The 72089-nt window shown below is 35.2% G+C and overlaps 1 protein-coding gene and 1 non-coding gene across 4 annotated transcripts; one reads left to right on the forward strand and one right to left on the reverse strand.

Annotated features, from left to right (window-relative positions):
• Nucleotides 1-7390: 7390 nt before the first annotated feature.
• Nucleotides 7391-7498, forward strand: LOC130938500 (small nucleolar RNA R71). Its single transcript, XR_009069663.1, has one exon. It is a non-coding gene; the product is annotated as a small nucleolar RNA R71 (small nucleolar RNA).
• Nucleotides 7499-10444: 2946 nt separating this feature from the next.
• On the reverse strand, nt 10445-46912 carry LOC130932679 (uncharacterized). Of its 3 annotated transcripts, none has more exons than XM_057862072.1 (6): nt 46483-46912; nt 46282-46376; nt 46144-46201; nt 43003-43194; nt 42803-42879; nt 10445-11084 (listed from the first exon to the last, which is right to left on the reverse strand). In XM_057862072.1, exons 1-6 carry the CDS (start codon nt 46634-46636, stop codon nt 11070-11072), a joined length of 591 nt encoding a protein of 196 aa, XP_057718055.1. In that variant the 5' UTR covers nt 46637-46912; the 3' UTR covers nt 10445-11069. The 3 variants fall into 3 exon arrangements, with proteins under 3 accessions (XP_057718055.1, XP_057718053.1, XP_057718054.1); XM_057862070.1 differs by lacking the exon at nt 10445-11084 and adding an exon at nt 16898-17362; XM_057862071.1 differs by lacking the exon at nt 10445-11084 and having other exon boundaries at nt 42549-42879.
• Between the last annotated feature and the right edge of the window lie 25177 nt (nt 46913-72089).

Below are 72089 nucleotides of genomic sequence, written 5' to 3' on the forward strand. Positions count from 1 at the left end.
GTAGCTTTTTGGTTCTGAACAGTTTTGGCATCTCACTTTATCCTTTGGAGTTTAGAATGATTGGCATCTATAGGAACTCAGAGTTCAGATAGTGTTATTGATTCTCCTAGGCTCCGTTTGGTTAATGTCTATGTCCATCAGAGACATGGACACAGTGGTATGTGTACACCGTTTGTTTCCTGAGATATAAAATTTTAAAGACACGGTGACACACAAATGCACATAAAAGACATGTATTTAGTGTATTTCTTTCAAGCTGTGACACTAAGACACAATCCATGAGACACAGATTTTTTCAATTCTATCCCTAATTATTCTTTAAAATTCCAATCCTTTATCTTTAACACTTGAGTTGTTTTAGTTTGGGGATAAAATGGACTTTTGAATTAAATACATGTGTCTTGTGTATTATCACCAAACATATTATAAAATTTGTGTATCTTTGTGTTCATGTATATTTGTGTCTTTGTGTCTATGTCTCTATTTTTTTGAGACAACAACCAAACACTGCCCTAGTTAAGTATGCTGATTCTTGAACACAGCTACTTTTATGAGTCTTGGTCGTGGCCCTAAGCACTTTGTTTTCCAGTATTACCACCGGATACATAAATGCCACAGACACATGACTGGGTGAACCTTTTCAGATTGTGACTCAGCTTTGCTAAAGTCCCAAGTTAGAGGTGTCCAGAGCTCTTAAGCACACTCTTGTTGCTTTGTATCACGACTTTAACCACTCAGTCTCAAGCTTTTCACTTGGACCTGCATGCCACAAGCACATGGTTAGGGACAGCTTGATTTAGTCACTTAGGCCTGGATTTATTTCCTTGGGCCCTCCTATCCACTGATGCTCAAAGCCTTGGATCCTTTTTACCCTTGCCTTTTGGTTTTAAGGGCTATTGGCTTTTTCTGCTTGCTTTTTCTTTTTCTTTTATATTTTTTTCCACTTTTTTTTTCAAGCTTTGTTCTTCACTGCTTTTTCTTGCTTCAAGAATCAATTTTTTTTATTTTTCAGATCATCAATAACATTTCTCTTTTTCATAATTCTTTCAAGAGCCAACAATTTTAACATTCATAAACAACAAGATAAAAAATATGCACTATTCAAGCATTCATTCAGAAAACAAAAAGTATTGTCACCACATCAATATAATTAAACTAATTTCAAGGATGAATCCGAAACTCATGTACTTCTTGTTCTTTTGTATTAAAAACATTTTTCATTTAAGAAAGGTGAAGGATTCATGGAATTATTCATAGCCTTAAGATATAGACACTAGACACTAATGATCATGTAATAAAGACACAAACATAGACAAATATGAAGCATAAAACCAAAAAACAGAGAGATAAGAACTAAGAAGTTAAGGAATGAGTCCACCTTAGTGGGGGAGGCGTCTTCTTCTTGAAGGACCAATGGTGTCTTTGAGCTCCTCTATGTCTTTTCCTTGCCTTTGTTGCTCCTCCCTCATAGCTCTTTGATCTTCTCTAATCTCATGGAGAATGATGGAGTGCTCTTGGTGCTCCACCCTCAATTGTTCATATCATGACTCAATCCTTCTAGAGAAGTGTTGAGTTGTTCCCAATAGTTATTTGGAGAAAAGTGCATCCCTTGAGGCATCTCAGGGATTTATTGATGATGAGCTTCCTCATGCGTCTCTTGAGATCCATGGATAGCCTCTCTTGTTTGCTCCATCCTCTTCTTAGTGATGGGCTTGTCCTCTTCAATGAGGATGTCTCCTTCTATGACAACTCCAGCTGAGTAGCATAGATGGCAAATAAGATGAGGAAAAGCTAGCCTTGCCATGGTGGAGGACTTTTTGGCTACTTTGTAGAATTCAAGAGAGATAACTTCATGAACTTCTACTTCCTCTCCAATCATGATGCTATGGATCATGATGGCCCGATCCACAGTAACTTCAAAATGGTTGCTAGTGGGGATGATGGAGCGTTGGATGAATTCCAACCATCCTCTAGCCATAGGCTTAAGGTCCAGTCTTCTTAATTGAATCGGCTTGCCTTTTGAGTCTCTTTTCCATTGAGCTCCTTCCACACATATGTCCATGAGAACTTGGTCCAACCTTTGATCAAAGTTGACCCTTCTAGTGTAGGGGCGTGCATCTTCTTGCATCATAGGCAAGTTGAATACCAACCTCACATTTTCCGGGATGAAATCTAAGCATTTTCCGGGCTGAAATCTAAGCATTTTCCCCAAACCATTGTAAGATAATTCTTTGGATTCGGGTTCATACTTTGATCATGGTTCCTAGTGATCCATGCATTGGCATAAAACTCTTGAACCATTAAGATTCTGACTTGTTGAATGGGGTTGGTCAGAACTTCCCAACCTCTTCTTTGGATCTCATGTTAGATCTCCAGATACTCATTTTTCTTGAGCATGAAAGGGACCTCAGGGATCACCTTCTTCTTGGCCACAACTTTATAGAAGTGGTCTTGATGGACCTTTGAGATGAATCTATCCATCTCCCATGACTCAGAGGTGGAAGCTTTTGTCTTCCATTTTCTCTTTCTAGAGGTTTCTCCGGCCTTAGGTGCCATAGATGGTTATGGAAAAACAAAAAGCTATGCTTTTACCACACCAAACTTAGAATGTTGCTCGCCCTCGAGCAAAGAAAAGAAAGAATAGAAGAAGAATAAGAAGATATGAAAGAGAGGGAGAGGGATGTGTATTCGGCCAAGGGGGGAAGAGAGGGTTGTGTTGTGTGAAAATGAAGAAGGATAGAGGGGTTTATATAGTGGAGGGAGAGGGTAGTAGGTTCGGTCATTAGGGAGGGTTTGGGTGGGAAAAGGGATTTTGGATTTGATGGTAGGTGGGGTTTATAGGGAAGAGTAGATGGATGTGAGTGGTGAAGAGGTGATGGGGAAGAGAGATCTGTAAAGATCCACCAGCTGAGTGGTCTAGAGACATCTGAGCTTTTTCTGTAAGCCCATAGTAGAAGATGTCTAACTGTACCCACTCTGAAAACATTTCAGAGGGGCATTTCCTTAGCATACCTCTGTACCTCTCCCAGGCATTATAAAGGGATTCATGATCCTCTTGTTTAAAGCCTTGGATGTCCAGTCTTAGCTGTGTCAGCCTTTTTAGTGGGTAAAATTGATTCAGGAATTTGTCTGATAACTGTCTCCATGTTTTTATACTTGCTGTGGGTTGGTTATTCAACCACCTCTTAGCTTGATCTTTTACAGCAAATAGAAACAGTAATAATCTGTAGACATCCTGATCCACCTCTTTATCACGTACTGTGTCAGCAATTTGTAAGAACTATGCCAGAAACTCAGTAGGTTCTTCCTGTGGAAGACCGGAATACTGGCAATTTCGCTGCACCATGATAATGAGTTGAGGATTTAGCTCAAAGCTGCTTGCTTTAATGGGAGGTATACAGATGCTACTCCCATATGCAGCTGTAATGGGGTTAGCATATGACCCCAGAGTCCTTCTGGACTGCTCAATTCCACTTAGGTCTATGATGGAGAAAGGGAAATAATATGGATTCACAAGTAAAGTATAAATTTTTATTTTAATTAGGAATGACCGAAAATAATAAAATAAAATAGAAAAGAAAATAAAATAAAATTTCGAAAACTAAAAGAAAATAAAATCAAAGCAAATTGAAAACTCGATTAATTAATTAAAAAGATTTTGGAATTAGCAATTAAAAAGATATGATTGAAAATTATTTTGAAAAAGATATGATTGAAAAGATATGATTTTGAAAATTAATGCAAAATTTCGAAGATTTAAAGGAAAATACAAAGAAGACACCAAACTTAGAAATTTTTAGAAAATCACACACAAATTTTCGAAAACCTAAAGGAAAACACAAAGAAGACACCAAACTTAGAATTTTTAAAGATCAAGAAAGGACTAAGAACATGCAAATTCGAAAAATTAAAAGAAAACAAAAGCATGCAATTGACACCAAACTTAAAATATGAAACTAAACTCAAATAAAAGACTCTAAACCAACAAAAATAAAACAGTCCTAATCTAAGCAACAAGATAAACCGTCAGTTGTCCAAACTCGAACAATCCTCGCCAACGGCGCCAAAAGCTTGGTGCATGAAATTGCAATCACACTTCTGCAATTCCGCACAACTAACCAGCAAGTGCACTGGGTCATCCAAGTAATACCTTACGTGAGTAAGGGTCGATCCCACGGAGATTGTCGGCTTGAAGCAAGCTATGGTTATCTTATAACTCTTAGTCAGGATATCAATAATTCTCAGGTTTAATTGTGAAAAGTATAAGAACATGAAATAAATACTTGTTTTACAGTAATGGACAACAAGTTGAGGTTTTGGAGATGCTCTATCTTCTGAATCTCTGCTTTCCTACTGTCTTCTTCTTCATGCACGCAAGGCTCCTTCCATGGCAAGCTGTATGTAGGGTTTCACCGTTGTCAATGGCTACCTCCCATCCTCTCAGTGAAAATGTTCAACGCACTCTGTCACAGCATGGCTATTCATCTGTCGGTTCTCGATCATGTCGGAATAGAATCCAGTGATTCTTTTGCGTCTGTCACTAACGCCCCACATCGCGAGTTTGAAGCTCGTCACAGTCATTCAATCCCTGAATCCTACTCAGAATACCACAGACAAGGTTTAGACCTTCCGGATTCTCAAGAATGGCCGCCAATGGATTCTAGCTTATACCACGAAGATTCTGATTAATGAATCCAAGAGATGTCCACTCAATCTAAGGTAGAACGGAGGTGGTTGTCAGGCACACGTTCATAGGTGAGAATGATGATGAGTGTCACAGATCATCACATTTATCAAGTTGAGGAACAAATGATATCTTATAATGGAAGCAAGCGTGATTGAATGAAAAACAATAGTAATTGCATTAATCTATCAAGACACAACAGAGCTCCTCACCCCCAACCATGGGGTTTAGAGACTCATGCCGTAGAAGTTACAGTATGAAACGTGTAAAGTGTCATGAGGTAAAGATACAATGTCAAAAGGTCCTATTAATAGTGAACTAGTAACCTAGGATATACAGAAATGAGTAAATGACGTAAAAATCCACTTCCAGGGTCCACTTGGTGTGTGCTTGGGCTGAGCATTGAAGCTTTCATGTGTAGAGACTTTACCTGGAGTTAAACGCCAGCTTTTGTGCCAGTTTGGGCGTTTAACTCCAATTTTTGTGCCAGTTCTGACGTTAAACGCAGGGAATTCTGAAGCTGATTTGCAACGCCGGTTTGGGCCATCAAATCTCGGGCAAAGTATGGACTATTATACATTGCTGGAAAGCCCAGGATGTCTACTTTCCAACGCAATTAAGAGCGCGCCAATTGGGCTTCTGTAGCTCCAGAAAACCCACTTCGAGTGCAGGGAGGTCAGAATCCATAGCATCTGCAGTCCTTTTTCAGCCTCTGAATCAGATTTTTGCTCAGGTCCCTCATATTTAGCCAGAAATTACCTGAAATCACAGAAAAATACACAAACTCATAGTAAAGCCCAGAAAAATGAATTTTAAATAAAAACTAATAAAAATATACTAAAAACTAACTAAAAAGTACTAAAAACATACTAAAAACAGTGCCAAAAAGCATGATCATAAACCTAATAAAACACAGAAGAACAATAGAAATATATATAAATAAAAATTGGGTTGCCTCCCAATAAGCGCTTCTTTAATGTCAATAGCTTGACAGTGAGCTCTCATGGGGCTTCACAGATCATCAGAGCATTGTTGGGACCTCCCAACACCAAACTTAGAGTTTGAATGTGGGGGCTTCTCAACACCAAACTTAGCGTTTGGTTGTGGCCTCCCAACACCAAACTTAGAGTTTGATTGTGGGGGCTTTGTTTGACTCTGTATTGAGAGAAGCTTTTCATGCTTCCTCTCCATGGTTGCAGAGGAAGATGTTTGAGCCTTAAACACCAGGTAGTCCCCATTCAATTGAAGGACTAGCTCTCCTCTGTCAACATCAATCACAGCTCCTGCTGTGGCTAGGAAGGGTCTTCCAAGAATAATGGATTCATCCTTATCCTTCCTAGTGTCTAAGATTATGAAATCAGTAGGGATGTAAAGGCCTTTAACCTTCACTAACACGTCCTCTACCAATCCATAAGCTTGTCTTATTGACTTGTCTGCCATCTCTAATGAGAATGTGGCAGCCTGTACCTCAAAGATCCCTAGTTTCTCTATTACAGAGAGTGGCATAAGATCTATGCCTGACCCCAGGTCACACAGAGCCTTCTAGAATGTCATGGTACCTATGGTACAGGGTATTAAGAATTTACCAGGATCTTGTTTCTTTTGAGGTAATGTTTGCTAAACCCATGTATCTAGTTCACTAATGAGCAAGGGAGGTGCATCTTCCCATGCCTCATTACCAAACAACTTGGCATTCAGCTTCATGATAGCTCCTAGATGTTAAGCAACTTGCTCTTCAGTTACATCTTCATCCTCTTTAGAGGAAGAATAGTTTTCAGAGCTCAAAAATGGCAGAATGAGGTTTAAAGGGATCTCTATGGTCTCTATATGAGCCTCAGATTCCTTTAGATCCTCAATAAGGAACTCCTTCTTGTCTGGGAGACGTCCCATGAGGTCTTCCTCATTGGGATTCACGTCCTCCCCTTCCTCTGTAGGTTCGGCCATTTTGATTATGTCAATGGCCTTGCACTCTCTTTTTGGATTCTCTTCAATATTGCTTGGGAGAGTACTAGGAGGAGTTTCAGTGATTTTCTTACTCAGCTGGCCCACTTGTGCCTCCAGATTTCTGATGGATGACCTTGTTTCACTCATGAAACTTAAAGTAGATTTAGACAGATCAGAGACTATGTTTGCTAAGCTCGAGGAGCTCTGTTCAGACTGCTATGTCTATTGCTGAGAAGATGATGGAAAAGGCTTGTTATTTCTAAGCCTATTTCTTCCACCATTATTAAAGCATTGTTGGGGCTTTTGTTGATCCTTCCATGAGAAGTTTTGATGATTTCTCCATGAAGAATTATAAGTGTTCTCATAGGGTTCACCTATGTAATTCACCTCTGCCATTGCAAGGTTCTCAGGATCATAAGCTTCTTCTTCAGAAGATGCCTCTTTAGTACTGTTGGATGCATTTTGCCATCCATTCAGACTTTGAGAAATCATGTTGACTTGCTGAGTCAACATTTTGTTCTGAGCCAATATGGCATTCAAAGCATCAATTTCAAGAACTCCCTTCCTCTGAGTTATCCCATTACTCACAGAATTCCTCTCAGAAGTGTACATGAATTAGTTATTTGCAACCATGTCAATGAGTTCATGAGCTTCTGCAGGTGTTTTCTTTAGGTGAATGGATCCACCTACAAAATGGTCCAGTGAGATCTTAGAGAACTCAGATAGACCATAATAGAATATATCTAAAATGGTCCACTCTGAAAGCATGTCAGAAGGACACCTTTTGGTCATCTGTTTGTATCTTTCCCAAGCTTCATAGAGGGATTCACCATCTTTTTGTTTGAAGGTCTGAACATCCACTCTAAGCTTGCTCAGCTTTTGAGGAGGAAAGAACTTAGCCAAGAAGGTCGTGACTAGCTTATCCCAAGAGTCCATGCTATCTTTGGGTTGTGAGTCCAACCATGTTCTAGCTTTGTCTCTTACAGCAAAAGGGAAAAGCATGAGCCTGTAGACTTCAGGATCTACTCCATTAGTCTTAACAGTCTCACAAATCTGCAAGAATTCAGTTAAAAACTGATAGGGATCTTCTGATGGAAGTCCATGGAACTTGCAGTTCTGTTGCATTAGAGCAACTAGTTGAGGTTTCAGCTCAAAATTATTTGCTCCAATGGCAGGGATTGAGATGCTTCTTCCATCAAACTTGGAAGTGGGTGTAGTATAGTCACCAAGCATCCTTCTTACATTATTATTTTCGGCTGCCATCTCCTCTTTCTTTTCGAAAATTTCTGTAAGGTTGTCTCTGGATTGTTGTAATTTAGCTTCTCTTAGTTTCCTCTTCAGAGTCCTTTCAGGTTCAGGATCTGCTTCAACAAGAATATTCTTGTCCTTGCTCCTACTCATATGAAAAAGAAGGGAACAGAAAATAATAATAGGGATCCTCTTTACCACAGTAAAAAGATTCTTTTATGTTAGTAGAAGAAGAAAAGAATAAAAGAAGGAAAAGAGGAAAATTCAAACTCATAGAGGAAGAGAGGTTTCAAATTTTAAGATGAAGAGAAGAGTGTTAGTAATTAAATAAATAAATAAATAGAAGAAGATGAGAGAGGGAGAAATTCGAAAATTGTTTTTGAAAAACAGTTAGTGATTTTTGAAAATTGAGAGAAGAAATAAAATTAAAATTAAAATTTGAAACAATTAGTTAATTAAAATAATTTTGAAAAAGAGGGAGGAAATTTTTGAAAATTAGAGAGATAAAATTAGTTAGGTGGTTTTGAAAAAGATAACAAATAAACAAAAGTTAATTAGTTAGTTGAAAAAGATGTGAAAATCAATTTTGAAAAGATAAGGAGTTAGAAAAGATTTTTGAAATAAATTTTGAAAAAGATATGATTTGAAAAAGATATTTTGAAAAGATATGATTGAAAAAGATATTTTGGAAAAGATTTGATTTTTAAAATTAAAATTGATTACTTGACTTAACAAGAAACTAAAAGATATGACTCTTAGAATTTAAAGATTGAACCTTTCTTAACAAGAAAGTAACAAACTTCAAATTTTTTAACCAATCACATTAATTGTTAGTAAAGTTTTCGAAATTTTGAAATAAAGATAAGAAAAAGATTTTGAAAATAAATTTTAAAAATTTTCGAAAATGATAAAAAACGAAAAAGATTTTATTTTTGAAAAAGATTTTGAAAAGATAAGATATTTTTAAAATTTAAAATTTGACTTGACATATAAGAATTAGCTAAGTTTTAAAAATTTTTTTGACTAAGTCAACTCAAATTTTCGAAAATTATGAGCAAAATAAGGAAAATATATTTTTTATTTTTGAATTTTTAATGAGGAGAGAGAAAAACACAAATATGACCCAAAACATAAAAATTTTGGATCAAACCACTTAATGCATGCAAGAACACTATGAATGTCAAGATGAACACCAAGAACACTTTGAAGATCAAGATGAACATCAAGACTTATTTTTGAAAATTTTCAAGATAAGAAAAACATGCAAGACACCAAAATTAGAAATCTTTAATGCTTAGACACTATGAATGCAAAAATGCATATGAAAAACAACAAAAGACACAAAACAAGAAAACATAAAGATCAAACAAGAAGACTTATCAAGAACAACTTGAAGATCATGAAGAACACATGCATGAATTTTCGAAAAATGCAAAAGTTTTTAAAACATGCAATTGACACCAAACTTAAAAATTGACTCTAGACTCAAACAAGAAACACAAAATATTTTTTATTTTTATGATTTTATTATTTTTTTGTATTTTTTTTCGAAAATTAATTGTGGAAAAATGAAAAAGAAGCAAAATTTTTGAAAGATTTTTGAAAACTTTTTGAAAAGAAAATTACCTAATCTGAGCAACAAGATGAGCCGTCAGTTGTCCAAACTCGAACAATCCCCGACAACGGCGCCAAAAACTTGATAGGCAAAATTGTGATTTACTCTTTTTCATAACTTGAACAATTCTTAGCAATGGCTCCAAAAACTTGGTGCACACTACTATGGTTCACTCACATTCTTCATAACTTCGCACAACTAACTAGCAAGTGCACTGGGTCGTCCAAGTAATAAACCTTACGTGAGTAAGGGTCGATCCCACGGAGATTGTTGGTATGAAGCAAGCTATGGTCATCTTGTAAATCTCAGTTAGGCGGATAATAAATGGTTATGGAGTTTTCGAAAATAAAGATAAATAAAGCATAAAATAAAGATAGAGATACTTATGTAATTCATTGGTAGGAATTTCAAATAAGTGTACGGAGATGCTGTGTTCCTTCTGAATCTCTGCTTTCCTACTACTTTCATCCAATCCTTCTTACTCCTTTCCATGGCAAGCTGTATGTAAGGCATCACCGTTGTCAATGGCTACTTTCCATCCTCTCAGTAAAAATGGTCCAAATGCTCTGTCACAGCACGGCTAATCATCTGTCGGTTCTCGATCATGTCGGAATAGAATCTATTGATTCTTTTGCGTCTATCACTATGCCCAACAATCGCGAGTTTGAAGCTCGTCACAGTCATTCAATCCCTGAATCCTACTCGGAATACCACAGACAAGGTTTAGACTTTCCAGATTCTCAAGAATGGCCGCCAAAGGGTTCTAGCTTATACCACGAAGATTCTTATTAAGGAATCCAAGAGATATTCACTCGGTCTAAGGTAAAACGGAAGTGGTTGTCAAGCACGCGTTCATAAGGATAGATGATGATGAGTGTCATGGATCATCACATCCATCATGTTGAAGTGCAGTGAATATCTTAGAATAAGAATAAGCTGAATTGAATAGAAAATAGTAGTAATTGCATTAAAACTCAAGGTACAGCAGAGCTCCACACACTTAATCTATGGTGTGTAGAAACCCCACCGTTGAAAATACATAAGTGATGGTCTAGGCATGGCCAAATGGCCAGCCTCCACAAAAGACATATGAATTCGAAAATAGGGAGAAGGACCCCTTGTACAATAGTAAAAAGTTCTATTTATACTAAACTAGCTACTAGGGTTTACAGAAATAAGTCTAAGTGCAGAAATCCACTTCCGGGGCCCACTTTGGTGTGTGCTTGGGCTGAGCCTGAGCTTTACACGTGTAGAGGCTTCTCTTGGAGTTAAACGCCAAGTTGTAACGTGTTTTTGGCGTTTAACTCTGGTTTGTGACGTGTTTCTGGCGTTTTACTCCAGAATGCAGCATGGAACTAGCGTTGAACGCCAGTTTGTGTCGTCTAATCTCGAACAAAGTATGAACTATTATATATTGCTGGAAAGCTCAGGATGTCTACTTTTCAACGCCGTTGAGAGCGCGCCAATTGGAGTTCTGTAGCTTTAGAAAATCTATTTCGAGTGCAGGGAGGTCAGAATCCAACAACATCAGCAGTCCTTTTTCAGCGTGAATCAGATTTTTGCTCAGGTCCCTCAATTTCAGCCAGAAATTACCTGAAATCATAGAAAAACACACAAACTCATAGTAAAGTCCAGAAATGTGAATTTTGCATAAAAACTAATAAAAACATCCCTAAAAGTAGCTAGATCCTACTAAAAACTACCTAAAAACAATGCCAAAAAGCGTATAAATTATCCGCTCATCAGTTATCTATTTAATTAATAAGTTTATATCCTACTCAATTAGTTCCAAGGTTATTGTTTATACTAACCAGCTGCCCTTAAGTAGCTTCTAACCAAGCAGGACTCTACACCAAGATTGATCAGATGGGTACAACTTCTTCAGGAATTTGACATTGAGGTTAGAGATAGGAAAAGATCAGAAAATCAAGTGAGTGATCATCTGTAAAGGATTGAGCCTAAAGAAAGGACGCCACCCTTACTTTTGTGACTGAAAACATCCCGGATGAGTACTTCTTCATGATTCAGAAAGCCCCATGGTTTGCAGACATTGCAAACTATAAGGCCATGAGGTTCATTCCCAAGGAGTACACTAAGCAACAAGTTACATGTTTGGTGTCCCCAGGACACTGTTCAGTGATGGGGGCAGCCACTTCTGCAATAAACAACTAGACTCACTTCTGCAAAGATATGAAATTCGTCATAAGGTGGCAACCCCCTATCATGCACAGATAAGTGGACAAGCTGAGGTCTCAAACAGAGAACTCAAGAGGATCCTAGAGAAGACAGTGAGCACCTCACGGAAAGACTAGACGAGGAGACTTGATGATTCTCTTTGGGCGTACAGTACAGCTTTCGAGACCCCTATTGGAATGTCTCGGTACTAGTTGGTCTATGGTAAGGCTTGTCATTTGCCAGTAGAGATGGAGCACAGAGTATACTGGGCAACAAAGTTCCTGAACTTTGATGCCAAAGCTGCAGGAGAGAAAAGGTTGCTCTAGCTGAATGAACTTGATGAATTCAGACACTCTACCTATGAGAATGCCAAGCTCTACAAGGAAAAGACCAAAAAGTGGCATGATAGAAAGATAGCTTCAAGAGTATTTGAGCATGGCAAAAAGGTTTTACTATTCAATTCTTAACTCAAGCTCTTTCCTGGGAAGCTCAAGTCAAGATGGTCAGGAACCTTCGTGGTCACTGGAGTGTCACCCTATGGTCATGTGGAACTTCAAGATAGGAACTCAGATAACAAATTCATAGTCAATGGCCAGAGGGTGAAACACTATCTTGGAGATGAGATTGATCACCAAAGGTTCGCCCGTCTGCTAACATAACAGTTGTGAATGTCAAGCTAATGATAGTAAAGGAGCGCTTGTTGGGAGATAACCCAACCATGAGTATCCTTTAGTTTGTTTTAGTTTATTTCAGTTTTGTCATAGTTTGATTTCAATTCATTTCAATTTTCATTGATTTCCATCATTTTCCTAGGTTTTTTAATGTTTGTGGTCATGTACAGCACTCAGAATAGAGCCAGAAAGACGTAGACGGAAAGACAAAACACCCTGGAGGATCAATATTGCGAGCGCCAAATGCTAGGGAGGGCGTTTAGCGCCATGAGAGGAGTAATGATTTGGGCGTTTTACCCCCAATTTGGATGTCCCAACTCACATTTTTTATCCCATTGGGGTATTTCACGTCCTAAATGGGCATTTAATGCCACCAAGGGTTAAAAAAAAGAAAAAGAGAAGAGAGAACTGTGGGCGTCTAGCACCACCAAAGGGTTAAATTCCTACAAAATCTCTTAAATTCCACTCACATCTTTTCATATCACATCCTTTTGATTTTGTTCCCTCACTCCCGTTCCACCACTCATTCTCATCCATCAAACCCTCTCTACATCCCCACTATTTTCATCCCATATCTCCACAATTTCTACTTATATCTTTTCATATCATATCTCCGTCCATCAAAATTCACTCCAATTTTTCCACCCCCTATGACTGATGCCAAGGCATCTTAGGCTAGTTTCACTAGCCTTTTTCTTTTATTTTTAGTTGTTTTATGCATTTTCTTGAGCCTTAAGTAATCATTTGGGCCAATTAGTCATGCTTGTCTTAAATCATTCAAACATAAAGATTTTGATGCAAATTCCATGAGTTTTTAGTTATATTCCTTGAATGCTATGAATGGAAGAATTCTCATGAAATTTTGCAAGACCTTGATGCAGTTGTTTGGATGATTTCAGGGAAGAAGAGGCTAGGCAAGGAAGCAACAAAATCAATAAAGGAAGCTTGAATATCACATGTGGAGTTTAAGCTCCAGTTTAAGCTTAAACTGGAACTTAAACTGCCAAGCCATATAATGCTGAAAGTGGCGTTTAACCTCCAGTTTAACCTTAAACTGGAAGTTAAACGCCAGAATAGGAAATGCATCAAAGCTGAAAGTGGCGTTTAACCTTCAGTTTAAGGTTAAATGCCAGAATCATGAAAGCTGAGAAAAGAGGAAACTGGCGTTTAACCTCCAGTTTGACCTTAAACTGAAGGTTAAACGCCAGAATGAGAATGGCACCAAGGGAGCATTTCCACGTTTAACCTCCAGTTTGACCTCAAACTGGAGGTTAAACGTGTTCGACACAATTTCTCACCAGGAAGCATTTCCACGTTTAACCTCCAGTTTAAGCTTAAACTGGAGGTTAAACGTGTTATATGGAACAGCTTGACCATGCCTTCTTCAAACATAAATAACTTGAGCTACAAAACTCCAAATGAGGTGATTCAAAATGCATTGGAAAGAAGACATCTAGAGCTTTCCAAGCATATATGGCATGCATGGTGGATACTAAAAATTGAGGGAGAAAACAGCCCCGTAATGTGCATAGAAGAGCATAGTACCAACATGCAATCAGGCCAGCTGACCTCTTCACCTTCCATGGAGTATAACTTGAGCTATAGAGATCCAATTGAGGTGCTTCCAGTTGCGTTAGAAAGCTGACATCCATAGCTTTCCAACAAGGTATAATAGTCTATATTTGGCATCAAATTGGCAAGGTTGACAAGAGAACAAAGTGACGACTCAAGAAAGGGGGGTGCAACGTTTGAGTGTAGTTTAATGGATCATTATCCTTTTTGGATCAATTATGTCACTCTACCCTTCAAGCAAGCAAGGCCCATCAACAACACCAAATCAAGGCCACAAGAATCATCTAGAATAGTTTATTTTCATTTGATTGTAATTTGCTTTTAATTTCATTTTCATTTTGTAATTTAGGGAGCCTATTTAAAGGCCTTAGTTTCGGCATTAGAAGAAGGGGGATTGGAGGGGAATCCAGCCCCTTGAGGGGGATCTTTTACAGACTTCACTTTTAGCAATTTATTTTCTCTGTAATTGAATTCTGAGCTATGAAACACTAACCCCTTTCATTGGGTTAGGGAGCTCTATTGTAATTCAATGAATCAATAATAGTTTTATCTTCTTCTTCAATCTTTTCTCTTGAATTTTGTTAGAAAGCTTCTCGATCTAATTCCATTGGGTAGTTGTCTTGGGAAAGAAACTACCCATAATTGGAATCCTTCGGAACCTTGGGAAAGGAATGGAGGATTCATGCTAGAGAAGCTTTCTCACAGTGAATTGAATTGGGGTTTGGATGGATATTGTGACATGTAATCCTACCAAATTGTGGTTCATGAAACTGTGTGGTATAATCAGTGATCGAGCATCATCTCTTCTTATGAACATTTAAACCAAGGGATTGGGAATTTGTTTGTTTTTAGAGAGAATTGGTGAGCCAAGGGATTGGGATCCAATCATATAAGATTGCCAAGCAAAATTCAATGAATGCATTGGTTGAGGAAGGGATAAAAGTTGTTTTGATTCGGAGATCTCAATATCTCCTAACACCCAATGAACTCCCCATTTCTGATCTACACTTTCTCTTTACATTCTGCAATTAAATTCATGCAATCACCCCCATCCCTTTTAATTTCAGCAATTTAGCTTCTCGCTCTTTAATTCATGCAATTTTATATTCCGTAATTCTCATCTAAATCTTGATTCCGCTCAACTAGAACATACTTCTAATCCGAATTGCTCACTCAACCAATCCTTGTGGGATTCGACCTCACTCTATTGTGAGTTTTTACTTGACGATAACCGGTGCACTTGCCGGAAGGAATTTTGCCGACCGTGCAATTTCCTAAAATCGTAGCATATCAAGTTTATGCGCATCAAGTTTATGGCGCCGTTGCCGGGGATTGGTTTTCGATTGACAATTCTCCAATTGGAAGTTAACTAGATTGAGCAATTTTTCTTTTCTTTTGTTAATAGTTTTTGTTTCAGTTTATTACTGCTAATTTCTGCAAATTTTAATTTGTTTTCTTTGCTTATTCACTTGTTAGCATACTAACCACTAGCTGTTTGTGATATTGCCTCACTATGGAATTTCCACTATCTTTGGATGAGTATTGTTTGAGACTGAGCACATTGCAAAAAAGAAAGGAGTATCCATCATATTTGGTCAATCAAAATTCATGAGAAACTCTCCACCACCACAGAATGATTCATGTTATTATGCTCATGGTGGGTGGGAGTATCAGGAACAGGAAACGGGGTACTTCCCAGAGCCACAAAATGGTCCATATTTTGGTGAATTTGATCACTACTCAAGTTGTGGCTGGGAAGATCAAAACCAAAGAGATTTCACTTATTCACACCCCATTCATCAAGAGCCATCACCTCTGAATTATCCAACCTCACCTCCTAGTTTTACATATCCAAATTCTTCATCACTTGAGCATTTCTCAGCACAAAATTCCTTCTCAAATTCATACAATTCATTTCACTATCCACAAGACTCATTCCACTACACACAAGAGTCATACCACTACCAAAACTCCAACCAAAGACCCTATCAGCCCACACAAAACACATACTCCCAGCCACCATATCACAGCCAAGATAATCAACCTCATCAACCCAATCCGAACCAACAATTTCATGATCAGTTAACCAGGATAGAAGGAATGCTTGCAACTATGGGCAGAGATGTGACCGATTTGAAAGGCTTTAAGGAAGAAGTGATATCCAACTTGCAAAATCAAGGTGCTGCCATTCAAAAGCTAGAAGCACAAATTGGATATCTATCAAAGCAAATCCCTACCCACAATTCTTCTAGTGATACCATGGCAAACCCAAGGGAGGAATCAGAAGAACAAGAAAGGGAGAAAGTCAATCAAGGGAGATCACACTCCTATGAAATAGAGAGTTGCAAAGAGGAAGGGTTTATTGAACCACAAATTCAGGAAGCTTTTGATGAACAGGATACTCCAACTGTCCAACAACAACCAAGTTCTGAGATCAAGGATGTGAAGGCAGTAGAAACAAGCACCAAAATGAGGATTGTGACCGAGAAACAAAGAACCATATCCATGAAGAAGAGAAGGTTGAAGAACAATCCAACTCCTGAGCCAACAAGCAAGTTCACTCAAGCCAATCACAAGGGAAAGCTTGCTGGAAAGAGGCATTCACAACAAGGGGCACTAACTAGCTCCTTTATCCACTTGAAGTCATTCCTCTTAACAAACTGGAGGAAGAGGAAGAAAGTCAGGAACAGCATGTCAAGCTAATGACAGTAAACGAGCGCTTGTTGGGAGGCAACCCAACCAAAGGTAGTTTTTCTTTTCTAGTTATTTCAATAAAAGAGTTAAGTAGATTTATCTGTATTGCAAGGAGCTAAGTTTGGTGTTGCACACCAAAACAATTCAAGGGTGAATGTGAGATTCTAAGTTTGGTGTTCCACCAAAAACTTCATTAAAAGCACATTTCTACCTCAGCATGACTAGTCACTAGCTCCAACCAATTAGGGAAACTACTTAAACAATAGTTTAATTTCTAGTTCATAGTTTCTTTTTCTAGTTCATAGTTATTTTCTTAATAAAAGCACATGAGGTTTTCTGCATATGATCCAAATTGCTGCATATGGCAAGGAACTAAGTTTGGTGTTCACACACCAATCTAAGTTCAGAGGCCTACAAACATACATGCATGCTAACCAATTCTCAAAGTGCTTGGGGAACAAGCAACTTCTAATAGCTTTGCAGGAAGACAATCAATCTCATGGAAGGAATATACATCATCATCAAAGAGAACACCAAGGCTAGGAAGGATGATGAACAACAAAGAAGATGCTAAAAGGTTGTATTGTCACTTAATTGCTTGTACTGTGAATTGCTGATATTGGAAGTTTGCATGCACCCCTGCTTTAAGTTTGAGTCATTGCAGTTTTTGTTTGTCTGTTTGTTTAATTTCCAAATAAGTGATAGTCTAAGTGTCTGGATAAACTTCACTTGCTTAAATGTATGCTTGCCCTGCTTGTTCTGTTTCCAAAAATAAAAGAAATGTTTGAACAAAAGTAACTCAATTCCATTTGGTAAGAAATCAAATAAGATTAAGTGGTGGTATACATGTTTGATTGAATAGTCAGCTCACTAAGAAATAAAGTTAGAATTGTCACTTTTAGTGGAAATTAGGATGTTGTCTATGGATCTTGATGAATAAATGTCTTTGGCCATGAAAAAGAAAGAAAAAGCAGAAGAAAAAGCCACTGAAAAAGGGCAACCAAAAAAGCAAAAAAATTGAGAAAATAAGCTAGGCACCAATGGTTTGAACTTCTGAGACAAATGCCTGTGGTGTTTATGTATTAAGGATATGCTTGGATGAATAGGTTCTGAGGAGTGTTTCAACACTTGGTAACTTGGGTTAACTAACCCGGGATTATCAACCAAAAGTCCATTATCAAGAGCAACCTAAATACAAAACATTTAGTCACACAAAGAGGTGCTGGGCACCAATGTCTCAAAAAGAAATGTGAACTAAAATGCCTGTGGTGGATATGTGTGAGCACTGATAAGAAATGTCAAAAGCTTGTGCAACACATGACACTGAGCAACAAGGAGCAAATAAGCTCAAAGAAAAAGAAAAACAAAGAAAAGAAACTTGCCAAGGATATGTGAATAACAAGAGGCCATAGCAGTGTTTTAGTGGAAACATAAAAAGTGACATTCTTACCTAAGAAACAATAAAGTGATGCTGCAACAACTTTCTGCATGAACACCCCATTAATCAATGTCAATTACTTACTGATATGGCTAATGAATTTACTTTCTGTTTCATTCTTTCTTCTCAAATAATTCAGAACTTGCTTGGGGACAAGCAAGGATTAAGTTTGGTGTTGTGATGCCAAGGCATCTTAGGCTAGTTTCACTAGCCTTTTTCTTTTATTTTTAGTTGTTTTATGCATTTTCTTGAGTCTTAAGTAATCATTTGGGCCAATTAGTCATGCTTGTCTTAAATCATTCAAACATAAAGATTTTGATGCAAATTCCATGAGTTTTTAGTTATATTCCTTGAATGCTATGAATGGAAGAATTCTCATGAAATTTTGCAAGACCTTGATGCAGTTGTTTGGATGATTTCAGGGAAGAAGAGGCTAGGCAAGGAAGCAACAAAATCAATAAAGGAAGCTTGAATATCACATGTGGAGTTTAAGCTCCAGTTTAAGCTTAAACTGGAACTTAAACTGCCAAGCCATATAATGCTGAAAGTGGCGTTTAACCTCCAGTTTAACCTTAAACTGGAAGTTAAACGCCAGAATAGGAAATGCATCAAAGCTGAAAGTGGCGTTTAACCTTCAGTTTAAGGTTAAACGCCAGAATCATAAAAGCTGAGAAAAGAGGAAACTGGCGTTTAACCTCCAGTTTGACCTTAAACTGAAGGTTAAACGCCAGAATGAGAATGGCACCAAGGGAGCATTTCCACGTTTAACCTCCAGTTTGACCTCAAACTGGAGGTTAAACGTGTTCGACACAATTTCTCACCAGGAAGCATTTCCACGTTTAACCTCCAGTTTAAGCTTAAACTGGAGGTTAAACGTGTTATATGGAACAGCTTGACCATGCCTTCTTCAAACATAAATAACTTGAGCTACAAAACTCCAAATGAGGTGATTCAAAATGCATTGGAAAGAAGACATCTAGAGCTTTCCAAGCATATATGGCATGCATGGTGGATACTAAAAATTGAGGGAGAAAACAGCCCCGTAATGTGCATAGAAGAGCATAGTACCAACATGCAATCAGGCCAGCTGACCTCTTCACCTTCCATGGAGTATAACTTGAGCTATAGAGATCCAATTGAGGTGCTTCCAGTTGCGTTAGAAAGCTGACATCCATAGCTTTCCAACAAGGTATAATAGTCTATATTTGGCATCAAATTGGCAAGGTTGACAAGAGAACAAAGTGACGACTCAAGAAAGGGGGGTGCAACGTTTGAGTGTAGTTTAATGGATCATTATCCTTTTTGGATCAATTATGTCACTCTACCCTTCAAGCAAGCAAGGCCCATCAACAACACCAAATCAAGGCCACAAGAATCATCTAGAATAGTTTATTTTCATTTGATTGTAATTTGCTTTTAATTTCATTTTCATTTTGTAATTTAGGGAGCCTATTTAAAGGCCTTAGTTTCGGCATTAGAAGAAGGGGGATTGGAGGGGAATCCAGCCCCTTGAGGGGGATCTTTTACAGACTTCACTTTTAGCAATTTATTTTCTCTGTAATTGAATTCTGAGCTATGAAACACTAACCCCTTTCATTGGGTTAGGGAGCTCTATTGTAATTCAATGAATCAATAATAGTTTTATCTTCTTCTTCAATCTTTTCTCTTGAATTTTGTTAGAAAGCTTCTCGATCTAATTCCATTGGGTAGTTGTCTTGGGAAAGAAACTACCCATAATTGGAATCCTTCGGAACCTTGGGAAAGGAATGGAGGATTCATGCTAGAGAAGCTTTCTCACAGTGAATTGAATTGGGGTTTGGATGGATATTGTGACATGTAATCCTACCAAATTGTGGTTCATGAAACTGTGTGGTATAATCAGTGATCGAGCATCATCTCTTCTTATGAACATTTAAACCAAGGGATTGGGAATTTGTTTGTTTTTAGAGAGAATTGGTGAGCCAAGGGATTGGGATCCAATCATATAAGATTGCCAAGCAAAATTCAATGAATGCATTGGTTGAGGAAGGGATAAAAGTTGTTTTGATTCGGAGATCTCAATATCTCCTAACACCCAATGAACTCCCCATTTCTGATCTACACTTTCTCTTTACATTCTGCAATTAAATTCATGCAATCACCCCCATCCCTTTTAATTTCAACAATTTAGCTTCTCGCTCTTTAATTCATGCAATTTTATATTCCGTAATTCTCATCTAAATCTTGATTCCGCTCAACTAGAACATACTTTTAATCCGAATTGCTCACTCAACCAATCCTTGTGGGATTCGACCTCACTCTATTGTGAGTTTTTACTTGACGATAACCGGTGCACTTGCCGGAAGGAATTTTGCCGACCGTGCAATTTCCTAAAATCGTAGCATATCAAGTTTATGCGCATCAATGACTGAAGTTGAATCACCCCCACCCCTATAAATACCACTTCAATTCTTACCTTTCCTCACACCTCCATCCTACTCTCCACTCTCTCTTTTGTCTCCCTCTCCTTCTCCCTAATTTTTTTTCTCTTTGCTTGAGGACGAGAAAAATTTTTAAGTTTGGTGTTGGGGCGCTCCGCTTCTCACTCTCCTCTAACTCCTTATGCCACCAAAAGTTGGAGAACCCTCTTCAAGAAAGAGGAAGGAAAAAACTCCCTCCACAATCCCACATGAGCTCCATTGGTTCTACACTAACTAAGCATCATAAGGAGCATTACTACAAGACTGTGAGCAAAAAGAAGGTGATACCGGAAGTGAAGTTCGAATTGAAAGCAGATGAGTATCCAAAAATTCAAGAACAAATTTGAAGTAGGGGTTGGGAAGTTCTGGCAAACCTTGTAACTGAAGTCAGAATCTTAAAGGTCAGAGAGTTCTATGCAAATCTGTGGATGACAGACAAGCACAAGAATGAACATCCTGAGTTCAAGACTTGGTGCACCATGGTCCGAGGGAAGACTCTGCAATTTGGAATGGGAAGAGTGAAGGAGATACTTCAGTTGCCTCCATCTAGGGATGACCCTCACTCCTACAATAGGAGAGTCAAATCTGATTTGAGGTTAGATCAAGTCATCAAAGACATATGCCTCCCTGGATCACAATGAAAGAAGGATGCCAAGGGCCGGCCATACCAGCTGAGAAGGAATAATCTCAAGCTAGTTGCTAGAAGATGGCTGGATTTTATTCAACGATCCATCTTTCCCACTAGTAACCGGTCTAAAGTCACTATGAGGTGAGCTGTGATGATCCACTGCATTATGCTTGGCAAAGAGGTGAAAATTCATCAAGTGATCCCCCTGGAGATATACAACATCGTAGCAAAGACCTCAACCCTCTCTAGATTAGCCTTCCCTCACCTCATCTCTCGCTTATGTGAGGTACCAATGTCCAGATTGATAAAGATATGCTTATTGCAGTGGACAGTCCAATCACTAAGAAGAGCATGGAATACACTCGGAAACTTGGGCAAGCACCACTTTAAAAGCCGGTCTTCCCTCCGGAGAGAGCAGTAGCCACCATGGCTAAGGTGGTTGAGTTTTATTTTCTTATTCCTATTTTTTCAGTACTTCATTCTATTTTCTATTTTCTAATTTGAGTTGCATGATCACTAATAGGATTTTGTTACTTTCTAGATTAAGTTCTTTATTTTAGTATTTTATTTTTATTCTAAAAAGATGTCTCATGTATTGCTTACTAAGCTTTAAAAAATCACGAAAGAAAAGAAATAATAAAATGCATGAGCATTTGAGTTAATTATATTAAGATTTTCGAGTTACTTTGATGTGGTGGCACTATCTCTATTTCTGACTGTATGAATTAACTGTGCATATTTGATATTGGAGTTGAGAATATTGGTTCTTGAGGAACGGGAACTTGGAAAAGTATTATCGATTCTCTGAAATAAGAAGAAAATTGATTTTTGAAGCAAAGTAAACAGCAAAAAGAATTAAAAAGAAATGAAAAATCAAAGAAAAAAGTCCAAGGCTTTGAGCATCAATGGTTAGGAGGGTCAAAACTGATCTAAAGCTCAAAAGAGTGGTTTTCACTAACCATATGCTTATGGTGTGAAGGTGTCAAGTAACTCTTGAGACTGAACACTTAGAGTCGTGACCCATTGCTGTTACAGAGTATGCCTAAGGCTTTGAGCACCACTGTTTAGGAGAAACAAAAAAGAGAAATTTGACCTCAAGGAATTCTCCAGTTAAATGCTTGTGGTGTTCTTGTTTCAAGTTAAGCCAGAAGACAAAACACTTAGAGTCATGACTAGGCTCATGGTGCAAAGCACCAAAGAAAGCAAAAGCTATGTTCAGGAATCAATTACAACCTAAGTAAGAGAATTTATAATATCATCCGAGTTCTAGGTCTGAAGGACACTAATATTTCTAAGCTTCAAAGGATAGTGAGATGTCGAAGCCATTTAGAATTAGAGTATCATAAGCCCCATTCAGTAACTAGACCTGAGTTTAATTGTCAACTTAAGTCTCAGGCATTTTTTTTTCTTGGTCCTATATTGTTTTTGGTTGCTTAAGGACAAGCAACTGTTTAAGTTTGGTGTTGTGATGTGTGAGCATCTTGTACCCTTTTTCTTAGCATTTTCTAGTTATTTTTAGTTAGATTTTATTTAGTTTTACTCGATTTTAGTGAAAAAAAATCTCCTTTGAAAGCTACTTTGAGTTATTTTAGTATTTTTATGATTTCAGGTAAAATTCGAAGCAATTTGGCAGAGTTTGGAGCAAAAACAGAAAAAGCAAGCAGCACCCCCCCAAGGTGCTAAACACCCAACTGGCATTTAGTGCCAACAAGGGACCTCAGCGTGCATAAGGCTGCTCCCCCTAGGGCGTTAAACGCCCAATGCTAGCAGCTATCTGAATTCCCTTCTCTTGGAGCTTCTCAAGTAGATTTAACATTTATTAGTTTTATTTTTTATTTTTTGTAATTTTTAATTACAAACTATATCTTTTAGTTTTAGAATTTATTATTTTAATTTACTTTCTATATCAAACTAGGTCATTATAAAAGGAAAAAGATCACTTGTAGCTGGGATCTTCTTCCTTCCGCACGTTTTCAGAATCCTATTTTTTCTGTACGTCATGAGCAACTAAACTTCTTGGTTAAGGTTAGGAGCTCTGTTTATTTCTATGGATTAGAACTATTGTTCTTCTATTTTAATTGATGTTTTGATTTGATTCTAAGGATTGTTTTCGTTCTTAATCTTATGAATTTGGGTGGAACGAGAGTATGACCCTTGTTCTACATGAGTTCTTGTGATTCTCGAGAGAGTTATCTCGCTTGAACTACAGCTTAAAAATAAATTTCTCCTAAATTGCTAATTACATGAACTAATTAGGATATGTGACATACAATCCTGTTAGCTTTGGGTAATTACGATTTTTGTGGTCATAAACTAGTTTTTAAACTTAACCCTCTAATAGGAATTAAGTGACCACGAGAGTGGCAATTAATGAAGGTTAGAGGAGGCTAAACCACTAAGAGATTAGGGTTTAGACATTTATAGTTTGCCATAGAATGAATCATGCATTGTTAAAATAGTTGATAAGAAATTTTAATCCGGAAAGATAAACATCTCCGAAGCCTTAACTATTTTCTTATACTGTTTTTACACCATACCCATTTATTGATTTCTTTACTTGTTTATTTACTGTTTTATGCGAATTGACACACCAAACCCCTTTTGATTCGCCTAACTAAGTCTAACTTGACAACCATTTTTTTCTCAGTTCGACAATCCTCGTGGGATCGACCCTCACTCACCTGAGGTATTACTTGGATGACCCGGTACACTTGCCGGTTAAGCTATACAAAATCTCTTTTCGTGCACCAATGCACTTGCCTGGTTGGACCGGGCCCAAGTTGGACCTAAACCCAACATATATAGGTATCAACTAATGAGCATTCAGCTCATTTTACCCTAGAAACAAAGAAAGGGGCGCTGGAAGTGAAGAGAGAAGAGAAGAGAAGTTAGTATTCATCTTCTCCTTTATTTGGCCATATCTTGAGCCTCGTTGCTCTGATTGACAAGCCGTTTGTGGCCACGCGAAGCTCTTGTCGAGCTCTTCATTTCTATCTAAACAAAGTGGTGATATTTTCAAAATCCATGCTTCAGTTTCCATCCCTAACAGCTTTGTATTTTTTGTTCTAGTTCTTGAGTAGATTTTGTGATTTTGTTTATTTAGGGGTGATCTAGCCATGGAATATTATTGGGTTTTACTTCTAATCTCATTGGATAAGGTAAGTCTCTTCAAACTCTTGTGGTTTGATATTTTGGTTAGCCATAGTGTTGATTTTTGGTATGTTATATGTGTATAAGTTGATAGTTGGTGAGTTTTGGAAGTGATGTTGGTGCTTGAGCCTTGTTGACCTAGTTGGAATCAAGCTTTGGGTGTTTGTGCTTTTGGAGAATCGATCAGGATATGGTTTTGGTTTCCTCTATGTAATATATAATGTTTTTAGACACTTAGGCTAGTGGACCCTAAGATAGGATTGAATGATGTTGGTGTATGATTAATTATATGTGAATTTATGTTTGATGATGTAGAGGATGATATGGAGTGTTGGAATGTGTGATATATGAATTATGATGATATTATGATGAGTATTGGTATTGTTTATGATTATAATGATTGATGATGGATATTGATGATTAAGATGTGTGATGATGAATGTTGATGAGTATGATGAGTGATCATGATTGGTAATGTTGATGAGGATTAGTAGTGGTTAATGGTGTTTTTTTTGAATGATGATGACTATGAGGTTTGGTAACATATTGAGAAATTTTAGATGGGGTTTGAGAATGAATTGAGTGATTAGGTGTGAAAATGCTTGTGATATGATTGAGGAGTAATGATAAAAGTGTGGTAGTATTTTTGGTAACGAATTATTGATTTTTATTGAATTATGGTGGAAAGATTAAGTGAAATAAAGGTTGAGTTGACTGAAGTGTAAATGAAATGGTAAAGTGTACTCAAACAGCAGTTTAAAGAAGTTTAGAAAGCTAGAGAACCCTTGAAAAATGAAGAAAAGTAATTTTTCAGCAAAACAAAGGATGTGTGTACGCACACCCTTGCCGTGCATACGTACACAGTGAAAAAGTGCGTGCGTGTTTGCATACCCGGTACCTGCTTGCGTACGCGAGTATCCCAATCCGAATGGAATACTTGCGTCGCGTGTATTGGATTGCGTACGCATGCTGTAATAAATTTAGAAAAATCTTAAAGCTACAAAAATCATATTTTTATACCAAACTTTAAATGTTCATAACATCCTCTACAAAATTTTGTTTTCCTCAAACTTTATATCATTTCAAATCTCCTGAAATCATCTTTAACTTAAAATAAAAATTATTCAATTTCAATGTTTGAATCTCAAGTTATGATCCATCAAAGTTCACCAAAAATTAAATTTTACACAAAAACATCAAAGTTCTCTAGTTTCCAAATTTCAAAACCAAACCAAACCAAACCAAAATATATAGTAATTAGACTCTAAGACTAATAGAGATGGGTTAGTGAAATAAATTGGTACATTTTTGTATAAATTTAAAAGACGGAGATTTAGGTTTCTGAAGTTGTAAGTATATGGGTGGAGTGTTATGTGGGTAATGACTATGAGAACCTGAAAATGTTGATAAATTTATGAAATTAAGAATTGATGTTGGTTACAATGAGTGTGGAATTCAGAAATGAATGAGGTACATGTTGATTATTGAAAAAAGTGTACAGGACTAGTGTTTGTGAATTTTCCTAATAATGGAAGTCATTTTCTAAAACGAAAAAGATTCTGAAAATGTTTTGCAAAATTTTGTTTTTAATATCACAAATAAAGAGATCACTTGTGCAATTTTACTTTTTTTAACTTTAGATTTTTCCCATTCAAAACACAAGGAGTTATTTCTTAAATTAGCTTTAAATTTTATAATTTTTTAAAAAGAAAAATCCCTTGGAACGATGATACGTAGTCAGGAGGACATTTTCGTCATCTTAGAGCTAACGGATGGAATGATAATCTTGTCATATTCAAGGATCTGAATTCTAGAAGAATTGTGTCATGCCATTCTTGGGCATCAAGAAGACCAAGAGTCCGTCTCAAAAACAGTGCTGCTGAAAGGGCAACAATTCATAAGGCCCATTGGGCTACGGCAAGACAACAAGAAGCCCAATAAAGCTTTTCAAAATTCAATGGGAGACATAATTTTTATTAATTTTTGAATTTTTAGTAATTTATTTTTAATTTGTTTTGTTGTCAGAGTTTGTTGAAAGATTTGAATTACTTCTGATTTACTTAGTAGTATTGTTAGGGATTTTAAATTTAAATCAAATCTGATCTAATCTAATAAGATCAAATCTTATTTAAATTAGTTATCATATCTTTAAGATTTTAAAATTTAAATCAAATCTAATCTAATCCAATAAGATCAAATCTAATTTAAATTAGTTATCTTATCTTATCTTTTAGCTAGTTTGTTAGGGGTCTATTTAAACACCTTTAGTGAGACAATTTGGAATAAATTTTGATGAATAAATTTCAGTTTCTTTTAAGCACTTTTTATTGTGTGAGAAGTGAGGTGAGTGATTTGCTTCACTTGTTGCATGAGGAAGATTGGAGGATCCAACACTAAGGTGACCTGCGTGGTGGTTTCTTTCAGTTTTTGCCCCTCTGATCTAGGTTGTCAAGGACAAGTTCTTTGAAGGTCTAGTAGGGAATCCTTTTCGGTGACCTAGGTTGCTAAGAACAGGTATCTTAGAGGTCTAGTAGGAAAAATCCATTTATCTATTCTTTTAAATTCTTTATCATCTGGTATCAGTTACAGGTCGTAGGTAAATTCTTATTTATCTACACGTTCCATGGGTCTTGTTTAGTCTCTTTTTATTTCTCTCTTTAATTTCTGTAAATTCACGTTAGAGTCAAACAAAAAAATGAAAAAAAAAATTCTTCTTTTTTTAATTTTGTTTTTGCAATTATTCTATCTTTAAGTCAGTGTCTGGAAAAAAAATAATAATAATAAATGATTGAGTATTACGATAGTGATGATGAAGGAAGCTCATATGCGAAAAAGAGTTCTCAATTTCAAATCCCTGCATTCAAAGGGAGGAATGATCCTGAAGTGTATTTCAGATGGGAAAGAAAGGTAGAATCGATTTTTTCAAATTGCATCCTTTCAGAAGAAAAGAAGGTTTAACTGGTACAAGCTAATTTTTCCAATGCTGCCCGTATATGGTGGACTGAAGTAGGAAGATCTAGAAGATGGTACGGAAAGCGCCCAATTAGCAGCTGGGAGAAGATGAAGAAAATCATGAGGAAGCAGTTTGTGCCATCATCATACCACAATACATTTTTTGGAAAATTTTTTACGTTACAACAAGGCTCACAATCAGTGATGGAGTACCACAAGGAGTTTCTATATTTGATGGACATGGCTAATATTAAAAGGAGTCATGAGGTTCTTAAGGATCGATTTTTGTTTAGATTATGTGAAGAACTTGAAGATGAAGTCCAACGTTACCGTTACACAACCATGGACAATTTGGTCAAATTGGCCATTGACTGGGAGCAGATGCAACAAATGATAGCTCGCCATAACAAGAGGAATTCTTCTACGCCTATCTTTCATTCTTCTTCAAAGCCAGAGATAGAAGAATTTGTTGAGTATGCTGTAGAGGGTGATGTGTCATTGGAAGATTCAACAGTGCAGAATTTCTCAACTGGGTCCTTGGGATGTGAACAATTTAAAGAATATGAGAGAAAAAAATTGAGAAAGAGATTGAGTATTTGAGTGAAAAGAATCCATATTTGATTGAAAGCGAGGGATTTGAGAGAAAAGATGAGAATAGTGAGCGAAAGGAGTCAATGAGCGAAAAAGAAACTGAGTTCAATAAACACACTTGTGAGAGAGATCTAGAAAGTTCTAGCTTAGACAAGAGTGCATTAGTCTCATTAAAATCCACAGAGTCCTTAGTTTCTCATACATCTAATCATGAAATTCCTAGTATTTTTATATCAAGTTTTCCAGGCTTTGTAGATTCGCTCGTCCATTATGGAGGCATTAATAGGGATGAAAAGGAAGAAACACAAATTTCACACCTTGGACAAGATGGTAAAAGTATGGTTGGAAAGATTGAACTTGCACACATAAGGGACATAACCACAATTCAGTGGATAGAGAAGAGTCAACAAACCATGGTATTTGAACCTATAGATTGGATTTGGATTCCTTGGAGGGAAGAAGCGCTTCTCATTCAAGATTCGAGGATGAATCTTTTTGAAGAGGGAGAGAATGATATGTGGTTAGGAGGATATTTTCGTCATCTTAGAGCTAACGGATGGAATGATAATCTTGTCATATTCAAGGATCTGAATTCTAGAAGAATTGTGTCATGTCATTCTTGGGCATCAAGAAGACCAAGAGTCCGTCTCAAAAACAATGGTGCTGAAAGGACAACAATTCATAAGGCCCATTGGGCTACGGCAAGACAACAAGAAGCCCAATAAAGCTTTTCAAAATTCAATGGGAGACATAATTTTTATTAATTTTCAAATTTTTAGTAATTTATTTTTAATTTGTTTTGTTGTCAGAGTTTGTTGAAAGATTTGAATTACTTCTGATTTGCTTAGTAGTATTGTTAGGGATTTTAAATTTAAATCAAATCTGATCTAATCTAATAAGATCAAATCTGATTTAAATTAGTTATCATATCTTTAAGATTTTAAAATTTAAATCAAATCTGATCTAATCCAATAAGATCAAATCTGATTTAAATTAGTTATCTTATGTTATCTTTTAGCTAGTTTGTTACGGGTCTATTTAAAAACCTTTGGTGAGACAATTTGGAATAAATTTTGATGAATAAATTTCAGTTGCTTTTAAGCACTTTTTATTGTGTGAGAAGTGAGGTGAGTGATTTGCTTCACTTGTTGCATGAGGAAGATTGGAGGATCCAACACTAAGGTGACCTGCGTGGTGGTTTCTTTCAGTTTTCGCCCCTTTGATCTAGGTTGTCAAGGACAAGTTCTTTGAAGGTCTAGTAGGGAATCCTTTTTGGTGACCTAGGTTGCTAAGAACAGGTATTTTAGAGGTCTAATAGGAAAAATTCATTTAACAAGAGGATGATTTGAATTTGCACGAATTCTAAATGTTGATATTTACAATGTTATTTCAATTGGTTATCGTTACGAGAGTGTGGATGTACTATTTTTAAATAATTTAATAATTAATAAAATGCAGTGGTGTCAAATATATTATTTAAGTTTATTTTTATCCTTTATTTCTTTATTTATATTTTCATTATATTTGACAAAAAATCTCTACCTAAACATATAGTTTTCGTTGACCTAAATACAATTTAGTTCCCAATAAAAACCGATTTTATCTATAAAAAGTAATGAAAGATGTATCTTTTGATATTATATTAATATAGTAAGTAGACATTATGATATAATAATATCTTTAATTGTATTATAATTAGCTCATAAATAATGTATGATTATATTATTTTAGGAAAATATTTTTATTATAATTATATCAAATCAATATTTAATTATGATAAAATATGTTAATTATAATTATATCATAAAATTATAATAATTACGATAGTTATGTTATATATTTTAATTATTTATGTAAGTAAATAAATTAGAAAACAATCAAATCAAATCATGACGGTAAATAAATAATATAGAATAATATTATACATTTAATTGTATTATAGTTAGCTCATGAAATTAATGATTATATTATTTTAGAAAAATATTTTATTATAATTATATCAAATTAATATTTAACATATTATTTAAATCTATTTTTTATATAACAATAATATTATATATATTTATATATCACTTTTTTGTAAATCATGTTGCTTGTATGCGAAGTTTGTATTCGTAGGTTTTGATGAATGACAAACCAACAAACGACATGAAAGACAAACCAACAAACAACTTGAATGAACAAGCATGTTGAAAGATCAACCAACATTCAACGTTGAGGAATGAAGAGTTGAAAGCAACACAACAACAACAAGAAACTCAAGTCCACAACATTTGAAGACAAGTATAGTGTCTTAGGACTTAGGTAACTTCTTGTTAAGAACCAATTGCTAAATCTCTCAACACACACTCACAAAATGTTTTGATGCACATCTTGCAATTCGATGCTAGCCAAATGGTTTAAAACTTGTTTTCAAAGGTACAAAAGCATAGGAATTGACTCCAACAAGTTTGAGATCAATCCTAAGTATTTTGAAGTGATTTCAAGCCATTCTTTAAGGTTTGCATCGATGCACACTCATCTTGCATCGATGCAAAGCATGCGACGACTTGTTGCATCGATGCAAAGATGTTTGCATCGATGCAACCTAGCTGAAAATTCAAATTTCAGCTTCAAAGACACATTTGCATCGATGCAAAGTGTTATGCATCGATGCAAATGATTCAAAAACATAAAAAACGGCTAGTTTTGACAAAAAGGCTCCATCCCATTAACTCCCCAACGTTTCTAAGGTTTGGGGAGTCTATAAATAGATGGATTGAAGCCTTATTTCATATACTGAGTATTTGCAAACTATCTTGTTCATATTCTTTCATTCTACACATTTTTTAAGGTGTTATAATACACAATTTGAGAGAGCAATATCAATTGGTTCAATAGTGCTAAACTTGTAATCATACACTCTTCTAGAGAGTACTCATTTCGTCTCAACAATTCTTTGAGAATTATTTTCTTGTACACTTTGTAAATTGGAGTGTGATCTCCAAGGTTGAGTCAAGAGTTATAAACACTATAGTCGGTGAGGATACCAAAGAGGTATACTAAGTACTCAAGGCAAATCTTAGAGAAGGTATCTCTAAGTGGAGTGGGTTAGTATACGAGTGGTGATCATATACCGTGAGGTGTTAGAAACTAAGGACCCGGATTGTAAAAGGTTTTGCGCGAGCACCTTGAAGCTTGGCAATAGTGGAACTTCTCAATAGCGATTGAGAAAGAAAGTGGACGTAGGACAAGGATTGTGCCGAACCACTCTAAATAGCGTTTGCATCTCTCCAAACTCATCTCTTCAATATTATTGTCTTTTACCTTTGAGCAAATAAATTGTGATCGAAAAGTAGCTTCGTAAGTACTTAAGGAATAGCTTAAGTCCGATTGGTGAAAAGCTTGATCAATTTATTTGAGTTGGTGTCTATTGGAAAGTAAAAGCTCCTTATAAATGCTTAGCAATTGAGTTAAGCTCTTGGAAAAATACTAGTACAATAACACTTTTGTATATTGTCTTTAACTTTCGCAAAAAGATTCATTGTTGTTGCAATACTCAATTCACCCCCCTCTTGAGTAATTGTGCATAGGTTCTACATTTTTTAAACTCATTCTTACAAGTATTGGCATATAATTAATATAGATAACATATATACTTAATAATATCTTTATTAAATTAATTATAACGATTAATACAAGATAATCACATAAGTATAACCTAATTATAGCAAGAATTTTCATAAAAATAATTGACTACTAATTTGAATATAATTGATATAGTTAAATTGATACAACCGATAAGATTGAGAATATGTAGCAATTATAGCAATTATTATATCAATTATAATAATAATTCACGTGACTTCATATACAGTAATTTTTGAATTATAATTGTCACATAATTATATTTGAATATTATTTAATTTTAGATGTTCTATAGGTAATATGCATTATCACATGAATTATCATCATTACTCAATAATAATAATAATAATAATAATAATAATAATAATAATAATAATTGATATAGTTCTAATTCTCATTCGTATGTAATAATTTTATTAGTATGTATTCACAATTTTAATCAATATATAATAATAATAATAATAATAATAATAATAATAATAATAATATTATTATTATTATTATTATTATTATTATTATTATTATTATTATTATATGGATATAAAATTAATTAGTTAACAAATTGAATTTAGCTTATGAATTTTTATTTTCTACTCAAATTTTTAATTATTAGTGATTTTATTTTTTAAATTTATAGTAAATTTTGACTATAAAAAAATTAGTTTTGATTGTTTTCTATTTTATTTATTTACAGTCATAATTAAATTTAAAATAATTATAATAATATAAAGCTGCTTCATATATAGCAATAATATTATAAAAAATATTATTGTACGATTGTAGAATAAAAAATAATCATATATATAAAACGAAATAATTATAACAAAAAAAATTAATACATGTGATTTAAATATTTTTAATAGTCGGTAACATGGAGTTTAACAAAATATAATTCATATATTTTTTTTATTTATGTATATGTATATAATTATTTATGTATATATATATATATATATATATATATATATATAATTATTTAACAAATTAATATATACGTATATATAAATAAAAAATTATTATAATTTCTAAAAATTATACATGAATTTTTTTCTCAAATAAATTTATTCTAATTATATTACAATTAACTCGTGAATAATGCATGATTATATTAATTTAAAAAAATATCTTCATTATAATTATATCAAATTATTATTTAATGTGTTATTAAACTACTTATAAATCATCGATATTTTTAATCATTCTAATTATATCAATTGATATAGTTCTAATTCTCATTCAAGTATAATAATTTTATTAGGAGATAATTAATGAACACATTAATAGTGACCCATTTAATTTGATATTAATTAGTGGATAATAATAATAATAATAATAATAATAATAATAATAATAATAATAATAATAATAATAATAATAATAAAGTCTACACGGTACATGCATTATATTTTAAAAAGGTAAAATATATTTTAAAAAATTAGAGTATTAATAATCAATTATGATTAATATCAATATCAATAATTAATTTTTATAATTATTTTTGTACTACTAAAGGCCACATATAGTGTTTTTCTTTTTTGTAGAATAAAAAAGGTTGTGATTCATAATATTTTTGTAAAGTTATATCGTATGGATATAAGATTAATTAGATAACAAATTAAATTTTAATTAATATGTTTTATTTTCTACTCATATTTTTTCATTAATTATTTTACTTTTTATATTTACAGTAATATTGAATGTAAAAGAGAAAAAAATAATATTAAATGTTATCTATTTTATTTATTTAGATTCATAATTAAATTTGATATAATTATAGCAAGTATTTAGAATTAATAATAACATGATAGTATAATTTTAAGTTGTATAATATAATAAAAAAATGTAGCAATTTATGTATGCTTCCTATATAGCAATAATATTATATATATTTATATATATCCTCTTTTAGCTCTTTCCTAAAAATATTGGCATATAATTAATGTCGATAACATATCTATTTAGTAAGTATCTCCATTGAAAATATTTGTTAACTATTACCGTGTATAATTAGTGTGTGTAAATATATAAGGATTAATAGTGAATTGTTACAATTATTTATCATCTAGAAAATTCGTACCTCAGACATAGAACTTCTGTTTATTATTTTTCATACCTAAGGGATACTAACTATACGATTCTATCAACAGTATTACCTATGATAGATTATATAATGAAAAAAGTTTGAAAAATAAAGACAATAATTATAAGGTTATGAAAAGTCTCATCCAAATTTGACAAGAACAACACAACTTACATAGAAATGGTTCTTATGGATGATAAGGTAAGTTGATTATTTTTCATGATTCTTTCAAGTGATGCTAGGTCCATTTTATAAATATTTTTTGTTTATATTTTAAGTTTATTTGATAAATAAACCCTTGCACGAATTAAAGACAGTGCGATTTTATAGATTTATAAGTGAGTGCTAATAGCCTTTATATTTAATTTGTTTTAAAGTGTGATAATAGCCAATATATTTGTTGGTAGATTTAACTATTACTATATTATTTATGATCACATTCAGTATATATGTCTGATTTATTGAAGAAAATAGATTATTAAAATCATTAATAATTATTTTAGAGTTAATCCAATTAATACTAAATTTAAAAAAAAAACAAACAAGGCATAACAAATTATTTTTTTATTAATCAAATTATTATAATTTAAATTAATTTTAAAAAATAATTTAAAATTATAATTTCAATCTTATCACGTGTATCATACGGGTAATTATACTTGTTATTTTTAAATACTAAGAATGATCTATTATTGAGATTAGCCTAGTTTAAAGTCTGTCAAAAGATTGGTCTAATAATTTTTTAACAAAAATAAAAAAATTATTTAAAAAACGAATTTTTAACCAAAAAATTACTTATATATAATATAACAAATTTAATGGTTATAAGAATATTTGAATTTTTAAAGTATTTAAAATATATAAAAATATTTATGATAAAATATAAAAATTTAAAATTTTTAATAATTTTTAAATATAAAAAGATATTTATATATTTATATATTTATTTATATTTTAAAAGTAGTCCTAAGATTTGATAGACCTATAAAAGTAATTTGCGCTTAACTTGATATATTAATATATTTAGGCTTATAAGATAGGTTTGTACTTTGTAGGCTGTTGGAAGGCCACTTAGTCTATTTCCAATCCTACTCACAATTTAAAGGTCGTATCTCTAAAATATATGAGAATTGTAATACACCGTCTCTCTAAAAAATGATCATCTGGAATATATTGGGTGGCTTAACAATATTATTGAATTGAGTCAGCTCTGATACCATCTTATAATTAAATGGAAGTTCTATCATGTTAAAATTTATTTTGATATTTTCTGCCTCACTATAACTGTAGTGGCTCAGTTTTAACTGCAACACGTGTCCACATAAAGTACCAACTGTTGCAGGATTTAGTACACCAACAATCTTAAAGGAATCATATATATATATATATGCAGTCTTTTACCAGAATTTTAATAGATATGATTGACACTAATTATAAATACTAATTATAGTATTAAGGATAAAATTTTATAGATGAAAAAATTAAAAATATTTTTGATTTTAAAATATTGTTATGTCTTTGGATTATTATTAAATTAAATATAGCTATTACTAATAACTATATTTAAAATTTGATTAATTTTTAAATTCTGATTAATTGTGAGACGTCAATTGCGTACCCGGGTTGAAGTCGGTCTATTGTTGGAGAAGGCCAACCAAAGGTGGTTGTAATTGTGAGTGCGTTGTTGTAGGTAGTAATAGCATTAAAAGAATCCCTCTTTTGAGTGTATTTTGTAATTGTGTTTTTTTTTAATAATTATTTATTGTAGATTTTGTCTATTGGATTTCTTTCGATAATATTAAAAAGAAAAAAAGTTAAAATTTATCTAAAATAAATTTTGATTAATTTTAATTAAATTTTTTTATCAAATATTTCTTCTCTTTTATATTCTTACGTTAAAAAGGAGGTGATAACAAATATTACAATAAGGTTGAGAAAATTTGTCAATACGAAATTGCAGCAAATAGATCTTGTGAATTTAATGTTTAAGTTATTTATTTTTACTTTTACTTTTACTTTTACTTTACTTTATGGGAAGCTCTATATTGCTTAAGACATTGGTGTTTAATTTGTCTATGCCGTGAGAGAGACAATGATGAATATCACTTTTTATTTTTGTATCAAATAGTTTAAAAAATAACAATAAAAGACACCTTATTTTATAATCCTTATATGTTAGTCACATGTATCACTAGTAAATTTTAGAAGGTTAAATTTAACTATATTTATATAATTTTTTGAAATGATTAAAAATTTTTTAAATAGTTCAATAATGTTCTAGAATGCCTTAAAAGGTCTCGAAATACTCTAAAAGATTCTAAAAGACTTTGAAATGTCACGGTAAATTTTAAAAAATTAAATTTAATAATATTTGTATAATTTTTTGGAGTATTTGAGAATGATCTAAATGGTTCTGGATCGTTTTAAAATGCCTTAGAAGGTCCCGGAATACCCTAGAAGATTCTAGGAGACTCTAGAAGGTCATAGAGTATTCTAGAAGAGTGTGGGTGTATATAGAAGTATGAAAAGTAGTATGAAATAATCTAGAAGTATTTAAAGAAATGTGGTAGGATAGATATTTATAGTGAAAGTTCTAGATGATCAATCTGGACCGTTGATTAGATTTGGGTTAAGTATGATTTTGTTCCCTAAGATATAGGCTGAAATTTTTTTTTGTCTTTAACCATTTTTTGCACACAAAATCATCCTTAAAGTTTAACTTAATTTAAAAATTGTCCTTTTTACTTAAATTTTAAATTTTATTACCAAATTACTCCTAACCAAATAAATTATAAAATAAAAAAAGAGAAAAAAAGAGAAACAAAACGGATGAGGGGGAGAAGGGAATTATGCGAGAGGGGGAAGGAAGAAGAAGAATGGAGAAGGGAAGAAGAGGGGAAAGGGAGGGCAGCACCGGTGAGGCTTGGAGTCGCCGTCTTCGACAAAAATCAGAATTGGAGGGAGAGAGAGCTCGCGAGGGAGAAAAGAGACGCGTGCCTTGCCACCATGCCTTGCAGCCGCCATCGAAGAGCTCGCAAAGAGAGAGAGAGAGAAAATTCATGGCCAAGGAGAGAAAGATGGGTGCCTCGTCGCCGTCGCGCTCTGCCATTGCCGGAACTGCCGCCACTGCCGCCACTGCCGCCAGTGCTACTGACCTTGCCGCCGCTTCGCGTCTTCGCCGCTGGTCCTCCCTAGGGTTCCGATTCAATTTTTTATTTATTTTGCTTCTAATTTGTTCTGCTTCTGCTTCTGATTGTTCTTCTGCTTTTGTTTCTTCTGCTTCTGATTCGGATTTCATTATTTTTGTGCTTCTGATTCTAATTTTGTTTCTTTGATTTCATTGTTGTTGCACTTCTGATTTCATTGTTCTTCTGATTCTGATTTGTTCTGCTTATGATTGTTCTTCTGCTTCTAATTCTGATTCTGTTTATGCTTCTATTTCTGATTCTATTTCTTCTGTTTATTACATTGAGTTTGCTTCTGATTTTATTATTATTGCTGTTGATGCTGTGATGAAGAAGAAGCAAAAAGAAGAAGAGATGCTGCTATGATGGAGAAGAACAAAAAAGAATAATAGAAACTAGGTATTTTAGTGAAGAAGGAGAAGGGTATTTGGGTTCGAATGACGATTTTAAAACTAAGTTAAACTTTAGGGATAATTTTTGTGTGCAAAAAAGGTTACGGACAAAAAATTTTTTCGACCTATACCTTAAGGACCAAAATCATACTTAACCCATTAGATTTAATCCTAACCATCAATTGAGGAGGTGAATGGCTATAAATAGGGGGTAAGAGTTAGGGTTTGGGTGGATGAGTCATTTGTAACAAACACTTGAGTAATAAAGTGTTCTTTCCACCAAAACTTCATTTCTCTTGTGTTCTTAGCTTTCTTGCAAAATTCTGAGGGTTAGGCTAACTTGGTCTTAACTCCAGAGATTGAGTAAGTCCGAGTGCCAGCACGGTAGCATTGGAGTATGTCTAAGGTCATGGCTATTTGGCATCAAAGTAAGATTCGAGAGGAGCACAAGTGGTTTGTGAGTATGACTTCTAGTGTTTCAATTTTTTATTTATTTTGCTTCTAATTTGTTCTGCTTCTGCTTCTGATTGTTCTTCTGCTTCTGATTCGGATTTCATTATTTTTGTGCTTTTGATTCTAATTCTGTTTCTTTGATTTCATTGTTGTTGCACTTCTGATTTTATTGTTCTTCTAATTCTGATTTGTTCTGCTTATGATTGTTCTTCTGCTTCTAATTCTGATTCTGTTTATGCTTCTATTTCTGATTCTATTTCTTTTGTTAATTACATTGAGTTTGCTTCTGATTTTATTATTATTGCTGTTGATGCTGTGATGAAGAAGAAGCAAAAAGAAGAAGAGATGCTGCTGTGATGGAGAAGAACAAAAAAGAATAATAGAAACTAGGTATTTTAGTGAAGAAGGAGAAGGGTATTTGGGTTCGAATGATGATTTTAAAACTAAGTTAAACTTTAGGAACAATTTTTGTGTGCAAAAAAGGTTACGAAAAAAATTTTTTTTCGACCTATACCTTAAGGACCAAAATCATACTTAACCCATTAGATTTAATCCTAACCATCAATTGAGGAGGTGAATGGCTATAAATAGGGGGTAAGAGTTAGGGTTTGGGTGGATGAGTCATTTGTAACAAACACTTGAGTAATAAAGTGTTCTTTCCACCAAAACTTCCTTTCTCTTGTGTTCTTAGCTTTCTTGCTAGATTTTGAGGGTTAGGCTAACTGGGTCTTAACTCCAGAGATTGAGTAAGTCCGAGTGCCAGCACGGTAGCATTGGAGTATGTCCAAGGTCATGGCTATTTGGCATCAAAGTAAGATTCGAGAGGAGCACAAGTGGTTTGTGAGTATGACTTCTAGTGTAACCATGGAGCATGTTAAGTCTCAAAGGGGAAGGGATACTATTCCTTCTCAATGGAGAAGCAAAAAGGTGTGCTCTTCAAGTGAGCTTAGAGGTAAGAACTCTAACTTCTTAGAAGAGAGAGTTTCGATATTAGAGAATGTTCTATCCTCTATGGATGAGCGCTTCCAAAGGATAGAATACGACAAGGAGACCCTCAAGACTCATGTATTGGAAGAACTAGATGCTTTCAAAGAAAACATGCTCCAAATCGAAGAGTAGCTTGAGAATTTCTTGAAACTATTTGCGAAAGTTCGAGTTTGGTTCGAGGAGGCAAAATCTCGACCAACCATTATAAGGGAGACGACAAAGATTGATCTCTCAAAGCTAAAGGAATTCAAGGGCGTGAGGGACGCTCGAGAGGTAGACAACGTCCTATGGCAAATGGAGTGGTATTTCGAAGGCCAAGGGATCGTCGAAGAAGCAATAAAAGTATGCACTGTAGCTCTCTACCTTTTTTATAATGCTACTTTGTGGTAGAGTGGAAAATATGTAGATATGGAGAATGATACTTTCAACATAGCCACATGAAAAGATTTCAAAAGGGAGTTGAAATGAAAATTCTTCCCTGAGAATGTGGTCTATGAAGCAAGAAAGAAGTTGAGGGAGTTATAGCACAAGAGTACGATTAACAACTACATAAAGGAATTCACTACTCTCATGCTTCAAATCCCTAACTTAGCATCAGAGGATACGTTGTTCTTCTTCATTGTTGGACTCTAACCTTGGGTGAAACAAGAATTACAAAGAAGAAATGTTAAGGATATCGATGAGGCCATCGTGGTGACTGAATCACTCACTGAGTATTATCGGAGAGACTCTAAACCCAAGTCTTCCTCCAAGCCTAGTTCTACTAAAGGTGGGGGAGACAAGGAGAAGAGTTTCTCAACCAAGAAGGAAGGTTAGTACTCTTCAAAAAAAGAGTACGAAGAAAAGAAGAAAGTTTTTGTGCCCAAAGGAGGATGCTTTGTGTGCAAGGGACCACACCAAATGAAGGACTGTCCCAAGTAGGGACTTTGGCATCTATCACTGAAGAATGAAAGGCTGTGAAGGGCAAAGAGTCAAGCCTTGTAGAAAAGAAAGGCTTGATGCATGTCAAATCCTTTATCAATGAAAAACCCATTATGGCTATGATCGACACTGGTACTACACACAACTTCATCACGCTTAATGAAGCAAAGAGGCTTGGGTTGAAGATCAGCAAAAAGAATGGCTGGTTCAAACCCGTGAATACCAAGGGTGAACCTCTTAAGAGAGTAGCAAAAGGGGTTGAGATTATTCTTAGTTCTTGGAAGGGTCTTGTAGATTTCTTAGTGGCACCCATGGATTATTTCAAGATAGTTATCGGGATAGACTTACAAAGGCAAATTTAATACCCATACCTTACTACGACATATTATGCGTCATGGAGAAAGGGTCTCCATGCATAGTCCCTACAGTCTCTAAAGTTGGAGGACGACCACCGATTCTCTCTGCTATGCAACTTAAGAAAGGGTTCAAGAAGGGGGAGATGATATATTTGGCTTTACTATAAGAGAAGTCAACATTTGAAGGAGAAGTTGTTCCCCCTGAAATAAAGGATGTCTTTGAAAAGAATAAGGATGTGATGCCTTACGAGTTGCCAAAGCAACTACCATCTAAGAGGAAGGTGGATCATAAGATTGAATTGAAGTTAGAAGCAAAGCCGCCTGTCTTAGCACCATATAAGATGACAGCCATTTCCTTGGTCAAAGAAGACATTATACGCATCAACAAAGAAGGGTTACATTATGATCCATTAGCCAAGAAGTTGGTAGAGTTGGCTAGAGAAGGTAAGACCAAAATATTTTTGCTAGAAGCCGACCTTCTCTACACCAAAGGGAGAAGACTATACGTCCCTAAGTAGAAAAATCTAAGAAGAAATTTGGTGAGAGAATGGCACGGCACCAAGTGGGCTGGTTACCAAGGTCAGCAAAGGACCTTGGCACTCATTGAATCTTCCTATTATTGGCCTCAAATGAGAGATGAAGTGGATAGCTATGTGAAGACTTATTTTGTGTGCCAACAAGATAAGATTGAAAATAAAGCACCAAGTGGGTTGTTGGAACCTCTGCCTCCATCAGAGCGACTGTGAAAAAGTATCTCTCTAGATTTCATCTCTGCCTTACCGAAGTCTGAGGAGTTTGGATCTAACCTCGTGATAGTGGATTAATTTTCGAAATATGATACTTTTATACCTACTCCTATACTAATTGCACTACAGAGGAAGTAGCACAATTATTCTTCAAGAATATGGTGAAGTATTGGAGATTACCTAAGAGCATCATCAGTGATCAAGATCCCCGCTTCACAGGATGACTATGGATAAAGTTGTTCAAACTTTTTGGATCGGAACTTCAATTCTCGACAATATTCCATCCTCAAACTGATAGGCAGATGGAGAGAGTAAATGCCTTACTCGAGTATTACTTGAGGCATTTCGTAAGCGCTAATCAGAAGGACTAGACAAAACTCCTAGACATTGTCCAGTTCTCGTACAATCTACAAAGGAGTGAGTCCACAAGGAATAGTCCATTCGAGATTGTGACAGGAAAACAACCACTTATAGTACACTCTCTTTCTTCCTCTTACTTAGGAAAGAGCCCTGAAACTTATCATATGATTAAGTATTGAGAAGAACAAGAAGATGTCACTCATTCTTACCTCGACAAAGCCACAAAGATGATGAAAAAATGGGCAGATAAGAAGAGGAGGCATACAACCTATCAAGTGGGAGTCAAGGTAATGATTAAACTTCTTCCACAACAATTCAAAGCCTTTCGCAAGGTTCCTAAGAGATTGATTCACAAATATGAAGGGCCATTTGTGATCATTGGGCATGTTGGAGAGGATGCTTACAAAGTACAACTCCCTTCCTCTATGAAGATCCATCCCATCTTCTATGTAAGTATGCCTAAATCATATCATGGAGACCGAGAGAAACTGAGTAGAGGTGACTCAAATCGTGCTCCTCTTGTGATGATTAGATCCTTTGATAAGAAAATCAAAGAGATCTTATCTAATCGCATTATGAAAGGAGTACCACCAAGTATCCAATACTTGATTAAGTGGAAAGGAGTCTCGATAACTGAAGCTAGTTGGGAAGCTAGTGAAGATTTGTGGCAATTTCAAGAACACCTAGAGCGCTATCATGAACAGAACATGATGAGAACGTTTGCGCAATAGGTTGGGAAGAATGTCACAGTAAATTTTAGATGGTTAAATTTAACAGTGTTTGTATGATTTTCAGGAGTGTTTGAGAATGCTATAGATGGTTTCAGAACGTTCTAGAATGTCCTAGAAGGTCTTGAAATAGCCTAGAAGATTCTAGAAGACTCTGGAAGGTCATAGAGTATTCTAGAAGAGTGTGGGTGTATATATACGTATGAAGAGTAGTATGGAATAATCTAGAAGTATTTAGAGAAATATGGTAGGATATATATTTGTAGTGAAAGTTCTAGATGATCAATTTGGACCGTTGATTAGATTAATCCTAATCATCCATTTAGGAGGTGGATGGCTATAAATAGGGGGTGAAAGTTAGAGTTTGGATGGATGAGTCATTTGTAATAAATACTTGAATAATAAAGTGTTCTTTCTACCAAAACTTCCTTTCTCTTGTGTTCTTTTGTGTTCTTAACTTTTTTGCTAAATACTAAGGGTTAGCCTAACTTAGTTTTAGCTCAAGAGGTTAAGTAAGTTCAAGTACCGACAAAATAACGTTGGAGTGTGTCAAAGACTATGACACAGATATCTTATTGTGTTAAGATTTAAGGAAATTTTTTTACTCAAAATCTATTCTCTTTCTTGTTTGCATTTTTTCAACTCACAATAATTTTTTTTCTATTAAAAAAATATATCATTTAATATTATACATATTTGTTTTAAAAAATAATATCAAAATTTTAGTAAAAATTTAAGGATGAAAATAATATAATTGATTTCTTAAAAAATGTAATTATAGTTGATGTATTGAGCAACATGTGCTCACCTGAAGTTGGTGGTTTTCGTAGATACGTGTTGTAATTGAAGGTGATCCATCTTAGTTCAGTACGTGAAGAAGAAAATGAGCTTTAGTATCGTAGAATTTTTTTAAAATTAAGTGCGCGCCTAACTCAATTTTAAAAATTATTCTAAAATAAATAGTATCTCATATTTATAAATTTTTTAGATATCGAATATTATTGTGAGACATAAAACTTGTAATTAACCTTTCTCTTTATTAGTAAAATCCACTTTTGCTTTCTTCAGTGATTTATTCTAGATGTTATCTGCTTCTCTTCGTCTATAATCATAAAGTTTAAGATAAATAGTCTTTGATTCACATACCTCACCAACATTGCTAATTGCGTAGAAAAGTGTTCCTCCAATCACAAGTACATCACCTAAGAGAGGCTTTGAACCGCCTTTAGAAAAAATAAAAAATAAAAAATTTAGCGTTGGATTATTATTTTCTATAAGACAATCTTATCATTATTACAAAACATTCAGAAGACTTAGTTCCAATAGAATTAATCAAGAAATATTACCTCCACCACCAACTTCACTATCAGAAAACATGACTAAACAGAGGCCAAGTACACATATAGCTGCACCACTTAACTGCCATAAAGAATATCTTGTGCCAAGGAAAATCCATGTGAATAGAATGGCCCAAGGTATTGTCCAACAATCGAGTAGGGTCACACTAGTAATTGACGAATACTGATATGCTTTGTTAACTGCATACAAGGTAATAGAAGCAAAAAAATAACAGGAAAAATTGCTTCAATTCTGAATTCTAAATTTAACTATTAACTGCATACAAGGCCAAAAAAGTAAAATGGTGGCGCTGTGGAAATTGCTTCAATATCTAAAATTCACAGAATAAAAGTTTGGGACTTGGAAGCCATAATTTGCTTTTTTTTAAAAATGTATCTACTTTTTATTTTGTATTCCTTAATTATTATTAAAATAAACAAATAATTTTAGATATAAATAAATATGTAATTATAGATATTATATATATAAAATTATTAGATATTAATTAAGTTAAATAAGATAATTTTATATTATTATTTTTTAGTATTATTTTTTATAAATTAATATAAAATATATTTAATGTATGTTTAAGGTGAATTTACAATCATTCATTTTTTTACTTAACTTTTAATATTATTCTAAAAAATTATGAATAAAAAGAGCATTGTAAAAATGGGATAAATTACATGAATATCTTAATACAATTTGGTTATATTTATGTGTTTTTTATGTAAATTATTACAGGATTACATGATTTAATCATTATAGGTAATACGATTTATAATTTTAACGTGAACCGATGCACCTACAACAAATTAGTTAGTAGTGTGTCATTCACGTAAATCACTGCAACATCTTATGATTTATTAGGGATATAACTCACCATCCTAACTTTTTTTGACAGGAAAAAACAAATTTTTAGTTATAAGAAAATCAAATAACACTTAGGAATATTAAAAAAATATCAATTCTACATAAATAATAAGAAGATAAATATTTCATGTCTTGAACTATAGTATGATACTAAAACTAATATTTGATTATTAAAAATTTTAAAAAGTAGAAACAAAAATCGAACAAAATCTCTTTTATTTCTGTATCTACACGCACGTGATACAAGCCAATAAGATATATCTTCTTTTTTTTCATATAAATCTGAATATTTTCTGATTCTAAATATTTTTTTTATAATTAAAACTATTTATTTGAAAAGTTTTTCTTTTAAATCTGATAAGATCAGCATCATTAGAACACCACCAACAACAAAAAAAGAGAACCAAAACACCACTACAAAAAAAAATCACAGATGAATTATAAAATCAAGAACACAGAGCTAATTTCAGGTTCGAAAAAAGGTTATCTTAAATCTAGATTTGAATCATAAATCTAAATCTCTAAAAAAATAAGCAAAAAAAAAAAAAACCAAGAAACCGAAAGCAAGAAGAAAGGAGATAAGAAAGGAGATTAAGTGGCGGCGGAGTGGTGTGAGCGGAGGCAGAAGAAAAAACGGAAAACAGAGGAAAAGAAGGAAAGAGGGAGGAGAGAGGAGGAAAAAGACGGAGAGAGAGAAGAAACGAAAATGGCGGTAAAATTAAAAGTTAAAGGAGACAGGAGCATAAGAGGGCCACCGCGATCTAAACTGAGGCGACGACGACTGCTCTCAAAAGAGCTTTACGGTTTACCTCAACAAGAGAGAGAGAGAGAAAGGAGCTAACTCACCATCCTATTTGGTGTCAGTATAAAATAATTTAGTTAAACTGAATATAAATCGTATTATAAAAAATAAGTATAAAAAATCTTACTTAGCACGATTTAGCTTGCTAAAGGAGTATAAAATAATGAGCATAATAAAAAAGTTTTAATTTTATAAAAAATTTATAATAATTATAAAAAATGCTTGTAATAAATTTTTTTAAACTTTATAAAAATGCTTACCATTATTATAAAAAGTGCTACAATAAAAATTTTTAAGCTATAAAAATATTTACAATAACTATATAAAAAATTAGTTGTACTCTGTTGCAAGATGGAACGATTTACGCTGAGTAAATTTTTATAACTATTGTTTTTTAACTATTGCAAGCATTCTCAGTTTAAAAATTTATTGCAATTATTTTATATTCCTCTGTGCGAAGCTAAATGGTAACAAGTTGGCACAATTTATACCTGTCCAACTAAAAATCACTAGTTACAATATTTAGTAGATGGGTAAATTACTCCACGTATATCTCTTAGTAAATTGTGAGATGTAGTGATTCTGAATAACACACTACTAACTAATCGTTGCAACATGCAGTAATTTACATTAAAATTGTAAAATCGTGTTATTCTCCGATAATTTATATAAAAGAAATCAGGAAAAAATTATAACTAAATTATATCTAGGATATTCATATATAATATCCAACTATGTTATTTACGAAATTTACCCGTGAAAACTAGTGCAAACCTTAAATGTGTTACAAGACCACACAAGAATTTCCAAGAAAAAAGTATTCTAATGACAATGGTATTAATATATTTTAGTATATATATAAAACTCATTTTTTCCATCCATAACAGGAGAAACAAAGAAATTCAAAATATATGCATAGACCATAGTTTATAACCCAATTACCCAACCTATATACCGATTTTGGGAGAAATTATTACATGTTGACAAAGTATTTAGGTGAGTTGTATTTTATCGATTCATAAAATGACAATTAAAAATATGTGAAACCTTATAGTAATAAATATTAAAAAAAAAAGTCTTTTTACATTAAATTTTAAACAATAAATTTTAATAATTTAAAGTAAAAGTATTAACTTAAAATATTGGTTAATATTAATAAAAAATATTCACCCGATAACAATAATTCTCAATGAATAAAATGTATCCACCAGCATACAATAATTTCTCCATTTTGGGTGGTCTGGCAATAAATAAATGCTTGCTTGACCAAAATACAAAGGGGGAACCCATAAAAATATTCTACAATTGCTTTCTCACCAGCTCAAATGATTTTAGCTAATATCTGAATCTCACCTGCCAAAGTTTTCTTATTCTAGTTCTAGTTCTAGTGTATCTTCTAAATTTAACAGAAAAAGATTAGCGTCAGCTTTTCTAAAAATAGATAAGAACAATAGAAAGAGAGGCAGAGTCTTACCCAAATAATTGCCCTGAACATCAACAATACCTAACAATAAATACCAATACCAAAAACCCTGCACAGATCAATATAAGCAACTCATGAAACCTAAATTAAATTCAAATTCAAATTCACTTCATATATATAGATACAAACCAGAGGTTTTTGATTCCTAAAGAGCAAGATGGTTCCATAAACCAAAGCCAAAGATGCGTAGACAAAGAGACTCTGAGTGAGAGGCGCATAAACGCCTGTATAATATGTCCAACATGTATGTTAAACTGCAGAAATTTTCTTTAACAAAAACAAACAAATAAATAGAATAAGAAGAAAGAGTTGGGGAAATAATAACGATACCAAATTTTTGGGAGATGAGAGAGGAAGTGAGGCTTAGGAGAGCAAGAGTTAGAGAAACAAGTTGACTCAAAATAAGAATGCCAACGACTCTCAATTTTGTGTGGTGATGATGCCTTCTAAACCATGTAGTGATGCCAGAGCTAGACCAATCCATTAATATTAGTTTACTGCTAGTAGTTGAAATGAAACTTTAACGCTCTTCAATCATGGTGCCTTATTCTTGTCCTATATATATTAAGAATTAAAGGTATATGCATAACCAACCATGCTGTGCTTTTGTTGCTGTTTTTCTTCTCATTATTTAAGAAAGGTAGCGGAAAATTAAAGGCGTGTGAAGTGGTGTTAAGTTGGAGTTTTGAAGATTGAGTGAGGGTATGCGTGTTCAGCTACCATTCTTGAGTTCGTTAGAATATCGGAACGGAAAAGGGGGGTTGTGTAATAATAATGTAAACAACAGAGACCCACACTCTCTTTCGGTCTCTTTTGTTGATTAAAAGATGAAAACGACTTTAAAAGCTGCGTTTATTTGTGAGAGGAAGACAAGATAAGACACTAATAACAAGACACACAAAATTTTGTGTTATTATTTTATTTGGTGATAAACTAGAATAAATTATAAAAATTTAATTTATTTTTTTTCATTAAAAAATTTGAAAAGAAAAATATAATTTTATATTCTTCCTATTAAGTTACATTCTTTGTTAGTATTTTTATATTCTTCCTATTAAGATGAATATAAAATAGTCCTTATACACAATATTTCTATCTATATCTTATTTATCAAATATAATTTTATGTCTTTGTATCCCTATTTCAATATCCTATCTCCTAAAATAAACGGAGCCGAAGTTACATACAATCACTTGTTGCACTATTGCTATATTAAACACAAACAAATAAAAATATGGTATTATTAAATGATTTTATATGTAAATTATTTTATCTTCTATCAAAATACTGTTGTGCATTACTTGCTCAAAACCAAATAATATTAAACAATGCCAAAATAAAAATATGCGTAAACTAAAGTGTTTGAGAATTACTTAGTTCGACACCATAAACCACTCTAAGTGTCTTGAGGGACTATTTTATTTTAAATTAGAGATTTAGATTTAGATTTTTAAACAAGCGACTTTATTAAATAAAGCTTTTCCAGCCAATCGTAAGACGGATCTTAATGTTCTAATATTCACCAATTTTGCAATTCTCTTTTTCAAATTGAACTGCCCCCAATAGGAGTTCTTATTTTTATTTCTCTACATGTTATTTTTTTCACTGATTAACTATATTTTTCATAAATGTTAATTGTTTCCTAGTATTTGATAGTCAACTTAACATAGTGATACGAGTAGTGTATAACTAATACTTGGGTATTTGGGTAACTAATATAAATAGGATAGGTCCCTACGGTTTTTGTTTCCTACAACTAAAGCAAAATCTTTAAAATTATATTGTATAACCATGAGAAAATTATTTGTTTAAATTTTACACTACAAGAATTAGGCTGATTAGCTACTACAAAAATAGTCGTAAAATCATCGTTAATCTGACGCAAAATATAATTTATGATGAATTAGCTATTACCTAGCAACTAATGATTTCCTCACTAATTACAAGTCGCAGATCAGTGAGGCAAACACAACAGTCGCTAATTCATCAAAAAATTTTTTAGCGACCGAATAGATAGTCACAAATCCAGCACTAAAGTAAAAGCTAATTCCATATATAGAAGAAATAGATTAAACAGTAGATGCTAATTAGCAACAAACTCTACTACAGTAGACTTGTTGCTAAATCTAAACTAACTTCGTAGACAAAATGGAATACTTAGTTGACGCTAATTATCGAGAAATTTTTTCGAACCTAACTCGTCGCAGGTTGTCCGCTAATAATGATTGCAAATCTATCACATTTTGTAACAAATTTATAGCTAATTTTTGAAAATCCTTAATCAAATTTCTAGAAATTTTGTCGCTAAATCAAAGCTATTCTAAATGAGAAAGCAAAATCACAAATTAGTTGCAAATTTGCTAGAAAATAATACGTAGTTAATTAGTTGCAATACTATCGCAAATGTGATCATGCTTCTATAAAATTCATTATACATTATACATCTGAGTTCCTCGTTGCACATTAAAAATAAAAAAAATACAAACAAACAACACCTAAGACTTAGAAGTTGATATAGTGAGATAAATATATTAAACCGCATACTTGCTTCTTTAAAACGGTAGGTATCTACATTAGTATCTATATTCACAAACATAGTTGGTTGATTTGTTGAGATACTACTGGGCAAGGTAGAAATATTATTTTCTTCATCATCCCTCCCTTTTATTATTATGCACAAGATATAAAGAGAATTATCTATTTTAGTAAACTTGCAGGCATGAGAAAGAAAATGAAAAGACGAGAAAATGAAAAGACGATAAGCCTAAGCATTAGGTGAATTATTTTTTAAGGAATAGTACTAGTAAATATGTTTCATGTTCAACACGAAGTATATCATAATGAATTTTTTGAACCTAATGTGTAATGATTTACTAACACAAAAATATCATACAAGCTTAATGTAATATAATTATTTCCATGAGTAAAAAATAGGAAATAAGAAGGAAAGAAAATGAGAATTCAACTATGAAATAGATAGTCAGCTATTCAACGAAATTTTCTTCTCTTTTCCTAACAAATTAACAAATGATAGGTTCTATTAATACTTTGATTTTAACTACAAGTCTATAATCGTGTATTAGTTTCTAATGATCCAAACCTCACGAATAATTCAAGCACAAGAATATTATAAACTACTTAACCAATCAATATATGCTACCAAAAGTAACAATTTAAAAGGTCACAAAAATTACTTCCAATGAGTAGAAAAAGAAGCAACAAAATTACAATTTCAAGAACAAAATATAAAATGTTTATCCTTAAAATAGGAAGAGTTGCATTTCTATACATTTGTTGATAAGTTAAGCAAATTATGAATGTCTAGAGAATGATTTTCTTTGCGATTTTGTGCAACTATACCTATGCTGTTAGAACAGTTATCTGATCTAAGCATATGCAGATATGTTGTCGATGCTTCCTTCATTCAAAATATTATTTTTGTTTGTAGAAAAGAAGGAGTTAATCGCTATTCCAATGAATAACTACCAAATTTTCAGTAGAACTACACTCTCTCAAGACTCAACCAACCAAACTCCATCAACATAACTAACTTTTATGTTTTATTTCTTTTGTGTTAACAATTTGGCATTTTTGACTGAAAATTTCTATCTAAGCATAAGTGATAACATGCACCTAATCGAACATTTACATATCAGGAGACAAAAGAAACAAAAACAAAAAAATCAGTTTCTATATTGAAATAATAAGCAATTGAGAATGGCATGTCAAACTCAATGGAGCCATTAGAAATTCATAAAAAATTATATTTATACATTAAAATTATATTTAGTACACACAAATTACTTAAAAAGAAGCATAAAATCTATGTCCGTTTATAATTTTTTTCATTCTATTTTCACATAGAGTACCATTCCAACAATATAATTAATGTAAAATGGATAAAAAATTAATTTGTAAGGACAAATTGAAATTGAGCAGCAATTCTACGAGGCACTAAGTACAATTGCCAAGTGAACTAATGCATAAATTGATTTAGTTAGGGGAAAGAGGTGCATACATGGTGAATATTAGGAAGCAATGGTTCTTCTACTCTAAAGTGGCTTCTGATGAGAGTCCTGCAAAACCAAAGGCATAAGAAAATGGAACAAACACATACAAGGCAATAACACAAACACATACAAGGAAATAGAATAATAAAAATAGAAATTAAAAAAATCAAACTCATAACAACAAACTTACAAACAGAACATCAAGAATTAGAATCATAGAAATAAAAATCAAAGATAAATCAAATATTGTCAACAATAACTAGTAACAAATTAGAAGTTCAGACTAATAATCAGCATAATAAACAGAACAATAAGAAACCTTACAATAACAAGGATAAAAAATCAATAATAGCCGCATAAATTAACATAAGAACAAATCAGAGAAAAAATCAAAACAATAAATAGTTTACTACAAGAATTAGTAATCATAAAAGTAATTAAAAATTTAAAATCATAACAGTAATCGGGATTTCAGAATCAGAAGCTCAAGCTTAATTATTTTTTCCAAAAAAAAAATTTTCCTGTTCACTGAGAAGCAGAACACCAATTTAGAATATCAATATTAATTATTTCTTTTAAACAAAAAAGAAAATACCGGTTTACCTGAGAAGAAGAATAGGGAAAGGCTTAGTTGAGTAGAGAAGAAGAAGAACAGGGGTAGCAATGTTGGGGAAAAAGGGGCACAGAAGTGCCGAGAACCAATCATCACTGAGGGTCGTCGTCATCGCTAAAGCAGGGCAGCACTATCGGCATGAAGTAGAGGGCACTGAGAAGTAGTCGAGCAGAGAAGCACTGAGAAGCTGGGCAGCACTGTTGGTGCACGAAATTGTGATCACACTTTTCACAACTCCGTACAACTAACCAGCAAGTGCACTGGGTCGTCCAAGTAATACCTTACGTGAGTAAGGGTCGATCTCACGGAGATTGTCGGCTTGAAGCAAGCTATGGTTATCTTGTAAATCTTAGTCAGGAGATTAATGATCAAAATGGTTTTGTTTATAAAAAGTAAATAACATGAAATGAATGATACTTGTGATTCAGTAATGAGGAACATGTTGAGGTTTTAGAGATGCTTTGTCTTCTGAATCTCTATTTTCCTACTATCTTCCTTTCTCAAACGCGCAAGGCTCCTTCTGTGGTAGGCTGTATGTTGGTGGATTACCGTTGTCAATGGCTACCATCCGTCATCTCAGTGAAAATGGTCCAGGTACAGTTTCTGTACGGCTAATCATCTGTCGGTTCTCACTAGTGTTAGAATAGGATCTCTTTATCCTTTTGGACACTGTCACTGCACCCAACATTCGTGAGTTTGAAGCTCATCACAGTCATCCATTCCCATACCCTACTCAGAATACCACAGACAAGGTTTAGACTTTCCAGATCTCAGGAATGCTGCCAATTGGTTCTAGCCTCTACCACGAAGGTTCTAATCTCACGGATTCGAATGCTCTGTTGTTGGTGCACAAAATTGTGATCACACTTTTCACAACTCTGCACAACTAACCAGCAAGTGTACTGGGTCGTCCAAGTAATACCTTACGTGAGTAAGGGTCGATCCCACGGAGATTGACGGCTTGAAGCAAGCTATGGTCATCCTGTGAATCTCAGTCGGGCGGATTCAAATAGTTTTGAGGTATTGACAATCAAAAGGTAAATAAAACAAAAAATAACATAGAGATACTTATGTAATTCATTGGTGGGAATTTTAGATAAGCGTTTGGAGATGCTTTGTTCCTTTTAAACCTCTGCTTTCCTATTGTCTTCATCCAGTCATGCGTGCTCCCTTCCATGGCAAGCTGTAGGATCCTCTTAGTGAAAATGGTCCTCTACAGTTTTTGTACGACTAATCAACTGTCAGATTTCTCGTCTCGGATGAAAAACACCGGGTTCAACTACCGCATGGCTAACCATCTGTCGGTTCTCACTAGCGTCGGAATAAGATCCATTGATCCTTTTGCACACTCTCACTACGCCCAACATTCGCAAGTTTGAAGCTCTTCATAGTCATCCCTTCCCAGATCCTACTCGGAATACCACAGACAAGGTTTAGACTTTTCGGATCTCAGGAATGTTTTCTATTGTTCTAGCCTATACCACGAAGATCCTAATCTCAGATTCAGATGCTCTGTTGTCAGGAGAGATGATGTGAATCATTGATTAGAGACCCAAGAGAATATACTCTGGCTGTCATCCAATGACTACGTTGAACATCATGTAGACCGCTTTGTGGTTGTCAGGCACGCAAATCTTGGCTAAGCGAGTACTGAAGATAGAGGGTGATTGTCACAGGTCATCCCTTCAGTCTGACTTAACTGAATTAAGTACAAGAGTATATCTTGGAGAAGAAGTAGGTGTGAATTGAATGAAAAACCATAGTACTTGCATTAATTCATGAGGAACAGCAGAGCTCCTCACCTTAATCTATGAGGTGTAGAAACTCCACCATTGAAAATACATAAGAACAAAATGAGTAGATGGTGCTATTTATACTAAACTAGTATAAATAGTGAAAAGGGTTCGAAGAACTCCCAAAAGGTCAAAGACTCCCAATACAATAGTAAATAGTGCTATTTATACTAAACTAGTAAACTAGGTTTACAGAAAATGAGTAGATGGTGCAGAAATCCACTTCCGGAGCCCACTTGGTGTGTGTTTGGGATGAGCCTTGAAGCTTTCACGTGCATAGGCCATCCTTGGAATTTAACTCTAGCGTTGGTGCCAGTTCCGGCGTTTTACGCAAGAAAAGGGTCTTTGGTGGGTGTTTGGACGCCAGTTTGGGCCATCAAATCTCAGGCAAAGTATGAACTTTATACATTGCTGGAAAGCCCAAGATATCAAATTTCCAACACAATTAAGAGCGCGCCAATTGGGCTTCTGTAGCTCCAGAAAATCCACTTCGAGTCCAGGGAGGTCAGAATCCAACAGCATCTGTAGTCCTTTCTTAGCCTCTGAATCAGATTTTTGCTCAAGTCCCTCAATTTCAGCCAGAAAATACCTAAAAATCACAGAAAAACACACAAACTCATAGTAAAGTCCAGAAATGTGAATTTTGCATAAAAACTAATAAAAATATATTAAAAAGTAACTAAAACATACTAAAAACTACCTAAAAACAATGCCAAAAAGCGTATAAATTATCTTCTCATCACAACACCAAACTTAAATTGTTGCTTATCCTCAAGAAACAAAAAAAAAATAGGATAAAAAGAAGAGAATATACAATAAATCCCAAAATATCAGTGAATCTTAGTTCTAATTAGATGAGCGGGACTTGTAACTTTTTGCTTCTGAACAGTTTTGGCATCTCACTTTGTCCTTTGAAATTCAGAATGATTGGCATCTATAAGAACTCAGAATTAAGATAGTGTTATTGATTCTCCTAGTTTAGTATGTTGATTCTTGAACACAGCTACTTATGAGTCTTGGCCGTGACCCTAAGCATCTTGTTTTCCAGTATTACCACCAGATACATAAATGCCACAGACACATAACTGGGTGAACCTTTTCAGATTGTGACTCAGCTTTGCTAGAGTCCCCAGTTAGAGGTGTCCAGAGTTCTTAAGCACACTCTTTTACTTTGGATCACGACTTTAACCACTCAGTCTCAAGCTTTTCACTTGGACCTTCATGACACAAGCACATGGTTAGGGACAGCTTGATTTAGCCGCTTAGGCCAGGATTTTATTCCTTTGTGCCCTCCTATCCACTGATGCTCAAAGCCTTGGATCCTCTTTACCCTTGCCTTTTAGTTTAAAGGGTTACTGGCTTTTTGCTCTTGCCTTTTGGTTTAATGAGCTATTGGCTTTTTCTGCTTGCTTTTTCTTTTTTTTTTCTTTTTTTGGCAAGCTTTTTCTTTTTTCACTGCTTTTTCTTGCTTCAAGAATCAATTTTATGATTTTTCAGATTATCAATAACATTTCTCTTTTTTCATTATTCTTTCAAGAGCCAACAATTTTAACATTCATAAACTTCACTATAAAAAATATGCACTGTTTAAGCATTCATTCAGAAAACAAAAAGTATTGCCACCACATCAAAATAATTAAACTAATTTCAAGATAGAATTTGAAATTCATGTACTTCTTGTTCTTTTGCAATTAGAAACATTTTTCATTTAAGAAAGGTGAAGGATTCATGGGACTTTCATAGCTTCAAGGCATAGACACTAGACACTAATGATCATGTAATAAAGACATAAACATAGACAAAACATAATGCATAAGAAACGAAAAATAGAAAAATAAATAACAAGGAAATTAAAGAACGGGTCTACCTTAGTGATGGTGGCTAATTCTTCCTCTTGAAGATCCTATGGAGTGCTTTAGCTCCTCAATATCTCTTCCTTGCCTTTGTTGCTCCTCCCTCATGGCTCTTTGGTCCTCTCTAATTTCATAGAGGATAATGGAGTGCTCTTGGTGCTCCATCCTTAGTTGCTCCATGTTGGAACTCAAATCTCCTAAAGAGGTGTTGAGTTGCTCCCAATAGTTGTATGGAGGAAAATGCATCCCTTGAGGCATCTCAGGGATTTCTTGATGAAGAACTTCCTCATGCTCTTGTTGAGGTCCATGAGTGAGCTTTCTTGTTTGCTCCATCCTATTTTTAGTAATGGGCTTGTGAGATGAATCTCTCCATCTCCCATGATTCAGAGTTGGAAGCAACTGCTTTCCTTTTCGTCTTTCTAGAGATTTCTCCGGCCTTAGGTGCCATTAATGGTTATGAAAAAATAAAAAGTAGAGCTTTTTCCCACACCAAACTTAAAAGGTTTGCTCGTCCTCGAGCAAAAGAAGAAAGATAGGAGGAGGAGAAGAAGAAATGTAGGAGATAGAGGGAGGTGAGTGGTTTAGCCAAGGGGGGTTTTAGGTGGTTATGATGTGTGAAAATGAAGGAGTGATGAGGGGCTCATATAGGAATGGAGTGGAGAGGGAATTCTTGTAATAGGGGTTGGATTTGGGAGGGAGATGGTTTGAATTTGAATGGTTGGGAGTAAGTGGGTTGTATGATGGTTTTGGAGGAGAATTGGAGGTGATTGGTGGAGGTTATTTTGGAGGAGAGTGTTATGGAAAGGTGTGAAAAGGAGAGAAAGTGAGTTGGGGTAGGTAGGGATCCTGTGGGGTTCACAGATCCTGAGGTGTCAAGGATTTCTCACCCCTGCACCTTTTTGGCATTTAAACACCCTCTGTGTGGCATTTCTGGCTTTAAACACTAGGCTGATGCCTCTTTTGGCATTAAATGCCAGTCTGGCTGCCAATTCTGGCGTTTAACACCCAGAATGCTGCCAGACTGGGCGTTAAACACCCATTCTGCTACCCTTATTGGTTTTTAACGCCAGCCAGACACCAGACACCCTTTTCTGGCGTTAAACGCCAGTCTGTGTGCCATTTCTGGCATTTAACACCCAGAATGATGCCAGACTGGGTGTTAAACGCCCAATTTGCTATCTTTACTGGCGTTTAAATGCCAGTAAGCTCGTCCTCCAGGGTGTGCTATTTTTTGATGCTGCTTTTGATTTTGCTTTAATTCTGCAGCTATTTTTGTGACTCCACAAGATTATCAACCTAAAGAAAACATAGACTAACACTAGAAAATAAAATGAAAAAGTAATTAATATAGATAAATAAAATTGGGTTGCCTCCCAAAAAGTGCTTCTTTAGTGTCAATAGCTTGACAGAAAGCTCCTACAGAGCTTCACAGATGCTCAGAGCATGGTTATGGCCTCCCAACACCAAACTTAGAAGTTGAGTGTGGGGGCTCTGTCTGACTCTGTATTGAGAGAAGCTTTTCATGCTTCTTCTCCATGTTTACAGAAGAAGATCCTTGAGTCTTGAACATGAGGTAGTCCTCATTCAATTGAAGGACTAACTCTCCTCTGTCCATATCAATCATAGCCCTTATTGTGGCTAGGAAGGGTCTTCCAAGGATGATGGATTCATCCTCATCCTTCCCAGTGTCTAGGATTATAAAGTCAGCAGGGACGTAAAGGCCTTCAACCTTCACTAAGACATCCTCTACAAGTCCATAAGCCTGTTTCATTGATCTGTCTGCCATCTCTAGTGAGATTTTTACAGCTTATACCTCAAAGATCCCTAGTTTCTCTATTACAGAGAGTGGCATGAGATTGATACCTGACCCCAGGTCACACAGAGCCTTTTCAAAGGTCATGGTGCCTATGGAGCAAGGTATTAAGAACTTTCCGAGATCTGGTTTCTTTTGAGGCAATGTCTGCTGAATCCAGGTATTCAGTTCATTTATGAGTAGTGGAGGTTCATCCTCCCAAGTCTTATTACCAAATAACTTGGCATTCAGCTTTATGATTGCTCCTAGATACTGAGTAACTTGCTCCTCAACAGTGTTTTCGTCCGCTTCAGAGGAAGAATATGCATCAGATCTCATGAATGGCAAAAGTAAGTTCAGTGGAATCTCTATGGTCTCTGTATGAGCCTCAGATTCCTTTGGTTTCTCAATAGGGAACTCCTTGTTGGTCAGTGGACGTCCCTTGAGGTCTTCCTCACTGGGAATCACTGCCTTTTCACTCTCTCTAGGTTCGGCCATTTTGGTTATAGTTATGGCCTTGCACTCTCTTTTGGTATTCTCTTCTGTATTGTTTGAGTGAGTACTAGGAGGAGTTTTAGTAACTCTTTTACTCAGTTGACCCACTTGTGCCTCCAAATTTCTGATGGAGGACATTGTTTCATTCATGAAACTGAGAGTGGGCTTAGATAGATCAGAGACTATAGTTGTTAAGCCAGAGAGGCTCTGCTCAGAATTCTCTATCTGTTGCTAAGAAGATGATGGAAAAGGCTTGTTATTGCCAGACCTATTTCTCCCACCATTGTTGTTATTGAAGCCTTGTTGAGGCTTCTGTTGATCCTTCCATGAGAAATTTGGATGATTCCTCCATGAAGGATTATAGGTGTTTCCATAGGATCCTCCCATGTAATTCACCTCTTCCTTTACAGGATTCTCAGGGTCATAAGCTTCTCCTTCAGAGGAGGCTTCCTTAGCACCACCGGATGCAGCTTGCAATCCAGTCAGATTTTGAGAAATTATATTGACTTGTTGAGTCAATATTTTGTTCTGAGCCAATATGGCATTTAGAGTATCAATCTCAAAAACTCCTTTCTTCTTAGTCATCCCATTATTCAGAAGACTTCTTTTAGAAATGTACATGAACTGGTTATTTGCAACCATCTCAATGAGTTCCTGGGCTTCTGCAGGGGTTTTCAGATGAAGGGATCCACCAGCAGAAAGGTCCAATGACATCTTAGACAACTCAGACAGACCATCATAGAATATGCATTTGATGCTCCATTCTGGAAGCATGTTAGAAGAACACCTTTTTGGTTAATTGCTTGTATTTTTTCCAAGCTTCATAAAGGGATTCACCTTCCTTCTGTTTGAAGGTTTGGACTTCCACTCTAAGCTTGCTCATCTTTTGAGGTGGAAAGAATTTGGTCAAGAAAGCATTGACCAACTTGTACCAAGAGTTCAGGCTTTCTCTAGGTTGTGAGTCCAACCATATCCTAGCTCAGTCTCTTACAGCAAAGGGAAAAAGCATGAGTCTGTAGATCTCGAGATCAACCCCATTGGTCTTAATAATATCACAGATTTGCAAGAATTTAGCTAAGAACTGATGAGAATCTTTCGATGGAAGTCCATGAAACTTGCAATTCTGCTGCATTAAAGAAACTAATATCCTAGTTCAGGCTTATTCTCAACGTTGTTTGCTTCAATGGCAGAAATTGAGATGCTTCTTCCATAGAAATTGGAAGTTGGTGCAGTATAGTCACCAAGCATCTTCCTTGCATCTCTAGCATTGTTGTTAGGTTCGGCTGCCATGTCTACTTTTTTTTCAAAATTCTCTATATGGTCCTTTCTAGAGTGTTGTGCTTTAACTTCTCTTAGCTTCCTCTTCAGAGTCCTTTCAGGTTCAGGATCAGCTTCAACAAGAATGTTTTTATCCCTGTTTCTGCTCATATGAAAAAGAAGAGAACAAAAGGGAGTAGTGGAATCCTCTATATCACAGTATAGAAATTCCTTGAAGTGTCAGAGGAAAAGAAGAATAGAGGGATGAGGTAGAAAGATAATGAGAGGAATTTGAACACACACACAGAGAGAGAAAGGGTTCGAATTATAAGTGGAAGAGAAGTGTTAGCAAATAAATAGAAAGAGATGAGAGAGAGAGAGTTTTTGAAAATTAAAATTAAAATAATTAGTTAATAAAAAAGATTTTTGAAAAAGTGGTTAGTGATTTTCGAAAATTGGAAGTGGAAAAGTGGTTAGGTGGTTTTGAAAAAGATAAGAATAGTAATTAGTTGAAAAAGATTTGAAAATAATTTTGAAAAGATAAGAAGTTAGAAAAAAAGATTATGAAATCAAAGTTTAAAAAGATATGATTGAAAAAAAGATTTGATTGAAAAGATATGATTGAAAAAGATTTAATTTTTAAAAAGATATGATTGAGAAGATATGATTGAAAAGGATTTGATTTTTTTTAAAAATTGATGACTTGACTAACAAGAAATTAAAATATATGATTCTAAAATTCAAAGGTTGAACCTTTCTTAATAAGAAAGTAACAAACTTGAGATTTTGATTCAAAACATTAATTGTTAGCAAGGATTTTTTAAAATATGAGATAAGATTAAGAAAAAGATTTTTGAAAAATTAGTTTGAAATTTTGTTAAAAACATTAAAAGAAAATGAAAAATGAAAGTTTAAAATACGTCTGATGCAAAAAGTTATGAATTAAAACATGAAAAATTGAAAAAAATTGAATTGGAAACAAAATTACCTCCTTTGTGTCATCCTGGCGTTAAACTCCCAGGATCCTATCCATTTTGGCATTTAACGCCCAGAATGCTACCTCTTTGGGCGTTTAACGCCCAGCCAGATACCCTGGCTGGCGTTAAACGCCAGAAATCCTTCTTTGCTGGGCGTTTTTCTAAACGCTCAGAATGCTGCCTGTTCTGGCGTTAAGTGCCCAGAACGCTGCCCATTCTGGCGTTTAACGCCCAAAATGATACCATTACTGGCGTTCAACGCCCAGAATAATAGCCAGTCTAGCGTTTAACGCCCAAAGTGCCTCTTTACTGGCGTTTTAACGCCTGTTAGCTCTTTTTCTCTGTGATTCTTCTGCTTTATGTTCTGAACCTTCATTTCTCTGTATTATTGACTTGAAAAGATATATTTTTTATTTTTGAAATTTTTTTTTGAATTTTTAATGAAGAGAGAGAAAAACAACAAAATGAAATAAAACATGAAAATACAAGATCAAAACAAGTAATGCATGCAAGGACACTTTGAATGTCAAGATGAACACCAAGAACACTTTGAAGATCATGATGAACATCAAGGACATATTTTTGAAAATTTTTAAGAAAAGAAAGACATGTAAGACACCAAACTTAGAATTTAAATGTTCAAAAACTATGATTTTGAAAATGCATATGAAAAACAACATAAAACACCAAATAGGAAAATCATAAGATCAGACAAAGGAAATTATCAAGAACAACTCGAAGATCACAGAAGAACACAATGCATGAATTTTTCAAAAACTTGAGAAAATTTGAAAACATGCAGTTAACACCTGGTGCATAGTAGAGTAGAAACTTTAAATAAGGAAAATCATGTATGAAATAGAACATGCTTCCATAGTAGAGTAGGAACTTTAAATTCTGCCTTTAAGATTTCATTGTGTAGGTCTAAGTTGTTGGTCTAACTTCCCTGGTTCTCAGTTTCATCTTGCTTATTTGTATGCTGGTCCCTTAAGTCAATAAAAAAGAAGATGTTATGAAAAACAAGAGTGGAGTCATCTTGTGAAGTAAATTCTGAATGTTTGAGGTATGGTGATTAATTAGCTAGGTTGGTTCACTAACAAGGTATATAGGCAACTATATGCTCTAAACCACATGCTTGGGACACATCCTATGAGACTAACAAAAAAAAAAAAAGATCCTAATAAGAAAAGAGAAAGAGTAATAAGAGTTGAAAAGGAGAGAAAAATAATAAGAAATAAGGCTAGGCACCAAGGGTTGAATATTAAGGCATGTTTCTGTGGTGTTCCTGTGCAAGGGATATGCTTGGATGAATAAGCTCTCAGGGGTGCCTTATCACCTGGTAACTTGGGTTAACTAATCCGGGATTATCAGTTGAAATTCCATTATCAAGAGTAACCTTTGCTACAGAGCACTTAGTAACCCAAAGAGGTGCTGGACAGCAAGGTCTCAAGAAAGAAAAATGACAAACCATGTGCCTGTGGTGTGTATGTATGGGGGAAAGAGACTTGAGGGAGTAAGTCCTTAGGGTGACTTAACACCTAGCACCTTGAACCAACTGGTTCGGGAGTGTTGGCTGAAAGATTATCTTAAAGAGTCGCCCTCTCACAGAGCACTTAGCCTAAAAAGAATGCAATAAAACCTGGAAAAGAAGGGAGGATCAACAAATAGGAAGTCTCAAAGGATGCAATCAAGTGAGTGTTCAAGGGCATGTTAAAGGCATCAAAACCAGTGAAGGAACGAACCTAAGTTGCTATGCATGAAACCCCATAAACCAGGGATTTGACTTCTATAATGAGTAATTGTTTATCTTGTTCTTTCATTCATTTTTCCTATGTTTCAGTACTTGCTTAGGGACAAGCAAGCTTTAAGTTTGGTGTTGTGATGCCAGGGCATCTTGGCCAGTTTCACTGACCTTTTCTTTACTATTTTAGGGTAGTTTTATGCATTTCTTAGTAAATAAGCAAGTTTTGGATGAAAATACACTTACATCTTGATTCAAGCAATTATTGTGAACTTTATATGATTTCATGAGGATTAGGCAGGAATTGAATGATATAATTGATGATGCATAATCTCATGACTTGGAGCAGAACTTTGATGCACTTTAATTGCTTGATTTCAGGACAAAGGAAGCAAGAAGGAGCCACGTTAGCAGCCACGTTAATCTAATTAACGTTACCACTAACGTGGAATGGGGACAAGCTTGTAGCGTTAATGGAAAAAGTGATCGCCAATAACGCCCTCGAAGCCATCATAACCCACGTTAGTTGCCACGTTAACTACATTAACGTGGTAGCTAACGTAGAGGAGGAATAGGAGCTCCAACGTTAGTGGTAAAAGTGATTGCCACTAACGTTCCACAAAGGCACAATGAAACCACGTTAAGAGTCACATTAATCCAATAAACGTGAACTCTAACGTGGGATGAAGAACCAATCACCAACGTTAATGACACTCACCTTTCTCACTAACGTTGGACCAACCCAAGAGTGCCCACGTTAGTGGTCACGTTAAGACCACTAACGTGAGGAATAACGTGGAGCTAAGCATGATAAGCCAACGTTAGTGACACTCACCTTTGTCACTAACATTGGAGATGGCAATCACTACCACGTTAGTGGCCACGTTAATCTAATTAACGTGAACTCTAACGTGGGAAGGAAGGGCGTTTGGAGCGTTAGTGACAAAGGTAAGTGTCACTAACGCTCTCGAAGCTTAGGCATGCCCACGTTAAGAGTCACGTTAGTTATACTAACGTGAACTCTAACATAGGGAAAAGGGGGAAAAGGCAACGTTATTGGAAAAGGTAGGTTCCAATAACGTTTGCGACGGACCAAGAGGCAATGTTAGTGGTTACGTTAATGCCACTAACATTGAAGTTAACGCTGATCATTTTGGGTTGGAACATTAGGGGAAAAGGTGATTGTCACTAACGTTCCTGAACCGACATCTTCACTTATCGTTAACGCCACTAACGTCCTAACTAACGCCCATGCCTAACTCACACTTTTCTGCAAACAAAGCTGATCCCACTGAAGATTGTAACTGCTTCAACTCAGGATCTAAGGCCCATATCCAAGACTTGAAGAACTCACTAGAAGATCAAAAAGAGTAGTATATATAGGAGTAGTTTTGAACTATAGAAAAAAGCTTGGCACTTTTGGAGAACTACATTCTGTATATTTACTTTCTGCATTTTCTAGTTTTGTTAAGCATGTACTCTTTCCTACCATTTTCCATTTCCAGAGCTATAAACAACTAAACCCCTCTCATTGGGTTAGAGAGCTCTGTTGTAATTTGATGGATCAATTATAGTTTTCATTCTTCTTCCTCTTTCTTTTCTCTTGATTTACTAGAAAGCTTTCAATCTTAATTCAATTGGTTAGTTGTCTTGGAAAAGAAACTCTCCATAATTGGATCTCCTCTGAGCCTTGGAAAAAGGGATGAGGAGATCATGCTAGAAATGCTTTCTCATGTTGGACCAAATTGGGGTTTAGACAGATATAGTGACATATAATCCTCCCAACACTTTGATTTGGAAATACATGTGGTATAATTAGTGACCATACTTCATCTCTTCCCATGAGCAATTAAATCAAGGAATTGGGCAATTGTTCAAGCTTAGAGAGATTGGATTGCCAAGGAATTGGGATCTAATCACTTAAGATTGCCAAGGAGATCAATGAATACATTGATTGAGGAAGAGATGAGAATGAACTTGATTCGGAGAATGCAACATCTCCTAAGCCCAATGAATCCCCTATCTCTGATCTTACCCATTCTCTTTACTTTCTGCCGTTTATTTCCATGTTTATTTTCCCAAATCCCCATTTAAGATTCTGCACTTTATTTTCTGCAATTTACTTTCCCGCCATTTAATTTTCTGCAAATCTCAACTAAATTTCTGTTTAGCTCAACTAGCACATTCTTCCAATTAAAGTTGCTTGACCAATCAATCCCTGTGCGATTTGACCTCACTCTATTGTGAGTTTTTACTTGACGACAATTCGGTATACTTGTCGAAGGGAAATTTGTTGAGAGACAAGTTTTCGTGCATCATTTATGCAGAAAATTATGAATTAAAATAAGAAAATTTGAAAAAAAATTTGAATTAGAAACAAAATTCCCTCCCCCTTGCTGTTCTGGCATTAAACGCCCAAAATGATAGCCATTCTAGCATTTAACGCCCACCTGGTGGCCACTTTGGGCATTTAATGCCCAACCAGGTACCTTGGCTGGCGTTAAACGCCAGAAAGCCTTTGTCATTTGGCATTTTTCTAAATGCCCAGGAGGCTACTGTTTCTAGCGTTCTGGGCGTTTAACGCCCTGTTTGCTACCTTTACTGGTGTTTAAACGCTAGTAAGCTTTTTTTCCATTGGCTTCTCTGTTTTTCTATTATGGACTCTTCTGTTACTCTGTAAACCTCTTCAATTGACCTTATACCTTAAAAATAAATTATATTAAACTCGTATAATTATCATTTGAATAATAACACCTTTGCTATTGGCTGGGTTGCCTCCCAGCAAGTGCTTCTTTACTGTCTTTAGTTGGACTTTACTGAGCTTTAATCCAGTCTCAGTCTTGAACATTCTTGCTCAACATTGCCTTCTAGATAATGCTTAACTCTCTGTCTGTTAACAATGAACTTTTTGTTAGAGTCAATATCCTGAAGCTCTAGATATCCATATGGTGACACACTTGTATTGACATATGGTCCCTTCCACCGGAATTTCAGTTTCCCAGGGAGCAATCTGAGCCTAGAGTTAAATAGCAAAACCATCTATCCTGGCTCAAAGACTCTAGATGATAGCTTTCTGTCATGCCACCTTTTTGCTATCTCCTTGTAAATGTTAGCATTTTCGAAAGCATTGAGTCTGAACTCCTCTAGCTCATTCAACTAGAGTAATCTCTTCTCTCCAGCTACCTTAGCATTAAGGTTTAGGAACCTGGTTGCCCAGTAGGCCTTGTGTTCCAGTTCCACTGGCAGATGACAGGCTTTTCCATACACAAGCTGGTATGGAGGGGTTCCTATAGGAGTCTTGAATGCGGTTCTATATGCCCATAGAGCATCATCCAGACTTCTTGCCTAATTCCTTCTACGGGTATTTACAGTCCGTTCCAGAATTTGTTTTAGTTATCTATTTGAGACTTCAGCCTGCCCATTTGTTTGTGGATGATATGGAGTTGCCACTTTGTGGTTAATTCTATATCGGATCAAAGCAGAGTCAAGCTGTTTATTGCAGAAATGAGTGCCTCCATCACTGATCAGTACTCTAGGGCCACCAAACCTGCTGAAGATATACTTCTGGAGGAATTTCAACACTGTCTTAGTATCATTAGTAGGTGTTGCAATTGCCTCTACCCATTTAGATACACAGTCTACTGCCATCAGAATATAAGTGTTTGAATATGATGGTGGGAAAGGTCCCATGAAGTCAATACCCCAGACATCAAATAACTCAATCTCTAAGATCTCTTGCTGAGGCATGGCATAACTGTGAGATAGATTACTAGCTCTCTGGCAATTGTCACAGTTACGTACAAACTCTCGGGAGTCTCTATAGAGAGTAGGCTAATAAAAGCCACATTGGAGAACCCTTGTGGCTGTTCGCTCACCTCCAAAATGTCCTCCATATTGTGATCCATGGAAGTGTCATAGGATCTTCTGCGCCTCTTCTCTAGGTACACATCTACGGATCATTCTGTCAGCACACCTCTTAAAAAGATATGGTTTATCCCACAAGTAGTACTTTGCATCAGAAACCAAGTGTTTTGCTTGCTGCCTACTATACTCTTTGGGTATGAATCTCACAGCTTTATAGTTTGTAATGTCTGTAAACCACGGTGCTTCCTGAATGACAAATAATTGCTCATCCAGAAAGGTTTCAGAGATCTCAGTAGGAGGGATGGATGCTCCTGCTACTGGTTCTATCCGGGACAGGTGATTGGCTACTTGGTTCTCTGTCCCTTTTCTGTCTCTTATTTCTATATCAAACTCTTACAGAAGCAACACCCATCTTATGAGTCTGGGTTTTGAATCCTGCTTTGTGAAGAGATATTTTAGAGCAGCATGGTTAGTGTACATAATCACTTTTGACCCTACTAAATAAGATCTGAACTTGTCAATGGCATAAACCACTGCAAGCAACTCCTTTTCTGTGGTTGTGTAATTCTTCTGTGCGTTATTTAAAACACGACTAGCATGATAAATGACATGCAGAAGCTTGTCATGCCTCTGTCCTAATACTGCACCAATGGCATGGTCGCTGGCATCACACATTAGTTTGAATGGTAAAGTCCAGTCTGGTGCAGAAATGATTGGTGCTGTGACCAGTTTGGCTTTTAGAGTCTCAAAGGCCCACAGACACTCTGTGTCAAAGACAAATGGTGTGTCAGTGACTAGCAGATTTCTCAGAGGTTTTGCAATTTTTGAAAAATCCTTTATAAACCTTCTATAGAATCCTGCATGCCCCAAAAAGCTTCTGATTGCCTTAACATTGGCAGGTGGTGGTAATTTTTCAATTACCTCTACCTTAGCTTGATCCACTTCTATCCCCTTGTTCGAAATTTTGTGCCCAAGACAATTCCTTCAGTTACCATAAAGTGACATTTCTCCTAGTTTAAAACCAGGTTAGTCTCTTGGCACCTTTTCAAAACAAGTGCTAGATGGTCAAGACAGGAGCTGAGTGAGTCTCCAAACAATGAGAAGTCATCCATGAAGACTTCCAGAAATTTCTCTACCATATCAGAAAAGATAGAGAGCATGCACCTCTGAAAGGTTGTAGTTGCATTGCACAGACCAAATGGCATCCTTCTGTAGGCAAATACTCTAGATGGACATGTGAACGCTATTTTTTCTTGGTCCTGAGGATCTACTGCAATTTGGTTGTAACCTGAATAGCCATCCAAAATGTAGTAGTATTCATGACCTGCTAGTCTCTCTAGCATCTGGTCTATGAATGGTAGAGGAAAATGATCCTTTCTGGTGGCTGTATTGAGCCTTCTGTAGTCAATACACATACGCCACCCTGTAACTGTTCTTGTGGGAACCAATTCATTCTTTTCATTATGAACCAATGTCATTCCTCCTTTCTTGGGAACAACTTGGACAGGGCTCACCCAGGGGCTATCAGAAATAGGATAAATAATCCCAGCATCTAGTAATTTAGTGACCTCTTTCTGCACCACCTCCTTCATGGCTGGATTTAGCCGCCTCTATGGTTGAACCACTGGCTTAGCATCATCCTCCAATAGGATCTTGTGCATGTATCTGGCTGGGCTAATGCCCTTAAGATCACTTATGGACCACCCAAGAGCTGTCTTGTGTTCTTAGCACCTGAATTAGTGCTTTCTCTTCCTGTGGCTCTAAAGCAGAGCTTATGATCACGAGAAAAGTGTCATTCTCTCCTAGAAATGCACATTTCAGGGGATGGTGGTAGTGGTTTGAGCTCAGGTTTAGGAGGCTTCTCCTCTTCCTGAGGAGTTTCCAGAGGTTCTTTTATTTTTTCTTGTTCCTCTAGATTAGGCTGAACATCTTTAAAAATGTCCTCTAGCTCTGATTCGAGACTCTCAGTCATATTGACCTCTTCCACCAGGGAGTCAATAATATCAACGCTCATGCAGTCTTTTGATGTGTCTGGATGCTGCATAGCTTTGACAGCATTCAACTTAAACTCATCCTCATTGACTCTCAAGGTTACCTCTCCTTTTTGAACGTCAATGAGAGTTCGTCCAGTTGCTAGGAAAGGTCTTCCTAAAATGAGAGTTGCACTCTTGTGCTCCTCCATTTCCAGCACTACAAAGTTAGTGGGAAAGGCAAATGGCCCAACCTTGACAATCATGTCATCAATTACGCCTGATGGCATTTTAATAGAGTCATCAGCAAGTTGGAGACATATTCGGGTTGGTTTGACTTCTTCAGTCAAACCCAGCTTTCTAATAGTGGATGCAGGTATCAGGTTGATACTTGCACCAAGATCACACAGAGCCGTCTTGGTACAAGCACCCTCTAATGTACATGGTATCATAAAGCTTCCGGGATCCTTAAGCTTCTCTGGTAAGCTTTTCGAAATGACTGCACTGCATTTTTCAGTGAGGAAAACTTTTTCAGTTTCTCTCTAATCCTTCTTATGACTTAAGATCTCTTTCATGAACTTAGCATAAGAGGGTATTTGCTCAAGTGCCTCTGCAAACGGAATCTTTATTTCAAAAGTCCTGAGATAGTCTGCAAAGCGAGCAAATTGTTTATCCTGTTCTGCTTGGCGGAGTTTCTGAGGATAAGGCATATTGGCTTTATATTCTTCAACCTTAGTTGCTGCAGGTTGATTACCTACAGAAGTGGTTGGAGAAGCCTGCTTAAGGGGGTTGTTATCAGCATTTACAGGTGTCTGATCCCTCATTGGTGTTTGAACACCAAAACTGGGTACTTTTTGGGCATTTAACGCCAGGTTACTGCCTTGTTCTGGCATTTGAACACCATAATTGGCTGCTGAATGGGCGTTTAATGCCAGGTTGCTGCCCTGTTCTGGCGTTTGAACGCCAGAATCATTCCTCTCTGGGCTCTTACTGTTCTCAGAGGGATTTTGGGCAGTGAATTTGTTATCCTCTGTCAGATGTTCCTTTCTTGGCTTCATGTTGCTTTGAGTTGAGGCATTTAATATCTTTTCACTCCTTAAATGAACAGTTTGACATTCTTCTGTTATCTGTTTAGATAATTGCTGTTTTGTCTGATTCAATTGTTTTTCTACATTTTGGTTAGCATCTTTGGTCTCTTGTACCATCTCCTTAAATTATGCTAATTGTGTATTATAGAAAATAGTTGCTGACTGAATTCAGCAACTTGTTCTAGGGGACTAAGTTCAGTGGATACTGTTTTAGCCTCTTCTTTCATGGTGGACTCACTACTTAAGTACAGATGCTAATTTCTTGAGCCTCTTCAATTGTCTTTCTCATGTGTATAGATCCTCCAGCTGAGTGGTTTAGAGATATTTGGGCCTTTTCTGTAAGCCCGTAGTAGATGTCTAACTACACCAATTCTGGAAACATTTCAGAGGGGCATTTCCTTAGCATCTCTCTGTACCTCTTCCAGGCATCATAAAGGGAATCACTATCCTCTTGTTTAAAGCCTTGGATGTCCAACCTTAGCTTTGTCATCCTTTTTTTGGGGGGGGGGGGATATTGATTCAAGCATTTGTCTGATAACTGTTTCCATGTTCTTATGCTGGCTTTGGGTTGGTTTTTTAACCACCTCTTAGCTTAGTCTTTTACAGCAAATGGAAATAGCAATAATCTGTAGACATCTTGATCCACTTCCTTATCATGTACTGTGTCAGCAATTTGTAAGAACTGTGCCAGAAACTCAGTAGGTTTTTCCTGTGGAAGACCGGAATACTGGCAATTTTACTGCACCATGATAATGAGCTGAGGATTTAACTCAAAACCAGTGGCTCTGATGGAGGGTATACAGATACTACTTCCATATGAAGCAGTATTGGGGTTGACATAAGAACCCAGAGTCCTTCTGGACTGTTTATTTCCACTTAGGTCCATGATGGAGAAAGGGAAATGATGTAAATTGCAAATAAACAATTCTCTCTCTCTCTCTTTTTAAAACCGAAATTAAAAAGAAATAAAATAAAATAAAATAAATGAAAAATTGAATATAAGTTTCGAAAATTAAGAAGGGAAAAAGAAATAAAAGAAATTAGAAAACTAAACTAACTAATTAATTAAAAAGATTTGAAATTTTTTTTTGTGTCGATTTTCAAAAAAATGAGGAGAGAGAAAGTGGTTAGGAAGTTTTGAAAAAGATATGTCCTAAAATTAAAGATACTTGAAAATTAATACTTGTAAGAAAAGAAAAGATTTAGAAAAGATATGATTTAAAGTTTTAAAGATTCAAACTTTCTTAACATGAAAACACCAAACTTAAAATTTTTTAATCAAACTAATAAAATGGGACAAGTAATTTGAAAATTTAAAAAGAAAAAGGATTTTGAAAAAAAATTATAAGAGATTTTCGAAAAATATAGAAAGAAAATTGAAAAAGGATTTATTTTGAAAAAGATTTAAAAAGATAAAACTTCAAAAATTGAAATCTTGACTTGACTAACAAGAAACTACCAAATTTTAAAAAAATTTGACTAAGTCAACCTAATGAGTTCGAAAATGATGAGTAACTAAAGGAAAAGATATATTTTTTGAATTTAATGACGAAAGAGAAAAACAGTAAAATGACACCAAACTTAGAATTTTTAGATCAAAACAAAGAAACAACAAGAAAACTTTGAATGTTAAGATGAACACCAAGAACACTTTTTGAAAATTTTTAAGAAAACAAAAACACAAAGGACACCAAACTTAAAATACGAAACTAGACTCAAACAAAAAACTCTAAACCAACAAAAATAAATTATTCCTAATCTAAGCAACAAGATGAACCGTCAGTTGTCCAAACTTAAACAATCCCCCGGCAACGGTGCCAAAAACTTGGTGCACAAAATTGTGATCACACTTTTGACAACTCTGCACAACTAACCAGCAAGTGCACTGGGTCGTCCAAGTAATACCTTACGTGAGTAAGGGTCGATCTCACGGAGATTGTCGGCTTGAAGCAAGCTATGGTTATCTTGTAAATCTTAGTCAAGAGATTAATGATAAAAATGGTTTTGTTTACGAAAAGTAAATAACATGAAATAAATGATACTTATGATTCAGTAATGAGGAACAGGTTGAGGTTTTATAGATGCTCTATCTTCTAAATCTCTGCTTTTCTACTATCCTCCTTTCTCAAACGCTCAAGGCTCCTTCTATGGCAGGCTGTATGTTGGTGGATCACCGTTGTCAATGGCTACCATCCGTCCTCTCAGTGAAAATGGTCCAGGTACAGTTTCTGTACGGATAATCATCTGTCGGTTCTCACTAGTGTCGGATAGGATCTTTTTATCGTTTTGCACACTGTCACTGCGCCCTACATTCGTGAGTTTGAAGCTCGTTACAGTCATCCCTTCCCAGACCCTATTCCGAATACCACAGACAATGTTTAGACTTTTTGAATCTCAGGAATGCTGCCAATTAGTTCTAGCCTCTACCACGAAGGTTCTAATCTCACGGATTCGAATGCTCTGTTCTCAGGAGAGGCAAGTCAAACTCATGGATCAGAAACCCAAGAGATACGCACTCAAGCTGTCGCCCAATGACTACATTGAACTTAGATAGAATGGAAGTTATTGTCAAGAATGCGTTTATAAGTTTGAGAATGATGATGATTGTCACAGATCATGACATTCATCCTATTGAAGTATGAGTGAGTATCTTAGAACAGAAGCAAGCGTGATTGAATAGAAAACAATAGTGATTGCATTAATTCAATGAAACACAACAGAGCTCCTCACCCCCACCTATGGGTTTAGAGACTCATGCCATAGAAGATACAATATGAAATTTAGAAAATGTCATAAGTCCCTAAATGAATCTTTAAAAGTAGTTTTTATACTAAACTAGTAACCTAGGTTTACAAAAAATGAGTAACTAAGTGCAGATAGTGCAGAAATCCACTTTCAGGGTCCACTTGGTGAGTGTTTGGACTGAGCTTTGAAGCTTTCACGTGCATAGGCCATTCTTGGAGTTAAACGCCAGCTTTGGTGCCAATTTGGGTGTCTAACTTCAGTTTTGGTGCCAGTTTTGGCGTTTTACGCCAGAAAAGGGTTTCTGGCAGGCGTTAAACGCCAGTTTGGGCCATGAAATCTCGGACAAAGTATAAACTATTACACATTGATGGAAAGCCCAAGATGTCTACTTTCCAACGCAATTGAGAGCGCGCCAAGTGGGCTTCTGTAGCTTCAGAAAATCCATTTCGAGTGTAGGAGGGTCAGAATCCAACAACATCTGTAGTCCTTTCTCAGCCTTTGAATCAGATTTTTGCTCAGGTCCCTCAATTTTAGCTAGAAAATACCTGAAATTACAGAAAAAACACAAAAACCCATAGTGAAGTCTAGAAATATGATTTTTGAATAAAAATTAATAAAAACACAACAAAAAGTGAATAAAACATGCTAAAACCTATATGAAAACACTACCAAAAAGCGTATAAAATATTCGCTCATCAACTGTCGACGTGACTTTGTGGCTGCTATAAATGATTGTGTCTGCGGCTGCGATAAGGTAGGGATGAAACACAAAGAGGGGGCTGCGGTGCCCTAATCAAGAGAGAGGAAAAAGCAGTTTCTTATTTTATCATGCCCTAACCCCTAAGTATATATGAAAATTTGAAGCATTAGCCACTCACCAGGCCAGGTGACCCGATCCATGACCCAGACCTGATCTCGGTTTTCCTTCAAATGGTTTGATTTTTTGGGCCATATGCGGGTCAGACTAAGCTGGACCGAGCCATGTACACCCCTACGTAGCACTGTGGACAAGGACGGAAAGAGAAGAGCTACGAAAAAGGGAGAGCGAGAGGAATGGGTTGTGCTACCACGTGAGGGGCTGAGAAGAGAGAGCAGTTTATTTCGACAAAAAAGAGAGAGGAGTTCGTCGACGGCGGAGAAGAGAGAGGTGTTCATCGATGATGTAAACAGAGGTGATGTGTGGAGGCATGAAGGGCGACGAAGAGAGAGAATCGCTACGAGGAAGGGAGAGGAAGATGATAGGGCTGCGCCGTCGTGATTGTAAAACCCGGTCAAACCATAATTAAATAAGTAATTAATTAAATATGGACAAAAAATGTTGAAAAATGTAGCAATCATAATTTGAAAATTTAACAATGATATTTGGACTTAGAGGATTTTTTCGAGTCGGAAAACATAGTTTTCTGTGTAATAACGTGCTCTGAAAATTTGATTGGCAGTACCAGCTTAGATTTGCCCGATACTGCGCCTAAAAAATTAATTTTGAGAAAGAAGGTTAAAAAATTAAAATCCATTTTTGAGAAGTTAAAAATATTTAAATTGTAGATTAAAATGCTAATCTTAAAGGATCTGGCCCAAAGTTGGTCCAAACGGGCAATATAAGTGAACTAGGCCCAAGTCCAACATATATAATCCTTTAGCTAAGGCCATTTCAGCATTTGCAACCCATAGAGAGTGAGAGTGCAGCTGAAATGAGAAGAGAAGAGAAGGAAGAAGATTGAAACCCTAGCCCTTTGATT

This window comes from Arachis stenosperma, chromosome 6 (genome assembly GCF_014773155.1).
Source record: "Arachis stenosperma cultivar V10309 chromosome 6, arast.V10309.gnm1.PFL2, whole genome shotgun sequence".
Classification (NCBI taxonomy): domain Eukaryota; kingdom Viridiplantae; phylum Streptophyta; class Magnoliopsida; order Fabales; family Fabaceae; genus Arachis; species Arachis stenosperma.

Excerpts from the sequence above, each read along its gene's own strand:
- LOC130932679 (XM_057862070.1), bottom strand. The coding sequence starts at position 46,636 with ATGGATTGGTCTAGCTCTGGCATCACTACATGGTTTAGAAGGCATCAT. Across the intron at positions 46,202-46,281 it reads TTAGGAATCAAAAACCTCTG|GGTTTTTGGTATTGGTATTT; the intron begins GTTTGTATCTAT and ends TGATCTGTGCAG. Across the intron at positions 17,363-42,802 it reads CAATTAGCAATGTTGGTGAG|AACAAGCAGGGCAAGCATAC; the intron begins GTATGTGAATCA and ends TTTTGGAAACAG.